Source organism: Rhinatrema bivittatum, chromosome 13 (assembly GCF_901001135.1).
Source record: "Rhinatrema bivittatum chromosome 13, aRhiBiv1.1, whole genome shotgun sequence".
Taxonomy (NCBI): domain Eukaryota; kingdom Metazoa; phylum Chordata; class Amphibia; order Gymnophiona; family Rhinatrematidae; genus Rhinatrema; species Rhinatrema bivittatum.
In genome coordinates, this window is record NC_042627.1 from 23,865,058 (window position 1) to 23,937,146 (window position 72,089).

At 43.2% G+C, this 72,089-nt stretch overlaps 1 long non-coding RNA gene across 1 annotated transcript; it reads right to left on the reverse strand.

The window, feature by feature from the left end:
- Nucleotides 1–36,577: 36,577 nt before the first annotated feature.
- LOC115075180 lies at nucleotides 36,578–57,836 on the reverse strand. Its single transcript, XR_003852458.1, has 3 exons — nucleotides 57,639–57,836; nucleotides 47,661–47,811; nucleotides 36,578–36,684 (listed from the first exon to the last, which is right to left on the reverse strand). It is a non-coding gene; the product is annotated as an uncharacterized LOC115075180 (long non-coding RNA).
- Nucleotides 57,837–72,089: the final 14,253 nt, after the last annotated feature.

Sequence of the window (72,089 nt, forward strand, 5' to 3'; positions counted from 1 at the left end):
TCCCAGTGGCCGGTCCCCTACGGGCTCCTCCCGGGGGGGCTTCGGCTTCCAGGGTGAATCTCTTAAGTCCCAGCGGCCGGACTCCGACGGGCTCCTCCTGGGGGAGTACCGGCTTCCAGGGTGAAGACCCTCCAGCCACCCGGGCCCAACCGTCGTCCGTCTCTTCAGCCACTGCTGAGGGTCCTTGGTCTCATAGGACTCCACCTAGTCTGAGGGGAACCTCTGACTTCCAGCGATGAAGCCTTCCCTGAGTCTCTTCCGAGCTGCCGGGAGGGCTGGGACGCTTGCTGTGGTCATCCATAGCATATCATCCTCTGTCCCAACCGGCCCAAGGGTCCACAACCGTAACAAGCACTTTACCTGAATAAGTAAAAGGGCTCCAGGGGTGATCCGGGAAACTACAGACAGGTTAGCCTGACTTCAGTGCCAGGAAAAATAGTGGAAAGTATTCTAAACATCAAAATCACAGAACATACAGAAAGACATGGTTTAATGGAACAAAGTCAGCATGGCTTTACCCAGGGCAAGTCTTGCCTCACAAATCTGATTCACTTTTTTGAAGGAGTTAACAAACATGTGGGTAAAGGTGAACCGGTAGATGTAGTATACTTGGATTTTCAGAAGGTGTTTGACAAAGTTCCTCATGAGAGGCTTCTAGGAAGAGTAAAAAGTCATGGGATAGGTGGCGATGTCCTTTCGTGGATTACAAACTGGCTAAAAGACAGGAAACAGAGAGTAGGATTAAATGGGCAATTTTCTCAGTGGAAGGGAGTGGGCAGTGGAGTGCCTCAGGGATCTGTATTGGGACCCTTACTTTTCAATATATTTATAAATGATCTGGAAAGAAATACGACGAGTGAGATAATCAAATTTGCAGATGACACAAAATTGTTCAGAGTAGTTAAATCACAAGCAGATTGTGATAAATTGCAGGAAGACCTTGTGAGACTGGAAAATTGGGCATCCAAATGGCAGATGAAATTTAATGTGGATAAGTGCAAGGTGATGCATATAGGGGAAAATAACCCATGCTATAATTACACGATGTTGGGTTCCATATTAGGTGCTACAACCCAAGAAAGAGATCTAGGGGTCATAGTGGATAACACATTGAAATCGTCAGTTCAGTGTGCTGCAGCAGTCAAAAAAGCAAACAGAATGTTGGGAATTATTAGAAAGGGAATGGTGAATAAAACGGAAAATGTCATAATGCCTCTGTATCGCTCCATGGTGAGACCGCACCTTGAATACTGTGTACAATTCTGGTCACCGCATCTCAAAAAAGATATAATTGCGATGGAGAAGGTACAGAGAAGGGCTACCAAAATGATAAGGGGAATGGAACAGCTCCCCTTGAGGAAAGACTAAAGAGGTGAGGACTTTTCAGCTTGGAGAAGAGATGACTGAGGGGGGATATGATAGAGATGTTTAAAATCATGAGAGGTCTGGAACAGGTAGATGTGAATTGGTTATTTACGCTTTCGGATAGTAGAAAGACTAGGGGGCACTCCATGAAGTTAGCATGGGGCACATTTAAAACTAATCGGAGAAAGTTCTTTTTTACTCAGCGCACAATTAAACTCTGGAATTTGTTGCCAGAGGATGTGGTTAGTGCAGTTAGTATAACTGTGTTTAAAAAAGGATTGGATAAGTTCTTGGAGGAGAAGTCCATTACCTGCTATTAAGTTCACTTAGAGAATAGCCACTGCCATTAGCAATGGTAACATGGAATAGACTTAGTTTTTGGGTACTTGCCAGGTTCTTATGGCCTGGATTGGCCACTGTTGGAAACAGGATGCTGGGCTTGATGGACCCTTGGTCTGACCCAGTATGGCATTTTCTTATGTTCTTATGTTCTTAGTACTGATTTATCCAGGTGAGTGACTGCAGCCGCCGCTGCAACTTACCTGGATAAATACTGATTTATTCGTCTATCTGGCAGCGAGAAGCAGCCGCCACATAGCCACATAATTCAGTAGTTATACAGCTATTTGGTGTGGTTCCCTGCTACTTAACCAGAGAAAGTACTTATCCAGATAAGTAGCGGTGACCTGCAGCAGATAGCAGTGCTCTCTTGTGAAGATTTGATGACCTTCAGAGAAACTCACCCAAAGATGAGATTTGTGCAGTGTTCTTTCAACCTAGCTTGATGGACTCTCTACCTGGGTAACATCAAGCTGGGCTGCGAGAACATTGCACAAATCTCATCTTTGGGTGAGTTTCCTCACTCCGATGGTCATCAAATCTTCCCAAGGGTGCACTGTTCTGTTTGTACGTCTCATTTTGAATGTCAAACCACTAATACCTAAACCTCACCTTGAGTTACTAGGTAGGCCTCCTATAGAGATATAGATACCTACCTAGGATGAGAGCATTATGGCTAGTCTCTCTCTCTCCCTCTCTCCCTCTCCCTCTCCCTCTCCAATACAGCTTCATAAAATCACACCCCAAACTCCTCCCTTTTTTCTGATTTGCATCGCACCATGCGTTATGGCATTTTCGCATGCGTTAAAGGGACTTAACGCATGCAAAAACGCCTTATAGCAATTTGATAAATGACCCTGTTAAATAGCTATTTGGCTGGGTAAATAGGCTGCCTGAAAAATGCCTGCATTTATTCTGGTAAAAGTGCTAGTGAAGGTCCTTAAAGGTACTGCCAGCAGTTCTGCCAGATATAGTAAAAGATATAGCAGCTAGCAACCCTAATCTTAAACCCATTTGAAGAGATTACTGGACACCTATGGCAACACCTGACACTCCAGCTCTGAACATAAACTTGATTGAATGTGATTTGTTTTAATCAACGGACTAAATGATTTTATTGCCTTGCCAAGGCCACAAATTGACGCCTGTTGCTGCAAGAGTCAAAGCCTGGATCCATGCCTCACTCGCTAAAGTTTTCACTCCATCACTTGGCCACGAAGTACATATCTGCATTGACCCCCAGATGCCCAGAATATTGAACTGCTCAACTGTTTCTGCAATGATACTACAGTAATGATACAACCCACATCTTTCCATTCAGCTTACAATTACAAAGGCTTGGCCATTGGGTCCATGCCAAAGACATTTGCTCTACTTACAGCAGTTACAGACTAGGCCTGTGAGTGAGCTGTTGACTCTGATTCTTCTTTCTTGCAATCAAACCTGAAATTTTCTTTTGAACCCGCAACAGTGAACACAGATGAGGCATACCTGAACCCCACTGGACCCCTGAAAGACTGATGGTGGATAAATTTTAAAGACCCTCTGCTGAATTCTCTAACAGTTTATTGGAAGAGCTCCATCGGGGCCTCACAACAGACAAGTACTTGCACCCTGATAAAGACCTTTTTTCCTGCACGAGATGTGGCTAAGCACTACCCTTCATCATTCTGACTCATATCATCACAGCAATGCCTGTTCCTGGAAGAAATTTCCATCTGAAAACTACAGTCCAGAAAGGCCTTAATCTTACCTGTTACTAAATATGCATTCATCTCCTGATTGTAATCACTTCATCTTTTACAGCTAATGCCTTTCCCGCTGTTCCAGCACACCTTAACTCCGGAATTGACTCCTACCAGCTACTGAACTATCTCACATCCTGACTCAGCTGAATGATGTTTCCAGTATAATCCAGGTAAAACATCATGACCTCATAAAAATGACTACCTGAAATACCTTCACCCTACTGAAGTTCACCTTAGTGAAAGCTTCATCCATCTCCTTGGCTGAAAAAAACTGTAACCTGTGAATCCAGTAATGAGTGCTTTTCCAGTCTACAGATGGCACTGTGGGCTGCCTGAACTATCTATTCCAGCCTCCCAGCTCGGTGCTCCTTGCTTCCCTTGACAGCCATCTTCTTTCCTACACAAACTTATATTGTTACACAGGCATTCTCAGCAGTCAACTGCCAGAGCCTGGTCAGTCCTCTTACTCAAAATTGTTGTGGTTTAACCAAAATAAACGCTTAAATACCAACAACTTAAAGAAAGATCTTTAATTAGATAAAATATGGAATATTCCAGAAGAATGCGAGATTACCAGCAAGGCAATTCAAAAGCAGTCTCAGAGAGCATTGTTTGCACAATAGATTAAATCCACTTTACACACCAACGAGCTAGTTTGTTTTCATAACCTTTTCCTAATTGTATAACATTTACACAACATCCTCTTAATAGGATAGTATTATAATTTTTTCTCATATATATTAATGAATTGGGATTTTTGTAAGTCATGTGATTTCTTGTTAATTGACCCCATAAAGCAGGAACAAAACTTAAGACTAAACCTGACATTTTTTTACTTACGGACTACAATCTAGCATTTCAGCATATTTTGGCATGTCAGTAACTTTGAATCACTTTTACAAGTCTAATCAGTGTAAAATCACAGTGCAGTAATGAGAGCTTCACAGGAAAACCTTTTGAAAGCATCCTAACACTTCTACACATAGAAAAATGGGTGGAATTGAGGGTAGAGGGATAGAGGAGGGTAAGTCAGAGAAGACAACAATGTGCACTTGCATAGTTTTGCACTTTCTTTTTTTTTTTTAATTTAAACTTTATTGAATTTTCATTAATGATTTACATCATGAATAAAGGAAAATATGTAGTACAGCACAAAACAAAACATTATAATAATCATACATTTCCATTATTATCACTGTTATTACATATACCATAATTGGGGGAGACAAATAACCAAAATATTCAATAATTACATATCCATTAATTCAACAAAAATTATTATTCTCTACTATATTTTGTAAAAGAAAACTTCTATGAAGAGAAAGGAAGGTATTTTTTCCTTATTGGACATTCTCATTTGATACTGCTACCTGACTTTTATCAACCAAGAAAGTTTCTAAATGTGTGGGATCTAAAAATGCAAACCTATTACCTCTATAATTAATACAGCATACACAAGGGTATTTCAGGAAAAAAGTTGCACCAATTGCAAGTACACGTGCTTTCAGTGACAGGAAATATTTTCTTCTAGCTTGTGTGGTTCTAGCCACATCTGGAAACATTTGCATTTTATATCCACAAAATAATAAATCCTTTGATCTAAAAAACTTTTTAAACAAATTCTCCTTATCTTGTTCTGCCATGAATGATATAAAAAGAGTAGCTCTTTTTTCAATAATATCAATTGACTCCTCTAAAAAGGTCGAAATTCCCGGAGAGGGTACAACTTCTCCTTTTACATTTTGAATATCAATACCTCTAGTTAGTTTTTTCTCTATATAGTAAATCTTAGAGATCTTAGGAATTTCTTCATCTTGATATTGTAAAGACTCTTTCAAAAATTTTTTAAACATCTCCCATGGAGAAAGAAGCCGAGTGATAGGAAAATTTATAATTCTCATATTCTTGGACCTCAATAAATTTTCAACATATTCAACTTCCTTATGTATCGTGATACTATCCTTTATAAAAATATTTTCAGAGTCCTGAATCAACTGAGTTTTGTTTGTCAGGGTCACTATATCTTTGTCATGCTTATCTACCTTTTTTACCAACTCATCAATTAAGCCCTTATTAACATTTATAGCTGTTACTAATGATTCGTTCATCTTTATAACATTATTGTCAAGTTTCAGTATCATTCGACCAAGGTCAGCCATAGTAACATTATCCGGGAGAATCACCGGATTAATGTTAGTATCTACATATACTGGAGGAACAATTTGTGTTTCAATTTTAGGAAAAATAAAACTCTCAGTCCGGAGGGGTACAGAATGTATATTAGCATCTGTACCTCCCTGTACTGGTCCTACCAGTTCCGTAGATGTTCCAGGAGATGAATTCACTTTTGGCTGCGATGGTGGTGAGTATCCTTCGCCAGGACTAAGGGAGATTAAAGAAGAACCTCCCGAACTGTCCCCTCGTGGCGTCTCCAACAGTCTCACGACATGTTGGTCCATGGGACCTGTGCGATGTAATTGCACTGGTGAGGAGGTTAAAACGATCCTCGCCTTCCGTTTCTTGCCCATTGAAAGTTGGAATTTAAAGGGAACTGGGCCGGCCTCCGGCCTTCTCCGGTCGAAGCTGGTCGAAGCCGCGCGCCCCTTTCGGCGCGCGCGGCTTAGGCGACGCGCCAGCGGCAGCGGGGCGCCGCCCTTCCGCCGGTCTTATGCACGGAAGGGTCCTCACTTGCGTGACGCAGGAGGTCTTTGGCTTGCCTGCACCGATTCCTGCTCGGGTAAGCTGGGGCAGGGCGAAGCAAAAACGAACACTTCCCCCTGCTTAGTTCTCTCCTCAGCAACCGGATGGTTCAAGGGAGGGCGAGTCCCTCCTTCCTTCTCTTCCGCTCTCTCCCCCTAGTTTTGCACTTTCAATACTATGCATGCTCTTTTTTTTAGGGAAAAAGTATCTATCAAAAAAAACATCCTTCAAAAATTGGAAGAAGGATCCATCTGAAGAAAATAGGATTTATTTATTTATTTGTTGAGTTTTATATACCGTCATTCAGTAGAACCATCATAACGGTTTACAAAAGTATACATTTTTCTTAGCAGTTGTGTAACAGAAAAACAATGTGAACGTTATACATTTTCTTAGTAGTTGTGCAACAGTAAAAACAATTTGAACAATATCAGAAATAAGCATATCAAGTCCAGAGAGAATTATTAGGTTGGATGAGGATGGTATGCAGGTTCAGGGTGAAGAGAATATATTAAGAGGTTTACAGCTGAGAGTTCAGTTGGGAGTTGGGATGATCAGAAGTCTGAGGGTCAGTGTAGAATTTGCAGAACATTAGTGTTTTTAGGTCCTTTTTGAATGTTTTTAGGTCGTGTTGGGTTTTCAGGAATTTAGGTAGGGTGTTCCAAAGTTTAGGTGAGGCAATTGAAAAGACTCTTTCTCTTGTGGTTGCCAGATGCGCATCTTTGATAGGGGGAATGTTTAGGTAACCTGAGTTATTAGAGCGTAGGTTTCTTGGAGGATTTTGAGGGATTATGTTTAGGGTGTTAAGACCTTGAAGATCATTGTTTAGAATTTTGTGGATTATGGTCTTTGATTTGTAAGCAATACGTGCAGTAATAGGGAGCCAGTGAAGTGAGGTCAATATTGGTGTTATGTGTTCACTTCTTTCTGTTCCAGTTAGGACTCTGGCGGCTGAGTTCTGCAGTATTTGGAGTGATTTGAGGGATGAAAAAGGTATTCCAATTAGTAAGGAGTTGCAATAGTCGAAGGTGGAGAAGATAAGAAGTTGTAGTACAGTTCTGAAATTGTAGGGGTTGAGAAATGGTTTCAGGTGTCTTAGGGTTAGGAGTCTGTGGTATCCTTCTTTAGTTTTATTTGCTATGTGGTTCTTGAAAGAAAATTCATTATCAATGATAACTCCGAGGTTCCTGGTGTGGGTGGTAGGGAGTATAGTTATCATTTGTTTGTCAAGTATTGTCAGGGGTGGCGGAGTTGGATTGGGTTTTTTATCCATGAGTATTATTTCAGTTTAGTCAAAGCTGATTATGAGTTTCAGGGAATTTAGGAGATGTTTGATTGAGATAAGTAGTTCTGAGGTTTTCTTGTAGTTGTCTTCAATCAAATTTTGTATGGGAATGAGGAGCTGAATGTCATCAGCGTAGAGGAAGTGTGTGATTTCATATTGTTTTAGTAGTTGGCAGATGGGGAGAAGGTATATGTTGAAAAGGGTGGCTGATAAAGCTGATTCTTGAGGGACTCCGGTGTTGAGGTTGATTATGTTTGATAGGTTGTTGTTGATTAATACTTGGTATGTTCAATCAGATAAATAGGAAGAAAACCAAAGTAAGGTATTGCCAGTTAAACCAATTTGGGATAGTCGCTCCAATAGTATATTGTGGTTCACTGTGTCAAAGGCGGCTGAAAGGTCAAGAAGAATGAGCAAGTATTTTTCACCTTTGTCAAAGCCTCTTATAATAATGTCATTTAGGGAGATGAGGAGAGAATCTGTGTTTAGGTTTTTTTCTAAAACCATATTGGGATGGAGGTAGGATGCTGTTTGTCTCCAGATAGTCATCTAGTTGAGTGTGTATGACTTTTTCAATGATTTTGGCTATGAACGAAAGGTTTGATATGGGAAGGTAGTACCATTGTACCTGAAGACTGGAGGGTGGCCAATGTAACCCCAATATTTAAAAAAGGCTCCAGGGGCGATCCGGGTAACTATAGACTAGTGAGCCTGACTTCAGTGCCGGGAAAAATAGTGGAAACTATTCTCAAGATCAAAATTGTAGAGCATATAGAAAGACATGGTTTAATGGAACTCAGTCAACATGGATTTACCCAAGGGAAGTCTTGCCAAACAAATCTGCTTCATTTTTTTGAAGGGGTTAATAAACATGTGGATAAAGGTGAACTGGTAGATGTAGTGTATTTGGATTTTCAGAAAACGTTTGACGAAGTCCCTAATGAGAGGCTTCTAAGAAAACTAAAAAGTCATGGGATAGGAGGTGATGTCCTTTCATGGATTACAAACTGGTTAAAAGACAGGAAACAGAGAGTAGGATTAAATGGTCAATTTTTTCAGTGGAAAAGGGTAAACAGTGGAGTGCCTCAGGAACTGTACTTGGACCAGTGCTTTTCAATATATATATAAATGATCTGGAAAGGAATACGACGAGTGAGGTTATCAAATTTGCAGACAATACAAAATTATTCAGAGTAGTTAAGTCACAAGCGGATTGTGATACATTGCAGGAGGACCTTGTGAGACTGGAAGATTGGTCATCCAAATGGCAGATGAAATTTAATGTGGAGAAGTGCAAGGTGTTGCATATAGGGAAAAATAACCCTTCCTGTAGTTACACGATGTTAGGTTCCATATTAGAAACTACCACCCAGGAAAAAGATCTAGGCATTATAGTGGATAATACTTTAAAATCGTCGGCTCAGTGTGCTGCAGCGTCAAAAAAGCAAACAGAATGTTAGAAATTATTAGGAAGGGAATGGTTAATAAAACGGAAAATGTCATAATGCCTCTATATCGCTCCATGGTGAGACCGCACCTTGAATACTGTGTACAATTCTGGTCGCCGCATCTCTAAAAAGATATAGTTGCGTTGAAGAAGGTACAGAGAAGGGCAACCAAAATGATAAAGGGGATGGAACAGCTCCCCTATGAGGATGAGGAAAGGCTGAAGAGGTTAGGGCTGTTCAGCTTGGAGAAGAGACGGCTGAGGAGGGATATGATAGAGGTCTTTAAGATCATGAGAGGTCTTGAACGAGTAGATGTGAATCGGTTATTTACACTTTCGAATAATAAAAGGACTAGGGGGCATTCCATGAAGTTAGCAAGTAGCACGTTTAAGACTAATCGGAGGAAATTCTTTTTTACTCAATGCACAATAAAGTTCTGGAATTTGTTGCCAGAGGATGTGGTTAGTGCAGTTAGTGTAGCTGGGTTCAAAAAGGTTTGGATAAGTTCTTGGAGGAGAAGTCCATTAATGGCTATTAATCAAGTTTACTTAGGGAATAGCCACTGCTATTTATTGCATCAGTAGCATGGGTTCTTCTTAGTGTTTGGGTAATTGCCAGGTTCTTGTGGCCTGGTTTTGGCCACTGTTGGAAACAAGATGCTGGGCTTGATGGACCCTTGGTCTGACTCAGCATGGCAACTTCTTATGTTCTTATTCTTTGATTGGTTAAGGCTAAAGGTTTCTGGGAGCAGAACACAGTGCTAATAGGGGGGGGGGGGGCGGCACAAGACAGAAGTCGCCTAGAGCACCCACTACCCTTGCACCGGCCCTGCTCCTCAGTGAATACCGAAGCAAAGAATTAATTTAGTCTCTCTGCTATGGCTTGGTCATCCCTAAGTGCCCCTTTTACCCCTTGATGATGTAATGGTCCAACTAACTCCCTTGCAGGCTTTTTACCTCAAATGTACCTGAAAAAGTTTTTATTCCATAACAAGCTTCTTTTCAAAATTCTCTCTTTGCCTTCCTTATCGGTGCTTTGCATCTGACTTGCCACTGCTTATGCTGTTTCCTGTTTTCTTCCTTTGGATCCCTTTTCCATTTCTTGAAAGATGTTCTTTTAGCTATTAAAGCTTCTCTTACCTCACCTTCTAACCATGCCGGTAATCATTTAGCCTTCCTTCCACCTTTTCTAACGTGTGGAATTCATCTGGTCTGGGCTTCCAAGATGGTATTTTTAAACAGCATCCATGCCTGAGCTAAACTCTTAACCTTTGCAGTTGCTCCTTTCAGTTTTTTCCTAACCATTTTCCTCATTTTAGCATAGTCACCTTTTCTGAAAGTAAAATGCTGTTGTAGTAGATTTCTTTTTTGCACTCCATCCATTTATTAAGTCAAATTTAATAACTTTGTGATCACTATTGCCAAGTGGCTCCAACACTGTGATGGGCACAGAGCTGTAAATTCAACTTATGCTTGGTAGTAGGTTGGGTTTTTTTAAATAAATATATTGAGATTTTCAAATGCTTATGTTAGAAAAGAAAAACTGTAGTTTACAATTCTAATAGAATAAAAGTAACATACAGTTACTTATATGCTGCAGGACTAACCAAGGTACATAAGGCCTTCAAGACCTAATGATAAAGAAGACCAGCAAACTAAGAGGACAATATTCAAGAGGATTTGTCTGGCTAAGGGGCGGAGTTTCAAAGGGTACGTGTGTAACCCCGAAAACCTGCTCCTGCACATGCCGAGCCTATTTTGCATAGGCTTGGCAACGTGCGCAAGCCCTGAGACACGCGTATGTCCTGGCACTTTGAAAAAGGGCGGGAAGGGGTGGGGCAGTCCGGGGGCGGGGTCGGAGTCTCTAGGCACAGCAGCCATTTTCTGCTGTGCCCAGGATCGCGGGCCGGCTGTTGGCCGGCGCACACAATCTACGCCTGCCCGGAGGCAGGCACAACTTATAGGACAAAGGTAAGGGGGGGGGGGTTTAGGTAGGGCTGGGGGGGGCGGGTAAGGGAGGGGAAGGTGGGTGAGGGCGGAAGGAAATTTCCCTACGAGGCCGCTCCGATTTTGGAGCGGCCTCGGAGGGAACAGAGGAAGGCTGCACGGCTCGGCACGTGCAAGTTGCACAATTGTGAACCCCCTTGCGCGCGCCAACCCTGGATTTTATAACATACACGCGGCTGCGCGCGCATGTTATAAAATCGGGCGTAGGTTTGTGCGCGCCAGGTTACGCGCTCAAATCTATGCCCGCACGTAGTTTTTAAAATCTGGCCCTAAGTCTCAGTTAGCCAGACAAACCTAGGATTTAAATATAACCGCCTCCTCCCCCAATCAAGATTTAGCCGGATAAGTCATTATCCAGATAAATAAGAAAGGTGGGTTGGGAGTGTTCTGGCATGGAGCAAAGTTATTTGACTAATTTACAGGCAATACACTACAGTGCGCAGCAACGGAGTGCACTGTTAACCTGCCCTTGGACGCGCGTTTTCCCTTACCCCTTATTCAGTAAGGGGAGGAAAACGCGCGTCCAACCCGCGGCACCTAATAGCGCCCTCAACATGGAAATGCATGTTGATGGCCCTATTAGGTATGCCCGCGCGATACAGTAAGTAAAATGTGCAGCCAAACCGCACATTTTACTTCAAGAAATTAGCACCTACCCAAAGGTAGGCGCTAGTTTCTGCCGGCACCGGGAAAGTGCACAGAAAAGCAATAAAAACTGCTTTTCTGAGCACCCTCCGACTTAATATCATGGCGATATTAAGTCGGAGGTCCCGAAGAGTAAAAAAAGTTAAAAAAAAAGAAAAAAATTTTTTTAAATGGGCCAGTGGCTGTCGGGCCGAAAACCGGACCCTCAATTTTGCCGGCGTCTGGTTTCCGAGCCCGTGGTTGTCTGCGGGCTCAAGAACCAACGCCGGCAAAATTGAGCGTCAGCTGTCAAACCCGCTGACAGCCGCCGCTCCGGGCTAAAAGGAGGCGCTAGGGACGCGCTAGTGTCCCTAGCGCCTCCTTTTACCTGTTTCTACCGCACCACTTAATTTAAATACTGAATTGCGCGCACCGTCGAGTGGCCGGTGCATGCGACGGGAGAGCGGGCGTTCGTCCGCTCTCCCGCGGACTTTACTGAAATTGACCTGTATGTCACTATTCAGCGGTACCAGCTAAGTTAGCAGGATAACTCTTGAAAATGCCCCCTCCTGTTCTCCCCTGACTGTAAAACCCCAGCTCAGAGCATGGCCCCTGCTGCTTATTAAAGATTTAGTGGGGGAAGTGGGCGCTCTGCCTGCAGTTATTTTACAGTGTTTTCTGGAATGGGAGAGGGCTGGGCGATCAGGACTGAAGGTCCCAAAGTTAGTTTGTTTTTTTTAGGTTTAATTTTGCAGCCACTTAACCGCCTATATTTTGAATCTAGCTAGTGAAAGAGCAAGTTATCCGTCTATACCCTGCTAGAAAACTTTCAAAAACTAACCAATTATATTCAGACATAACTGTTTAGATTTGAATGTTACCCGGCTAAAGGTAGGCAGATTACTTTACGAGAGCATATTCTGATAATCAGTGAGACATTTATTCCACTCGCTGGCTTTCTGAATGTGCCTCTCAGTCTACAATCTCTTATAGTAGTGCTATCCTGAGGTCAGCTTGGACACATGACCCTGCCATGAATCTTCAGTGTAGCTGTGGCTGTTCCTTTTGTGGCTGACCATAGAGTCTCCTGAACAGTCCATAGATAAAATCTCAGAAACAGAACTTTTTGCAGATATTGGAACAATGAATAAACATGTTGTGCATTTCTTCCACAGTCCTTAATTCAGCAATGCTTTCTGAGATCATATCTTCAGACTTAAGAAAGCCACTTTTGGATGCAGACTGAGTTTGAGTTGGTGATGTTGATTTGCTGTTGCCAAGTGCATGTAACAATTGGATTTGATCTGGTACATAGATTTCAGTTACGTTCCCTAAGTGCACTGTGCTTTGAATTCCTCCATCATTTTCCATGGTTCTCTCCTGATCCAATTAGTTTTGCTTCTCTTTTCTCTCTGTGCTCATAAAGTGTGCTGAAAGGCAAGACGTTGTGCAGGAGATGAGAATTATGCTGCAGCTATTAAAGTGACTTTTCTTGCCTGCTTTCAAATTATGGAATCTGAGCTTTACCCTGGTACCAAACAGCCACCTTTTGGAATTGTCCAGCCATACTTCCTGCCTCACGTGATGCTCATCAATTCTGACCATCTAGATCAGGGATGAGCAAACTTTTTGAGTCGAATTCCCCTTACATTTATGCAATTTGCATCTCCCCAAGATGGGTTATTTGAGATATATATATATATATATATATATATATATGTGGTATTCACCAGGCAGCCACACTGCAGGCCAGTGGCTCAAAGCTCCCCTTTTATTTCTCTTCCAGATGCTGAAAGGAGCAAGCATGCACACACATGCACACACATACACACACACACACACACATGCACGCAGACACCCCGCACCCAAACAGATACAAAGAGAAACCAATACCTCATATCCAGACACTCCACACATATTCAGACACAGACTGACACAGAGATACGACACCCCACACCCAGTTACAGGCACCCACAGAAAGACAGAAACCCCAATACCTAGACAGAAAAACACAGACAGACACATCACATTTGGACACAGAGAGAGGCATAGATACAGCACATCCAGACACAGAGATGTGAAGGTCCATATTCAGAAGCAATTAGCCGGCTAACTCAGAATACCTGTACCGGTGTTCCCCATGCTCTCAATCTAACACCTTTTGCAAGCACTACATTAACTATTTTTAAGAAAATGAAAATGGTGGGATACAATGTTTTGAGATCTCCAAGTGACTAGAGTTGTAGCAGGATGCTGATATGTAAAGGGAATTAACCTCATTCAGAGAGTATTGCACATGCCTGGAATTGGGTCCTGATTGTTAGTGATGTCATTGGGATCTCATGAAATCACATTAGCTAGGCCTTCACAATAATGTTTTATTTGAGGGAGAACACCTCCAACGAGGCTCCCACAAACTAGCAATGTGGTAACGAATCCCCAAACTGCAACCGCTTTCCATATGTGCCAAATACCAAGATACTGTAGATCCACTTGTCTAACCTTTTACAAAGCTGCTACTCCTGAAAAGGAGACAGTGCCCTTTAAAAGCCTACTTTAAAACTAAGTGCTGCTGTAGGCGTGAGTGCAGGGGCTCACACTGTGTGCAGCAAGAATACCAAGCCTACCTCAGGCTTAATTCCAGTAAACCAACCCCCTCCTCTCACCTCGGCTGTTTTCTTCCTCTTTCCACATCATCCTCATCCCAAAGGCCACATCAGAGTGCAGTCTTCTGCTTGTACGCTTGGCTGCAGCCATCACATCCCATTAAGTGTTGTGAGGCAGCAAAGCACTTAAGCCCCTCTTCTCACTTGCATCGTGAAAGCGCCATTTTCAGCTTTTCTGAAACTTCAGCCCCCTGATATTAAAGGGACATGGCTTACTTTTTAACAGGGTGTTTCTTAGAGCCAGGAGACCCTGCAGATACTTTTTACCTGCAGACCTTCACACATATTTTTACAGCGAAAGTCTGCACATTTCGGGAATTCTCGGAACGCAGCCGCACAGACTCCCCCACACAAGTTACTTCTGCTCCTGGCAGGACATAACTTAGAAGCATAGAAACATGACGGCAGGAAAATACGGCCATCCAGTCTGCCCATCTGCCCAATTAATTTAGCATTATAGTTCCCATCACTTCTTTAGAGATCTCCTGTATTTACCCCAAGCTTTCCTGAATTCAGATACCATTTTTGCCTCTACCTACACTGGGAGGCCATTCCATGCATCCATCACCCTCTCTGTAAAGAAATATTTCCTGTCATTATTCCTGAGTCTATCATCTTTCACCCTCATCCCATGACCCCTTGTTCTAGAGCCTCCTTTTTGTTGAAGGAGCTCACTGAGATATTTAAATGTCTCTATCATACCTCCCCTATCTCGCCTTTCCTCTAGGATGTACATGTGCATGTGCATTTACATGAATACTTTTAAAAAATCTAAAGCATGTATGTAAATCCAAGCTCCACCCCAACTCCATTGCCCGGGACACCTCATTTTTTTGCATGCACAAAAGTATGCGTGAACTCAAGCTATGGGCATACTTTCAGCAAGTAAAGAGCAGCAGATTTTCTAATGTGCCAGTGTTATAATAAACACTGACAAATTTCTGGGACACCTAAAATTACAAACCTATATATACCGCCTTCCTCAAATGAAAGTTCAATCCAAAGCAGTTTACAAAAAAACAAAATACAGTTGTTGAAAACATAATAACAATACTTCAAAAATCTGGGATAGACCCCAAAATATAAATACATCAATAAATACAACAGTACATTAACAATCTGGAACTGTAACTCTAAGCAACACATTCTCATGACAAATAAACGACTTGAAAGAAGAATGTGAGCTGCTCAGATGAGGACCTGTTATATGGCACTCACAGCTCAAGAATTTTGGTTTCAGGAAGAACTAAAGTTGCATATAGGAGGGTAATTTTTAACATTTGCAGGCAAAACAGGGAATATAAGATTTTGTTTTAAATACTTCATATCCTACTTTTCTTATTCTGGTGATTCCTGTGAATTTTTTCCATGAGCAGAGTCAGACATGGACTGGTAGATAGTTCTGCATAAAAGCTTTGCTTTTATTGAGCTTTTGTGCATTGCTCCTGTGATTAATACAACGTGTCACGTTGTGTAAGTGTTGCATAAGTCTTCTTTGCGACACAGCTTGCTGCCATCTGCTGAGTAGGTCATATGTTGTCATGCTGTTGTTGTATAGCTCTGCAAACAGTACATGTGCTTTTGGACTGTACATGAGATTTTACTACTGTATGCTTTTGTCAATCAGATGAACGAGAAGAAGAGGAGAGGATGTGGGAACTCAGATTAGTTCATCTTGAGAGAGGGAGAAATTGAGTTTATATGCTCATCTACCTGAAAAGGAAAAATCTCACCTGTGAAGTTTGGTGTTTTCCTGCTGTCATTCCTATGTTAACATGACAGAGTGATGGATCCAGGAATACGTGAGATTCTGAGAAAGAAGTAAAGAGATTGAGATAAGGCTGGAAAAATGCAAAAGAGGGGGGAGTGAGGATTAAACAGGAAGGAGATACTGAACCTAAGAGCAGAAGAATGAGAAAAAGACGGCAGGTGCTGCTTTACACCTTGAATGCAATGGTCCTTACACTGTGGTTCAGAACTCCAGTGCTCCGTGAAGAGGGGAACGTCCTAAGAGTGGCACTAAATGGCCATAGGGCATTTTTAAGCTATGAACAAAATATAATGTTTTCCCCTAGTTGTTAGATAGTAAATTATTAAAAATGTATGTGGTATAAATAGATATTTCTAACCTCCAAGCAAACCACTAGTTTGAATGGGCCTTTGAATTGCAAGATACACCATATTCTTTTCTTCCTACACATTATGGATTGAGTGGAGGGCTAACGGAAGACAATTTTTATATCTGTGCTTACACCTAATGCAGTTTCCTTTTGTATATAGTGGGATATTTTGTTTAAAGTGATATTTTGTTCAAGGGCTGTTTATAATTAACAATGAAAAAATGAAAGAAGGAAAAACGTCCAGGTGAGGTTTGTTTTTTGGGTTTTTTTTAGCTGATTAAAGCACTACCAGAATTTGTATTACTGTAGAGAATGAGTCTGGTGACACTGGTGGCCCTATGCTAAAACATCATTGTCTGCTGCCATAGTAACTTGAGAAGCTCCATTAGTGGGTCAACAGTCTTTCAATTTTACTAATAATTAACCTAGTGGATAAGCCTCCCCCACTCCCTGTATAGCGGAGCTTATATGGCTAATCCAGGTTATGTTTTAATAAGTAATAGAGTCAAAATAACGTTATCTTAGCTCCGTTAATTAAAGAGTCTTATCGTTGTCTAGCTGAATGGAGATTCTCTGTAGTGTAAGCACATTATAGAAACTAGACTGCCTAATTTCAGAGTGTGGTCAGCTTTGTTGCCTAAAGATGAGCCCCTGAACACAGAGATCCCTAAAAACCTAAACCGAAAAAAACCTCATGAAACAAAAGTCTTGCTTATGCCTGAAAACACTGGAAAGAAAACACTAGTTTGTCACACCACTACCCATAATGATGGGTAAACAACCGAACATGCGCTTGCAGGGATGAGATTCACATTAATATTTCCAGTCCAGTCAAGTGTAAAATCTGCCTTACTACACTTTCCTTCAGACCCCTAAAGTCCTGAGTGCAGGAAGAAGAGTCGCTCAAAATCAAGGCACATGTTTCCTCTTGAGTGGTGCTGCCATTTTGGCAGTGATACACATCAACGTTTTATGAGACGCATGGTAAACTATCGTTACGAATTCATGAGAGCCTGCACCGACAATTTCTTTCGTTTGCCCTTCTTGGATTTGTTCATTTCCCTATGCGATTTGAATTAAGTAGTGTGGCTGCAGTGTTACTCTACTTCGGTATACAGAAATAAAGTTTAAAAATAAAACAAGTTGTAGGTGATGTTTTTTTTTTTCAATTGTTTCTTTATTAAGTTTAAATCATATTTACAGAGAAACATAATATAAAACAGGAAGCAGAAAACATACCAGGACACAAATTTGTACCAGCAAATCAAGGAAAAAGAAAAAGAACCACATTTGTCTAAAAACAGGCCACATTATATTAGAGCCACTACTAGAAAAAGAAAAATATCGAACAGCACTAATCTCTTCCCCTGTATCCAGCATTTAAATTTATCAAGAAGATTTATCTAACGAAAAAGTCCACAAAAACAAACATTTTTCTGATGGGCGACTGTGCACTTACATTGGAAATTTTAAGGACGACAAAGCACCTAAAGACAAAACACGAGGTTCTCACTGGAGAAATTGCTTCCTCCTAATCGGTGTCCCCCGTGATACAACTGGAAAAATGGGAACTTTTTGACCACAAAATAAAGAATTCCTTATATTTAAAGTATTCTTTAAAAAAACATTTCTTTATCAGTGGTCAATGCAAAGGAGACAACAAAAGAAGAGCTAAGTAAGGATATTATCATCAGAGGTCTGCAAAAATAGAGATCTGGACTTAGAGCAGGGGCCGGAACATCTGCAACCCCTTCCTCACTGCCAGATATTCTCTTCTTATCGGGTATGTAATAACAATTAGCAGGAATTTCTTAACTGGAAAAATTGCAAAGTTTCAACCACCTATTTCTTAAAGTATTATTCTCCTGAAATAAGGCGAGAATAAGGAAAATTCAACAAACGAAAGTTATTAGACCTAAGTTTGCTTTCAATTGACTCACATAATCTTTCATTCCTGCTCTAGACACTGACTCTAAGTTAATAGTAAGAGTAGGTAGATTGGGCAGACACCTTAGATTCTGATGGGTGAATTTTAAAAGCCCTACGCATGCCAAAGCCGGGAGATACGCACACATATTGGCCCAGCCCGTGCCGCGCGAATTTTAAGAGGTGCCCGGGTACGCGTGTATCTCCCAGTACACGAGTAAAATGTTTTTCATAAAGGGGGGTGAGGCATGGGCATAGTCTGGGTGGGGCATAGGTGGGGCGTGGGCGTTCCAGGAAATATGAATAAAACCAGCGGGTAAGTATTTACGCACACCAGCGTGCGTCAGGGCCCCTATCCGTAACTTCTGCTATGGACAGCGTGTAAGTCATGAAACAAAAAAAACGAGGTTAGTCAGTGGAGTTTTAAGGCTCAGGGCTAATAGGGTAAAAGGGAGGCAAGGTAGCCAGAGAGTTTAGGAAGTCCTCTCCTTTACTGGTATGAACTGGGAACAAACTGAGGAAACAGGTAATTGCGTTGGCGTGCAAATCTACTAATATTGCCCCCCACGTATGCGACTGAGGCGGCATTTGCACACAGCTGCACGCGTCAATATAAAATTTTGCGCAGATATATGGGCGTATAGCCGATTTTATACCAGGCATGCATATACGTGCATATGTTATACAACCGCCGTGTCCATGTGCGTGAGCCGGAAAACAAGTGTACATATGCTCCTGTGCACAGGTTTTAAAAATCACCTTTTAAGGAAAGAAACCTAGCAGCCACTTCATGCAGCTTATCAGTGGTATCCCTAGAAAACTGGCACAACTGAGTGACAGTATTGGATAACTTAGAGTCTATACCCACAACAGTTTTCCAGGTGTCTCTAAACGATATCTCGCCAGATACAGGCACAAAATTGGACTCCTCCATTACACCTCCAGCCATAACTTGCACTGGGGTTAGAAATGGAATCGCCATCTTCGCGTCATTTATCTGTTCCATGTTGAATTCCGCTGAATAGTCGGTGCCTTCCAGCTGGGATGAGGTAATCCCGCATGACTGATCAGAAATAACCTCTTGCTGCGTAGTTAGACTTAACCGGAATCAGGACTCAAAGAGATATCCTCCAGTTCTGGACTCACATTCTCGTGCAGTGATGAGCTGGAGTGAATAACTCGGTGATCCATTGGCCCACAAATGTGAATTCAGCTCGAGACTTGAGGTAGAAAGGAAATCTTCCCCTTCCTCTTCCTCCCCCTTCTTAGCCGTTAAAGGAAGAAAACCGGCGTAAGGGGCGCCTCCTTCAGTAGGACCCCTGATGTGATGATGACGTCAGCATCGGGCGCTCTCAATGTTCCCCGGTGATCTTCTCTCCAGGGGCTCCAGTAAGGGGGTAGGACAGGCGGCTCCAGGTGATGCTTTTTCATTAGATTAACGTAAAGCACTTGTGACATGATTTCAAGAGCCACACTCCTTTTATCGGGTCAAAACAAAATGAGTTACAGATGCAAGATGGCATTCTGGTAGGAAAACATTTTTCTAGGGCCAGTCCACTGCATCATCGACCTTATCGGGATACTAAACGGGAACTTCAAAGCTACACAACAATGTAAAACATTCACAATTAAAATAATCAGAAACAAACACAATAAGGTAAATACTCAAAAACCCTCTGAACAAACAAGATAGGCTAATTTTAGCTGGTTATCTTCAGGAAAATATTCAGCTCAACCTTGCCAGCTGAAAATATGACCAGCTAGATTTAGTGCAGCTGGGTTCCCCGGCTAAACTTAGCTGGTTAGCACTGAAAATCAGTACTAATAGGTTAAGCTAAAAAATAATCATTGCCTGAGAGCCAATCTACCCACTCAATATAAAAAAAAATGTGGGGCATCTGATCCCTTCTTTCCCAATCCCCATCTCACCTCCCTGTTGTTTATACATTTATTTCTTAATCACATTTATAAAACTGTCCTTCCAGCAAGGGTTCTGGGACCGTCTGCGACGGCTTCACCCCGCCTACCTCACTCTTCTTGCGGCTCCTCCCACTCACCTCAGACCACTGGCTGCCGTGGCATCTGTCTGCCGTCCACTCCATCGTCCCCGGACCGGCTTTGGTGTTGCTTCCCGCCATGCTCTTCCAAGGTACCATAGAGCGCACGCCGCACTCATCTTTATTTCCTCGTTGGCGTGAACCCCAGGGGCATGCCCCTGAGATGACGTCACGCTGCCCGAATATTTAAGCCTACCTCTTTTGCTAGCTAATCGAGTTATCAACTGGAACCTTACGGATGGGATTCGCTCTCCATACCGAAGCTACTCTGCTATTCCAGCGTTATCTGGAACTCTTATTGCTAATGGGGTACCCGCTCCTCGGAGGCCTCTTCTGCTTCTTTCAGGTGCTATCAGGAAACCGGTACTCGCTCGAGGGCCCATGTTCCCTGAGTTGCTGCCTGCACCTTCAAACCCTTCTACTTGGAAGACTTCACTAATAGTTTCCATCTGTGAGTACAACTACCATCTATTCCACAGTACTACTTCCCTGGAACCAGGTACTCGCTCCTTGAGGGCCTGCCCTCTGCTCCAGTGCCAGACCTCTCGTCTAGTGGAATTGCTGTGTGAGTACAATACCACTGAGTGTCTCTACTCTAAGGGATCAGGTACTCGCTCCTTGAGGGCCTGCTCTCCCTGTCTTGGAGCTTCTCCTATTCTACCTGGGACTCTGTATGTTTCTCACTGTGTACTCATAACTCTCAGTCTCTTTCCACTACAGCACAGCCAAGCAGAGGATTCGCTGTTCCAGCGTCCTGTGGGATACTCACCCAGCCAGTCTCAACATCTACTACTCACTACTGCCACCGCTGGTGGTTTCCAAAACTGTTTAAATAAAGATTCAATCTGTGTTTGTGTATCCAGAGTCTAGCCTGACACCTTGGTCCCTCCCGGGACTGCCCCCCATGGGCGTGGTCAGCTACCACAGTGCCCAAGGATCCACCCAAACATCAATAACCATAACAGATCCCTGCACAGCAGAATGCCCATTTCATGAGCAAAAAGGACTCTACCTCCATAACTGTGTTGGCCAGTAGTGGCCAGTGCCCCAGATCTCAAGCAGCAGAGAACCACCCTCTACTTCCTGCTCCGTCACCTCCCCGCCCAGGCAGAATGCAAGGAACAGGAGGAAAGGAGATGAGCCTGGAGTAGATAGAGCACAAAACGTAGCAAAGAAGAACCACTGTGCTCCCTAATCCAGCCAGTCCCTGTCATTCAGGGACAGTAGAGAAAGGAGTAAGCCTGGAGGAGGCGCTGCAGAGCAAAGCATAGTCAGTCTGGTCCCTAATCCAGTTAATTTTAATTTTAACTTAATTTAATTTAATCAATTGCATTTTCTAATTGTTTTAATTGCTTTATTTGCATTGCATTTGTTTTTTCTCATGTTGCCTTATGTGCCCGTTTTTTGCTCCTTCCATACTTTCTATTGGTTCTATGTACCCCCTTCCCCCCTTCCCTGTTCAATGTATTTTCCATTCTTTTGTTCCACTGTAAACCGATATGATGTTTCAACTAATATCGGTATAAAAACATTTCTTAAATAAATAAATAATCCAGCCCCTCCTCTCCTCTTGTTCCCTCCTCCCCTCCTGTCTTCAGGGAATAAGAAGGGAGAGATAAAGTTGGAGTGGACAGCAGTGCTCCCTTATGCTTTATTTGTGGAGGGTCTGTGTTCTATATGTGTGGCTAAAACGAGGGATTTTGCTAACGTAGCAGGCCAGCTTGTTCTCGTTTCCCAATGGGAAGTAAGAGCAGAAAAACAGAAGAAATGCCATACTGGGTCAGACCAAAGGTCTATCAAGCCCAGCATCCTGACTCCAACAGTGGCCAATCTAAGTAGGATCCCAAAAAATAGGTAGTTCCCTCACTACATGAAACCAAGCTGAGTTTGTTCATTCCACAAATAACTCAGTTTATACTCTTCTAGACTTTACCTTATAGTCATCTCTGGGGTTCTTTTCTCCCTAGTCTCAGTCTCTGGGGAGAACGGGGGTCATCCTTTCTCCCCAGCCACATTCCCTAGGGAACCTCCATCCTGTCTACTTGGTCCTTGAGGAGAATGACTCCGCAAATTCTTGGAGTTGGGAGTGAGTCCTGGGAGCTTTCCAGATTTCATCCAGAGACTCAGGGAATTGGCATCAATTGACAGGTCATAAGAACATAAAAATTGCCATACTCGGTCAGACCAAGGTCCATCAAGCCCACCATCCTGTTTCCAACAGTGGCTAATCCAGGTCACAACTACCTAGCAAGTACCCAAACATTATTTTATTTTTATTTATTTATTTATTTAAAAGTGTTTATATACCGCCTTTACAATTACTTGGTCAAAATGGTTTACAAGTGTAAAACATAAATATGAAATCAATAAAAATAAATAAAGAATAAAAGAATAAAAAATTGCAAAAATTTCATTACTATAAATAAAAAAAAATAAAAATAAAATATTACATCTTACATAACAAGAAAAGGAGAGCGTGTGTCTTATAGTGCTACAAATGACCTCCTGAAAACCTACTGAGATTGATGCAATGTTTGTCAAGTTTCTGAAATATTATAGGCTAGCTGAAAAAGATATGTTTTAAGTTCTTTTTTTAATTGCTTTCTATTGGATATTTGGCAAAGTGTGTCGGTTATAGAGTTCCAGAGGAGTGGGCCTGCTATTGAAAAAACGCGCTTTCTTGTATAATGTAGTCTAACTGATTTTGTTGAGGGGATTTCCAGTAGATTTCTTGATAGTGACCTTAGATGCCTAGCAGGTTGATAGATGTGAAGGGTAGAACATAGCCAAGTAATGGAAGGATTATGTATTAACGCATGAATCATACTTAGAATTTTATAGTGTATTCTTGATCTGATAGGCAGCCAGTATAGAGATTGAAGTTCCGGTGATATATGGTTTCGAATGGATGTTCCTGTCAATATACATGCAGCTGAGTTCTGAATTAATTGAAGTGAATGCAAATTAGAATATGATAAACCTAGAAAGAGAGCGATACAGTAATCCAATCCTGAGAAGATTAAGGCTTGAAGAGGAAAGAGGAAAGAGCAACGGACAAAGTCTTTTTAGTACATGAATTTTAAAGAATGACCTTTTTGTAATGGATGATATATGTTGTGTCATGGATAAATCTGAATTGATAATAACGCCTAAATTTGTGGCATGGTTAGTTATAGGCACTGAAACTCCATTAAGGAGCAGATGAGATGGGGGGCCAGTAGTAGAGTCAGAAATAGAGGTGAGATGAATCAATTCCATTTTCGAAGTATTCAATTTTAGACGATTGTGCATTAGCCATGTATTGATAGTATTGAAATATAGAGTAACTATTGCTAGTGTATCGAACCAATAATTGTTAAATGGTACATTTAGTGGCGATAAGATGTTACATAAGGGAAGTAAGTAAATATTAAACAGTAGTGGGGACAAAGAAGAGCCTTGGGGGATACCCAATGAAATGATGTAATGTTCGGACGAATTGTTCCCTACATTGATCTGTTGTTTACGGTTTGATAGGAAAGAAGAAAACCAGTTGAGTACCTTGTCAGTTATATCTATTGCTTGTAATCCAGATAGAATGATTTTGTGATCTAAAGTGTCGAATGCCGCTGAAATATCGAAGAAGACAATAATATAATCGGTGTAATTATCAAATCCTCGAATTAAGGAATCAAATGAGGCAAGTAACAGGGTCTCTGTAGAGTAACCCTTGCGGAAGCCATGTTGGTTAGGGTGTAATATATCGTAATCTGTTAAAAAAATCTGTTAATTGATAGAGTACTATTGACTCAATGAGTTTAGCTAACGAGGTTATTGAAGCTACTGGCCTTAAGTTACTTACGTCATTATGATCTTTGGTTTTATTCTTTATTATAGGATGGATGGAGGTATATTTTAAACTATCTGGGAAGATCCCAGAGTCTAGGGACTGAATGACTAAAGCACTGAAATAAGAGCCAGCATGGGGTCCTAGTACTTTGAAGAATGAGCCTGAGCAAGGGTTTTGTGATGAATTAGAAATGTTTTGTTTTTGTATTACTGAAAGTACGGTACTTTCTGTAATTTGACTGAATTCCGACCAACTGGCCGTGGTTTTATTAATGAATATGGGGTAGGGCAAATGATGAAATTCATTTGAAATATTATCAACTTTCTCTTTAAAATATGATGCTATTTTGTTACACATGGGGGTGTCATAACTGGTTGCTTGAGTATTATCAGTGGAAATTAGGGAACAAACAATATTAAAAAGGGTATTTGGATTGCCATAGGCTTTTGCAGTTTTATTGGCATAGTAGGGTTTTGTTTTTTTTTGCTAAATTCAATTCTTTATTATACATTTTCAAAGAGAAATTAAATGTATTTTTAGTTTCTTGGGTTTTATGCTTTCGCCAGGAACGTTCTTTCCGTCTTAGTTGAGTCTTTAGACTTTGTAATGTTTTGGTATACCAAGGGGCTTTAGGTTTACCTTTATTGTACGAGAAGGTGGTTAATGGGGCTATCTTGTCTAGTGTTTTTATAATTGTGGTGTTCCAAGTGTTAACTGTATCATTTATGTTGGTAAATTAGGTACCATTGATTCTATGAACCTATCTGTTTTAATAAACGTACGTCTATAGCAAGGTAGTATATCATTTCCTTTTACCTAGAATATGTTTATCAGATTAAATTTAAGAGATTATTGGTCTGACCATGGTACAGGATTAATAGAAAATTTCCCTGTAGTTAGAGACCCTAATGATAGATTACAGAACACTAAATCTAAGATGTGGCCACGATTGTGCATGGATTCCGAGACTAGTTGTTCCCACCCCAAGCCTGTCATGGCGTCAAGAAATGGAGTTTCTACCTGCGAACGTGGTTTGATATAAATATGTAAACATTAAATAGATCCCATGCTACTAATGCCAGTTATAGCAGTGGCTATTCCCTAAGTCAACTTTATTAATAGCAGTTTATGGACTTCTCCTCCATAAACTTATCCAAACCTTTTTTAAACCCAGCTACACTAACTTCCCTAACCACATCCTCTGCAAACAAATTTCAGAGCTTAATTGTGAGTTGAGTGAAAAAGAATTTTCTCCGATTAGTCTTAAATGTGCTACTTGCTAACTTCATGGAGTGCCCCCTAAGTCCTTCTATTATCTGAAAGTATAAATAAATGATTGACATTTACCTGTTCTAGTCCTCTCATGATTTTATAAACATTTATTATATCCCCCCTCAGCCATCTCTTCTCCAAGTTGCTCTAACCTCTTTACCCTTTCCTCACAGGGGAGCTGTCTATCCCCTTTATCACTTTGGTCGCCCTTGTCTGTGTCCAGGTAGATACTTAAAAGCCTGAGACCTCTCTGTTTATACTTCCAGCCATTCCCCCTCCAGGAAGGCTGCAGGGAACAGGAGAAGACAGGATCAGCCTGGAGCACATACACTGAAGGCAGCATGTGAGGAGAAACAATTTAGCCTGGTTGTTGGTTTGTTTTGTTTGCTGTGTTTGCTTTTGGAGTTAGGTGTTACTGTTCTGTGGCTGTCCAATGGTTTATTTTAGTCTTAGCACGATACCTGAATTTAATGACTTGTTCATTTCTGACTGTGGTGAAATGTCTGCAAATTATAACTATTTCCACCTGAAGTTCAGTGCGGTGAACAATAGATTTTCTGTAGCCTGTCATTCCTACATATAATCACAAATATAATATAAAAATGGAAAAGAGTGGAAAAAGATGCCTGTGTGTCCTATTTAGTGGGTGTGCTGGTTCATTTAACCACACACTTACAATCCAGCAGTTCTAAGGTCACCCATCCATGGGTGGAAGGGGGGAGAGATGAGGCTTTTCTAAATAAAAACACATGGCTAATGTAGTGGATGACTCGACCCCAGGCCCCATATCAGCAGCACTCGAAAGGTTAAAAGGCACCACAGAGAGCCCGAAGCAAAATATAGCCAGAGGGGGAAACTGTGAGGGAGGGAGATAAAGCTGACTGGAATGTGTCACCCGGGCCTTCATTGCATCAGGGCAGCTTGATAGCTTGCAATGCTGAAAGAAAGATTAGGTTACCAAATGTTATAAACAGTTTGGTTTTTTTTGACAGCAGAAATACTTCAGAAGCTCGGTCCCCTCCTCCATTTTTTCATCGGCTCATTGTCCGTCTTTACCAGTTTACAAATTGAAAGGTGCTGCCAGTGATATTTCACCTTGGGCAGCCGGACTACAAAGTGAAACTGAGCCTTTCTTATATGCACAAAAGCTTGGGCGATGCTCTCTCTTCACTATAACAGGTAGCAACTGAAGTGCCGATTCATCTATTCCAAAGCACCTATACATCTGTATGGGTTTTTTGTTTTTTCACTAAAACAGACATTAAAATAAATACCAGTGCCTTCCTCCTGGTCTAGTACAGGGGAACACTCCACAGCACATTGTGCGAGGGATAAGAGGGTATGCAATGTTCTGCCAGGCTAGCAATGTATTGACAATCTGATTTCTACTGTGTGTTTGCTGTGCTGAGTGATTTTATTATTTTATTATTCAACATTATGTTGAATGTTTTAATTGTTTATGAATGCTAGCCATGTTCACCGCACTCAACAATGTAATGGAAGTAGCAGAATGAAAGAATGTCTAAATAAATAAATAAATAGGTAGATGTGACTGGCTAAACATCCTCAGCTGTTGTTAAATGAATGTGCAGGATCCTCCATCAATTTATCCTCGCTTGGAGGGTCCCAAGCACCATCTCTGTTATCCATTATCTAGGAAGCTAACTATAGTTATAGACTGGTATAAGAAAGATGAACTTCATTTTCCGAGAGATAGCTAACCTCAAGTTAAATGATTTTAATTTTCAACCCCCCTCCCCCACACACACACACAATGAATTAACTTGCACCAACCCAAATGTCTACAAATGACTCAAAAGCAGTGAAAAATGACTGTATATTATTCTTTCTATGCCACATCTCTGGCCTTTTTTCTCCTGAACACCACCTTAGAAAAGACAGTGCTCCACGACAATCAAAGGGCTGGAGGCAACCATTAGCCCCACTCATTGGTTAGTAGGAGATTCCACTTAAATGGCCCCACCACCCCTGTCTTCCCCAGGCTTGAGCACACTATTTTCACAGTGGCCATAGGAGCCGGCTCTGTGGGTGCAGTGAGTGTTCCAGCATCTCCAATAAAGAGCAAACTCCTTCACTGCGTCCAGGGAGGAATAATTTGTGCTAGGCTTAGCACCCCCAGTCGTTATCCCTATGCAGGCCTGGCGCAACTGGGTGTGCAAACTGTGCAGTTGCAGAGAGCCACACCCCTTGTGGGGCGGCAGCATGAATGTGAGGAAGGGGCCCACTAAAATGAGCGGAGAGTGGCCCTTGTGGCCACCGCAGGAACCCATCCCATGGGTGGCAGAGGAAAGGAGAGGCCTGTGAGGCTACTGGTGGATCCCATCCCAACAGTGGCAAAGGAAAGGATCAGCCCACACACCATGACCTGACCTGGGAGAAGAAGAAGAGGGAGACTGTTCTGAAGTTCCACCGTGTGAGCCGGCCCTGTGATATCCAAAACTTGCAGGGCTAGCACTTCCTCTGTACTCATTTTGTGCATCATGAGGCGAGCATAAAGGAAGTGCGGCCAGACACGAGGAGGAGCTGCAGAATGGGCTCCTACAGCTGTGGAATGACTTCTGCTCTCCTCCCCTCCCCCAGTGAATGAGGCACGGGGCAGTAGCAGCAATACAGGAGCAAGAGAGGCCCTGGGGATCCTACCTGCATAAGAAAGAGAGGGAAGCCTGTCAGGGGTGTGTGTGTGTGTGTGTGTGTGTGTGTGTGTGTGAATGGCAGCCTACCTGGATTTTGTGTGTGTGTGTGTGTGTGTGTGTATGTATGTGTGTGTGTGAGGACTGACTGGCTGGGTCTGAGGATTCCCTCCACAGGAGCAATACAGGGCTTTATGGCAGAGCAGGGCAAGGTCTTCCACCTGGCCAGCCACTTCCCCCTTGGGTTGAGCCCGCAGGTGCTGGTGGCTGGCAGGACTTCCTTAACATGGTACATGGTAGGCTGGTATCAGGGCTGACAGCAGTTAGGCAAGGTCAGAGTCCAAGCACAGATCAGGGCAGATGGAGATCAGCAAAGGCAAGGCAGGAGTCAATCCAGGTCAGCAGCAGGAGATTCATCCGAAAAAAGCAGACTTGGAGGTAAGGCAATGCATGGCAAGGCAAGATCAGGGTAGCACACCTAGGCAGGAACAGGGTAAAACCACACAAGCAAGTCCTGGGTAAATCAGGGATGCAGAGCAGGATTCAGACAGGCTAGGTAGGCCATTGGGAGGCCTAGACAAGACAAGGACCAGAGGAGGGGACCAAGTAGACATAAGACAGAGCAGAACCAGACCAGAGTGCAGGGCAAGGAACATACAAGAGAGCTAGTCCACTGGGAGACCTAGTGGAAGCAGGAGGGCCACAGCAGATCCCAGGGAATAGGTGGGCTGCTGAGAGGCCCAGACAGGACAGGATAAGGACGGCACAGGCAAGGCACATATAAGACAGGCAACAGACAAGGGGGAACCTAATCAGGCCAGAAGGCAAGGCAAGGCAAGACTAGAAGACCCAAAAGGCCATGAAGCAAGGTAAAAAGGCTAAAGAGGCCACAGAACAAGACAAGAAGGCCAAGGAGGCCACAAAGCAAGTCAAGATGGGCCAAAGCAAGGAGCCAAAGTGACACTTAGTTGTGGTAAAAGCAAGGAGTCATCCAGGAGGAGGCTAGAGCGGGAGACAGCGTGGCTCAGTGAGGATCTCTGCTGTAGAGGGGGAAGGAGGGTGCTGCCTAGCAGCCAGTATCATTACAGGGTGTTTGTATATGTTGTATATGTGAAAAAAGTTTGTGCCTCCCCCACTAATCCATTATAAGCTCAAGGTGACTGGAAATCCAAAGCTTTCAAGTATGGAGAGCAGGGAGGGTTTCCATCCTTATTAGTTTTAATTAATGGGTGCTTGATGTGTCTACTATTTTGAAATATTTTATTGCTGTTTGGAAAAATTTTAAAACTTTTTATGAGTTTTTATTATTGGATATTATTCTATTCATTAGTCCTTTGGCAATATTCTTTTATTAGTTTGGTTTATTATGATTGATTTGTATTTCTTGATTTTATTGTTTAATGGTTTATGAGGACTGGAGATATTTCTGTTTTTCCATTGATGCAGAGCATAAAGAATCTGGCTTGTTACAGTTTACAGTTTGGTTTCTTTCTGCACATTTCTGTTTACACTTTATGGACTCTTTATTCTGTATTCGATGATGGTCTGTGTTTGTTCTGCATGTGTGGCTGAGATGGGGTATTCTGTGAACATGAAGTTTCTATGTACAGATTTATAGCAGCATGGCTTGTTCTGTTTTCCCAATGGGAGGTGTTTTAGGGTGTAGTGTAATATCTACAGTGTTGCCTTTTCATAGATAGGGTTGTTCCTGTTTGATTTCTGGCAGCTGGTGCTGTTTTGGTATTGGAAGTTTTCTGTATCATTATTGTCATTCAGTTTATTCAAGGCTGTCCGAGAGCCAAGCTCATGCTCAACACGCGTTACAATAGGCCTAATACCATATGGGTTCCAAGTGTCTTTTTTTTTTTTTGCAGGTTCTCTGGGCGGTACCACAGTAGCGCATGTCTTTCTGTACAACAAAATGCTGCCATCTACAGGGCCCAGCCGCTGCCATTTGTTTTACATACCAGTAGGTGGAGCAGCAGCAGCAGCACCTGGGGATCATCCCTGCACAATTTAGGGGATGTTAGGCCTGCGTATGGCATAAGACAGGTTCAGGGAATGTGTCAAATTTGAAAGTTCGGATTGTGGGAGGGAAAGGGGACCTGGGCCAGAGCGTGAGACTGACAGTTTCCATTGTGTGCTGGGTATTGTGAAAACAACAAAAATTCTGTTAAAAAAAAAAAACCCCACAGATCCGGGGGGAAGGTGGGGGGGGGGGGGGGGGGGTCAGCACAGTGATTGTTCACACAGGGCAGCAAAAGTGCTGGGGCCGGCCCCTGCGCCTGTTCTGCCAGTGAGATCCCTTTGAACTTTGAACCCTACTCCACGGTGCATGGCATTGCAGCCCAGCTCACAGAGCCAGCCCCATCAGCTTTGTTTTAACTTGAGTTTTCTCTTCACTTCTTTAAAAATTCTTTCCTTGCAGATAAAAATAGCACAGGCGTGTGGAGCTGTAATTCTCCAGAACAGTTTTGGTAGCTGGGACCCTCCCATTTCATAGATTTAAATAACTTAAAACCTGATCCTCCAGATAACAAGAGGGCACTGAAGGCCCTTCAGACTTGGGGGTGATCCGAGGGCAGGGTCCACCGTTGGTAATTAACCGGGCAGCGGCATTATGCAAAAGTTGTAATACCAGTGGTAAAGAATTAGGAAGAGCTAAATAAAAAAACAAAAACAAAAACCATGCAAGCCTTTTGTACGCTGCTTTCAGTGGCCTGGATGGGCCAGGGAAGCAGTGAATTAGAAATGTGAAATAAACAAATAAATAAATAGTGTGGGTGGACAGTAAGTCAAGAATATCGAGGACTAGGGAAAGCCGAAGACTGTTCCGCCCTTCTGAATGTTTAGCGTAATCTCTCCATAGGAAAATATGATTTCAGTTCATGGGCTCGGTTCAGGCTAATAGTAAGGTTTAAAGGTCATCAGAGCTGCTGGACCAGAAACAGAGAAACATTCCAGAGGAAGGAGGTGGGGGAGAGGCAAGGGGTTCGCTCGTTGGCTGGAGGGGCGTTTGACAAAGCTGCTCTCGCATCTGTGTGAGCTGAGGCCAACGGGGGCCTTTGTTGCAACATTTTTAATTCAAATAAACTGTGACCTGTTTTGCTGGGGTTTTTTTTTTTTGTTTTGTTTTTTTCGTTCTGTGTCTTTGGGGAAAAAGCTTAGTAAATCAAGCTATGGCTTTGTAGATATGTTTGAAAATCAGTTTTGGGGAAATAGAATCTGGCATGCCGCGGGAACGTGTAGTAGGTGCAGAGTATGATCGCATATAATTTATATAGGGACCTTCTATCCCTTCCATAAGGGTCCTGTCATTTCATGGCAGATCCATTAAGGAAACATGCGACACAGTTCCTTGGAGCTCTTTTCTATCCTCATACTATTAGCTGAATATGCAGCACTGCAAGAGGAAAACAGAGAGAAGTCAGATACAAAACCAGAGGCAAACAGAGAGAGTCTGGAAGTGGTGCTAAGAGCTGGTTCATCAACAATACATATTAAGGTTCATGTTGGAAGATTAGTTTCACAGAAGAACCAAGAATAGCAGCACTCACGGTCTGGCCCGTCCATGTGTGCCAGGAAACGATCTTCACATGCCCCATGAATGGACATCCAGGCCATGAGTGCTGCTAATTTTGTTTCTTCACAGATAAGTCAATAAAGGCTAAAACGACTGGTTTAAGTTATGCAGGTATGACAGGAAAGCGAGGTTCCTGCACGTGACACCTATTTTATGTCTCATGGGGTAACTAAGGATTCCCTTCTAAGAAAGGTGACACCAAAGGAGCTCTCAGCACTAAAAGCACCAGATCACAAATAGCAGAACACTTAGGTATACATTTTAAATTGCTCCTACTTCATAGACATTAGCGAAGAGAGTTATAATTCTACCATATTGCATCCATTGCTCCAAGCGCTTTCAATAAACTGTGCCTGTGCCGAGACCTGTGGAGAATGCTGAGTTATTGCCAAGAGAGGAAGACATGAATGGCTAAGTTGCACGATATAACGTTCTTCCCAAAAATACCAGGAAGAATATGGAACAAAGGAAAAATGACTTTTACTACTGCAGAATGAGCCGTTATTATTATTTCAGTTTTCATCTAGCGCTCTGGCTAGGCTGCTTCACAGTACGGAGTTTTGGCAGATGGATTACCAACAAAATCAGAATTTTACCCGTAAGGATAGGCCCAGGTAAAATAAAGACAAAAGAAAGGCGGCATCCTAGACATCTGACAGGATCGTATTCCAGAGGGTGGGAACTACCCCAAGTGAGAGAGCGCAGAAATTAGACGTGACTTGCATAGTACTGGGAACGGAGAGGAGAATTCATGATCGGGGTTAGAGAAGAAGAGAAATGTACAGACAACAGGGGAGGCCCCAAGAAGACAGCCAACAACTCAGAGAGGTTTGAGGAACGTTGTTATTGACAAGCACAGTAAGAAGTCAATTTTCAGGTGACTTAAGGAGCCGCCTGGCCAGATCCCTTCCAGTTGAAAATTGTCCCACTTAGAACAGCTAAATCTAGCTGCTTGATGTCATTAGAAGGCTAGATACACGCATGGGGAAAAAGAGCTTTCTGGGAAGTTGGGGGAAGACTACGGAAAGGGATTTTCAGAAGTAATGAAAATCCTGGACGTACAAAAATAGAAAATGCAAGATTTGTGCTTAATATTATACTTGCACACTTTGTAGTTAATTTTCAAAGAGAAACTCCTCACAGACCTTGCACCTAGGCAGGCTACTGAATTTTATAAAGTAAACCAGGTATGGAGAGTGCCAGAGATGCCAGGAGAAGTGAGAGTGCATGAAAAAATAGCATGACCAACTATGTTGAAGGCAGCCGATAGGCCAAGAAGGACCAAGAATAGTGGACAGGGGCGGTTCTATAATGAGGCAGGGTGAGGCGGCCGCTTCGGGCGGCAGAATTTTGAGGCAGCAAAAAGTGCCCCTCTCAGAACGCCTCTGTGGCGTCCGCCTCACCCGGCCTGCCCCCAGCCATGGCTGCCGACCCAGGCCGGCGGCAGCAGAAAATAGGAGGTCGCTGCTGTGGGCCACTGCCACTGAAGGACAGGCTGGCAGTGTGGAGGAGGGAGGAGGGTTGCTGCCACTGGAGGCCAGGCCAGCAGCATGGAGAAAGGCTTGGGAGTGAGAGAGAATAAGCTGGGGGATGCAGTTTCTCCACGTGGGTTTGTTTTGTGAACACCTTGACAGGAATGAACCTTATTTATAAGCCATGGCATGTTGGGGATGTTCTCAGTCTCTCAAATTTACTGCTAGTGCCCTTCTTAGGACTTGCATTGCACCAAAGAGAGCCTCCTTCAGGAGTTCACAGGGGGCCTTTGAAGGGGCCAGAGGTGCTGAGAGAGAGAGGAGGGGGATGTGGGCTGGGGAGGTGAGAGGAGTGCTGAGAGGAGGGGTCCGCTGGAGGGGAGGAACTGAGAGAGGAGACCAGTTGGACCACAGGGAGGATGAGAGAATGATTGTTGGGGGAGGAAGGGGGGGGGGGGAAACTGCAGCCCTGCTCATTTTTTTTGGTCATTCTCTGTGCTCATGTGAATTTTCAAGTGCAAAATGGGGTCGCATTGGCTAATAGTCTGGGAAGCCATGAAGTAGGTTATCCAAGGTTACGGTGTCCGCAGAACACCACTAGGGAGAAGGATAAGACAGTGGGCATCCAAAAAAGATTGGATGGCAGAGTTGAAGGAGAGACTGAGCAGCTGTGAAACCATGGACAGACTGGAGAGTGGGAAGGGGGGCAGACAAGAGAGGAAAGGAGAGACAGATCCAAGACAGAGGACCATCAAAGAAAGTTTGAGAAGGACTAGATGGCAACGGGTAATGATTACTAAGATCTGGGTGGGAAGTGTGAAAAGGAAGTAGTGGAATTCAAAGTCTGACATTTACATTTATGACCTCCAATTTCCAAGTAAAAAAGGACATTATGACTTAATTGAATCCTGCTTTAATTATATATATTGTAAACAGAGGCAGCTCAAAGAAATGTGTGTAGCTGAGGAGACTCTGTCCAAACGCCATAGTGACTGTTGAGCCTGGTGTGCCGACTCTGAAGAGGAGAAGGTCGCCAGACTTGAAGACATACATCCAGATGCAGCCACACTGTAGACTAGCCTTCAGGACTGAGATGCAGAAACATCTTTAGAAGTCCCCAGTAATAGCAACAGACTGCTAAGGGAGCCTGGGCTTTCCTGACACGAGGAGCGGTAGATGGGGATTGAGAAGGTGTGAAGGACCACATATCCCCAAAGGAAAAGCCTATGCAGCCAGGCTTAGGCCACTTAATCATGGACCTGTCTGCCCTAGGAGGTGATTGAGAGGCAGCTGGCTCACAGGGTGTGCCCATTTTGTCCCCTTGAGATAGGGCCTAGCGGCTGTAGTAGGAACTGTACGGTGAGAGCCAAGTTTCTGTGTTTTATTTTAAATCTGTGCAGCTTATTATCCCCTATGCTCAGACTGGAGTCAGGAGGCCTTGTGCCTAAATAAAAAGATTTCTACAAAAAATACATTGCGATCTGTGGTTCCTCAGATAAGGGAACGAAGCCATGCTGCACTACAGAGGGGTATGACAGGGGCAAAATGACCCATGTGCTTCTAGTCGTTGTCAGTAGTATAAACCAAAATGGCAAAAGAAAGAAGAAACGGTTACTGCTAATCATGACATGCAACACACTCTATGGTCATGTGGTTCGTGGGGTTTCAGGATGATGCCAGACCCATAGCAGCCTTTACCTCAAGTTCAATGCAGCATTTGTACCTGCTTTTTCTCTTTGAAAACTTCTCCCTGCTGCAGTGTAGAGGAAAGGAACGCTAGAGGCTTACCTCGCAAAGCCCTCACTCTCCCTTCAGGGTTCAATAAGACCATTTGTTCAGTGTTCAGGAAATGCCATGTTTCCAGGGACCCTCAAGGGCCAGGAGATGAGAGAAGTGCTGAGCTTCTTGGCGTGCCAGCTGTGCTGCAGAATGCTGAAAGGACACGTTTGGAGGCCCACGCCCCTGTGAGCAGCTAACAGAACAGACAGACCTGGCTTGGAACCCCGTAAACATGTGGACTGATGTTGGAGCTGCTCATTCTGCAGTGAGTTCAATCCCTATAGCTGGGGTTCCAACCGCCCTCTCTGCTCTAACCAGCCCTCACGTTAGAAGCCATATGGAATGCCACAACTGCGTTGGAGAAGTTGATTATTACTTCCATTAAAGTTCTGGCAAACTTTTTAATGTCACTACAGCATAAGATCCAAAACTAGGAGTTAGCCCTAGAGGACCATGCAGGGAAAAATTGTCATTCTAGTTTGAAAGGCTGATGTTATGCAAGCCACCAGGATAGCAATAAAAATAAGCTGGAGGCATTTGAGAACCAGGCAAGGCATTTCAAACTTAGGCTTTTAAATTTCCCTAAATCCTCCACCTCCTCAGCTGCCAAGATGCCTCTGAGGCAACCACTAGGGATGTGCATTCGTTTAATTCGTGTCATACTTTTCCCATTACATGTCAATTAGATGTGCATTCGTTTCATATGTTTCATATGAAATATGAAACGGATGAAACGAATGCACATCCCTAGCAACCACCATTCCCTCTCCTCCCCCCATCACTACTGCTACCATCACCACCTGAATATATTGTCTAGCAAGTCAAAACAAACTGGTAGTGCAAGGACCACTTTGGGGTTACATCTGTCCAACTGATGTTTAACCTACCTCTTAACTAAATATTTGCACTCTGCACCCAATTCATGTACTTCTATAGCCCTATCTAATATACTGTATATCTTCATATTTACATGCAATCTACTTCATATCTGTATGTACCCATTACTAATGCACTCAATGCATTATGTAATCCACCTTAAGTCTACCTTTAGGAAAAAGTGGAATATCAAATGTTTAAAAAGAAATAAATCTTGCCAGAGAGATCTATCATAGACAGCCTGAACCTCACACAGATCTTAGAAAGAACAACAGGGAACAGTTCCACAAGGACTACACTCCTGGTGCCCTTCGTCCTTGAACAGGATCGGGAAGGGGTCCTGTGGCTTTTCTTTCACTATAGGAATGAGCTACACTGGGGCAGAAAATGTGGATCTATCTGGATCACTGCAAAGTTATGCGGAGTCAATGGAGGCATTTTTTTCAGATGCACCAGAAGTCGCTTTCTAGTGGCGCTGATTTTTTTTTTTTGCTGTTGCAGTACCTGTGCAAATATTTCTTGCAATAGGTTTAGTTTTTATGAGTCTAAAGCAGCTTAGAGGGGTGGTGTCCTTCAGCCCTGGACAAGCAGTACTGTAGTAATCGTGAGACATCTTATATGCACTCAAAGTATCATCTGCCTCAAGACTTTAAAAAAGTATTATTATTATATTTACCAGTGTAGAGACATCTGTCTGCTTGCAGGCTTTGTTCTATGTAAAGGAAAAGATTCGGACAAATACAAATGGAGAAAACTTTTAACAATTATAGTGGAGAATTAAAAAAAATGCATAAATAGAACAAGTTTGTTTATTATTTATTGTTAGACCAGATAGAATGTTCAGGTTGGTTCCGAGCAATCTGATGGTTGGAATCCAAGGCATTATTCTCCCAGACACACTGTTTCACAAACATAGCTGGTATGCTCAGATTCTGCTCCTGTTGTTAAAAATATCATGGAAAAAAAACTAAGACAAACAATCTTATAATAGCCATAATTTTATCTACAGGGGGAATTTGTCACTTGGTGATGGAGTCCTTTCCATTGGGAATTGTTGTTTAAATAAATTTGTTATTCTTTCCCTAATAAAACATGAGTGTTTCAGCATTATCATACAAATAAAGACAGAAACAAGCTAGTAAATTTTACACTGAAATATATCTAAGGTCTTAACAGCAATAACATAAAACAAATACATGTTTAGCTTCTTGTGAGATGGAAAATAACACTAACTTATTTAGAGAGAAGAAAAGGACACTAACTTATTTAGAGAGAAGAAAAGGAAAATTAAAGTATATAAAATGAATACTTGTCCCAGTAGATGTGTGATTTACACAAGGACAAATTACAAGAGTGGGATTAAAAATTTGGAAGCCAGAAGCATTTTGGGTATCATCTTTCTGCCACTGTTAAGTTTTCAGCAATCATCCTAAACTGTTTAGTTCACTACACATAATACATACAGTAGTTTACAAGTTAGTCACCTTAAACTAACAGTGAGCAAACTTTATATATATGTGTGTGTGTATGTGTATATGTATATGTATGTATGTATGTATGTATGTATACATTAGCTTGCATGATTGAGAAATGACTGAATATAATACCAAACTAGTGCCGAAAGCAATCAGTATGAATGAGACCTGCATGCTAATGTAGCAGTGCAGTCAGTATGCATAATGTCTTTTAATATTTCTACACTTCCTTGTCCTTCTGCCCACCAGTCAAGAACATGTGGGTATATTCCTCTCATCCAGCATTTGAAGGCAGAGTTGCTCTTTTTTTTTTTTTTACATCACCTCCACATATGACCTCATTAGAATCCTACATGCCAGTGTTCTCTGCCTCCAGCTACCAAGAGGACGGTTGGTCAGCACACACTTAAAGACTTTTACTATTTCCGTCTAATTTTATAGCTACTTGTTTCCTTTTTTGAGCTAAAACAGCCTGTGTGCTGCTGCAGAGTTACTAACGTAATTTCTGGCCATGCATCTGCGGGTCAGATCTCCTGCAGAGTAGAGAGCCACTCTCTACTTGTCTTTCTTCTGACCGTTTGAGCTCACACATTTCTGTCAGCGCAGCAGCTTTTGGGCATAACTTTAAACAGCTTCACTTCATAAACAACTCAACCTCGATCTGCCTGTCTTTTTCTTCATCGGAGGCAAACTTCCTGTAGCAATTCATTCTATTCCTGAGTCCTCTAAGCTGATTTGAATAAGGATCAGTCAGGTAATGAGTTCTGTGTCAGTAGATGAGAGATACATATGGATGTAAAAGGAATATATATGTAGAAAGTGGGTGTAGTGCAAGTGTGAGTGTTTCAGATGTACGGTAACTGTATAAGCATTTGTGAGAGAGAAGGAATACAGCTGTGAATACAAATGAAACTAAGCTCAAACTAGAGCAAAAAGTGATATCAGATCATAAAAGCTAATGTAGATAGGATAAGCCAAAGCAATTTTTAAAAATGAGTGCTATGATCCCCAGTGGGAAAAGCAGTAATGGCCCTTTAAAAGCAGCTTTTGCATGGGAAACTTTAGCCAGTGTTTAAAGCAGGTGACAGTTGTTACATTTGATATGTAATAAAGTGCAACAATAAGCTTTATTCAATCTAATTTTTCTATTTTGCCATCACTCAAAAGTTTTTAATAGTCAGAATTGCTCCCATAGAAAGTACTGAGAGCGAGGTGGTTCTGGCAAATTGTGGCAGCATCAGGAAGAAAATAGAAAGCATGAATGAATTTGAAGGAAGAGGAGTCTGTGTGCATGGTCTGTGGGCAGAGTGCATCTGTGCTGGTTCCTCCTTTTGTGTGCTCTGAATATAATTGTTCAAAGACTTCTTTTATGCCAACTACCTTATGAATATCTTATTTTACAAGGGTTGCTATTCAGCGAAACCCAAATATTTTTCCCTTTTGCCTTCCAAAGGCCACTTGTTTTAGACAAGCGCACATCACTAACAAGGCTACCCCTGTGCTTTCTTTTAAGGGTAGGAAATGACGCTCCTTGCAGGTGTCACCACGCAGAAATTTTACACCATCCCCTTTTCTTCATTTTCAACCTCAAGCCTTGAGGGGTCCTCTGTGTTTGTCCCCTGCCCGTTTGAATTCATTTACTGGTCTTGCCTTCACCACCTCTTCTAGGAGGACATTCCAAGTATCCACCATTCATCTGACAGTGGCCAATCCAGGTCACTTGAGAGCACCCGGAAGATCACCTCCATGTTTAGTCCTGCTATCCCAGTTTTGCTTCCTGTCATGCCTGAGATTTAGTTAGACCTTTTGTTTAATTCACCCACTTAACTTTCTTTGCGTTGAGCTTACGTTTTCAAGAGACCTTACCAGTGTGTGCCACAGTACGGTGGCTGCCCCATCAGCATGACAGCCCAAAGGGAACCAGCTCAGCAGTCTGGCCCAATCCTGGCACTTCGGGTTTTGCAGCAGCACCAGAGTTCTGCCCTTTGGTGGGACTGCCATCAAATGCTACTTAGCTGGATAAGTAGCCAAATAAATCCAACTTATCCAGCTAAGTAGCATTTGAATATCTACTCCTCTATATTTAAAGTTTTTTCATAGCTCCTTCTATTTGATTATCCTTACTATTGTCTAACTACATTAGGGTTCAGCCGTACTGATCCTTAGCGGCATCACACACTGGTACAGGTAAGGATATTACCAAATGTAAAGTCCCGAGTGCAATAAGAAGAACTCGCTATGTAAAACTACAAACCAAAGAAACCATTCCACAACCTCCAGATTCAATGTATATATAATGCCCTCTGTTTGTAAATCAAAAAACACAAAACAAAAGCAAAAGGATGCTGCAAGTAAATTATAGTAGAAAAAGGATTGCCATCATAACAGGAGACAGAGGTAGGATAGTCAGTAGATGTTACTATTTATCCATAGTCCTCATATGTATTATAATTATAGGTGAAATGGCTAAAATAGTCTAACATTTTAATAAAGATGGTTGGAGGCAGAATATATTGTGGTTCAGTGCCACCATTAAAATTGACTAAATGTGCCCAAATCTTAATAAATGTTCAAACGAGCCGGGCCGTGTGCAGTATCTGAATCCGACATGACAAAATCCCAAAGTCCGACATGAACCATGTTTCGCACATAGCTCTGCTTCAAGGTATCATCTCAGACTTGCAGAAATCCAATTCTCAGGCAAAAGTAGGCGCATCCATATGTTGACACCACTGCAAAGAAACCCAAACCCAATGGCGGCGTTATATACCAGAAGTCACAAGGCAACTGGAAATGATCTAAAATCAAACTAATTTCCAAAGCAATAATTCAGCATAATGAATACCATTTGACAGCAGTATTCATATCCCCTGGGTGAACAGCATTTAAACGAAAAATCCTACACTGTTCATGCCAGGTAAGCGTCTTCTGCTGGGCAGGCACATGGCAAGGTATCTGTTCTAAGAGAGATCAAGGCAAGAAATCAAAAGAATGATTATGGCTTAAGCAATGTTGGACCATAGGAGCAAATTCTTTTGTGGTCCATATACAGCTTCGAAGTTCAATTAGCCTGGTCTGTATAGGGCATGTAGTTTGGCCCACATAGATAAGATCACAGGAGCACTGTAGGATGTAAACAACAAAAGTAGAAATGCAATCAGTGTTTGATTTCAACTTATACTTAATCCCACATAAAATCTGCAAAAATCATTTATGAAAAAATCTTACCAAAAATCTTGCAAAAGACTTTTTCAAAAAGAACCTTTTTACAAAAATGCACCCAACAGAACTGATTAAAGGCCCTTCATTTTTAAGACAATAACATTGCAAAGCTTCACACGGCAAAAAAAAAAAAAAAAAATCATTGCATAGTCCTTTTTGATTTCAACATAACATTGCTTAGTGCAAGGATGACTCTATCGGGCAGCACATATTGTTGTAGCCCAGAAATCGCATGCTCCACAAGAACGCTATCCTAACAATATGGTCACGGAAGACTAAGATGGTAAGTCCGCCCTAAAGTATGTTCCCTCCTTCTCTCCACCAATGCCTCATGGAAAGATAAAATATGCCAATGTTTTCACATGATGGCAGCAATAGATGCTGACCTATGCAAGTATCACAAAACACCAAGTCATTTTTCAAGAGCACTCAGGTTGTTGGTACTGCAGACGTAAATCCCGATTGGAGTAATGAGCATGCCGGTAAGGTTTTTTCAAAACTGACAATGGGTTACCATGGTGGATTAGCGTAGCAAACTTCTTTTTAAAATCTTCCACTGAGGGACAAAGTCTGCAAATGCGCAAAAATTGGCCAATAGGGTGTCCTTGACAGAGCCGCCTGGGATGAAAGTTGTCATACCAGAGTAAATTGTTATACATTATCTGTATATTGAATTTGGAAGATGTGGAATGGCTTCTTTGTTTTGTAGTACATAAGAACGTAAGAAATTGCCATGCTGGGTCAGACCAAGGGTCCATCAAGCCCAGCATCCTGTTCCCAACAGAGGCCAAACCAGGTCACAAGAACCTAGCAAGTACCCAAACACTAAGAAGATCCCATGCTACTGATGCAATTAATAGCTGTGGCTATTAGCTAAGTAAACTTGATTAATAGCAGTTAATGGACTTCTCCTGCAAGAACTTATCCAAACTTTTTTTGAACCCAGCTATACTAACTGCACTAACCACATCCTCTGGCAACAAATTCCAGAACTTAATTGTGTGTTGAGTGAAAAAGAATTTTCTCCAATTAGTCTTAAATGTGCTACTACTTATTTCATGGAATGCCCCCTGGTCCTTCTAGTATCTGAAAGTGTAAATAACCAATTCACATCTACTCGTTCAAGACCTCTCATGATCTTAAAGACCTCTATCATATCCCCCCTCAGCCGTCTCTTCTCCAAGCTGAACAGCCCTAACCTCTTTAGTCTTTCCTCATAGGGGAGCTGTTCCATCCCCTTTATCATTTTGGTTGCCCTTCTCTGTACTTTCTCCATTGCAACTATATCTTTTTTGAGATGCGATGACCAGAATTGTACGCAGTATTCAAGGTGTGGTCTCACCATGGAGCGATACAGAGGCATTATGACATTTTCCATTCTATTAACCATTCCCTTCCTAATAATTCCTAACATTCTGTTTGCTTTTTTGACTGCTGCAGCACACTGAGCCAACGATTTCAAAGTATTATCCACTATGATGCCTAGATCTTTTTCCTGGGTGGTAGCTCCTAATATGGAACCTAACATCGTGTAACTACAGCATGGGTTATTTTTCTCTACATGCAACACCTTGCACTTGTCCACATTAAATTTCATCTGCCATTTGGATGCCCAATCTTCAAGTCTTGCAAGGTCCTCCTGTAATGTATCACAGTCTGCTTGTGATTTAACTACTCTGAATAATTTTGTATCATCCGCAAATTTGATTATCTCACTCGTCGTATTCCTTTCCAGATCATTTATAAATATATTGAAAAGCACCGGTCCAAATACAGATCCCTGAGGCACTCCACTGTTTACCCTTTTCCACTGTACAAGGAAGGATTTAGCATGAACTGCTGACCACAAGGAAGATTTTTTTTTTTTTAAAAACAGGGGTTGTGGCCATAATAAAAGATATGCTTCTTTTTTTTTTTTATTATTGAACAAGTGTGAAACTAACAACTGCAATACCTTGAGATAAAAAAGAAAGGAAATCTGGGCATAAGAAAAAGTAACAGAGCCGTGAAACAGTCAAGTTGATATTCTGAGGAATTCAGTTTTAATATGTGGACTCCAGGGTTCATAGGTAAAACCAGCAAAGTAGGGAGCAGGCAGCACGTGGAAGAGAATTATTTCCGTGGGTAACTCAGCAAACGTCAGCCAATGAGACAGTAGGGGTGTGAAGGATGTGAGCCTATAACGCCTCTGGATCGGAAATGGATGCCTAGAGGCAAGAAAGGGATAAACAGATGGGCATCTAGATTTAATGTCGGCAGAACATTAAATAATAGGGACTAGTGTGAAAGAGAAAGCAGGTAAAGATGGAAGGGAGGACAAGAAAAGGCGACAATGACCGAACGCTGGCGCAGTCCCGTGCCTTCTCCTGCGCTCTGAGCCTCTCACAAGAGAAGCATTTGTTTCTCTCGCGACGCCAGGCAATTGGAAACAGGCCGCTTTTAAAAATAGTCCCCCAAGTGCCAACTCAGATAAACACGGGAAGGGAGAAGAGATGACGAGGAGGCGTGCACCCCAGTCTTAACACACTATGTGCGCGGCCTCAGCTCTGCACTGTCATGCAGGAGGGTCGGAGGGCGCTTCAACATTTATATATCTTATATACTGGGCTTAATTAGTGAAGGTTCGGAGTTCTGCCACTTCTGTTCAGAGCATTAAGAGGCAGAGCAGCGGAGGCCGTTCTGTCCCTGCCCCTCCCCTCCAGGAGGGGAAGGGGTGAACCTGGACGGAGAAGAGAACCAGCCACTCCGCTCCCTTCCCTCCTGTTCCACTTTTGCCTTCTTGTTCTTCAGGGAACGAGAGGGGGAAGGGTGTGATCCTGAAGCAGATACTGCAGTGCAAGCAACAGACACACACACACACACACAAAAAAAGGGTGGAATTAGCATAAATCTGACTACTTATGAGCAGTAGCACAAGGTTTCAGCCCTGGCTACTATGCTGCTGCTCACAAGTGTCAAACTTGGGCTAATTCAAACCCTCTTTGGGTCTGTCACCCAGGGCTGAATAAGCCAGAAAGGTGTCCTGCCACTGGTTTTCTGGGACAAACAGAGCTGATGGTATAAATCAGTTCTGGTGGATGAAGGATGACTGGGGTTTGAGAAGTGGTGTGAGCTGGAGATGGAGGATCACTGGGGAAATGGGGAGGGAGAGACTTCGCACCCAGTCCTGGCCCCACCCCCTTGCACAGGTTACACCTGGCCCTGCCCCCACTCCCTGCCCTGCCTCCCTCTCTTCCTCCATCACCTGCTCCACAGTTCCACTTCCTTTCTGTCTACAAATTAACCCCTGCATTTACCGGTATATAATAATATGTCTGTGTGTGTGCGAGCGAGAGAGAGAGCATTTTAAAACAGGATACTAATGATAAGGTTTAAAGCTCTTGATTTCTAGTAAATGCTTGATCAAGTATTGTTCTTTTGGTCCTGTTTATTTTCTCTTCATGGCTTCTATGCTGGCCTTAGCTTGTGTGAGGCACTGGGACCTGGGACAGATAGAAATAAAGAGCCTGCAGTGCCTCACGGATCTGGGAAGCCCATCAGAGACCCAGGGTCCAGGGGTCCATCGATGTCCTGCGAATGCAGGGCCCGGAAACCCAGCAGTGTCCTGCAGATCCAGGGACCAGGGAGCCCAGTACTATCCCTGCACGGACCTCCTCGAGTTCTGGCCTAAGGCTGCTTTAGTGGGCTCCCTTTAAGGTCAATTTACAGTTAAAAGTACTGTAGAGTTTGTCTCACACTTTGTGCATTCCTTGGCTCCTCTGTACGATACGTACGTATATTGCAGCTTCTCTTTCCCTGAGAAAACCCAAGCAGCCATTCTCATCTGTACACCTAGTGTTAAAAGTTTAAGTTATATCCCATTTTTTTTGTTCTGAAGTAAGAAAGGCTGTAAATGCGTGATAAAACTTAAAGCAGCACCCTGCATCTACAATGGACTGTTTTTTTAAAAAGTACCTTCTTTCACCCCATCTGTATCTCCCTTGCTTTTGTTTTCATAGCTGCTGTGTAACCGCTCTCTGGTGGAGCCTGTCGTGCCTCTTAGTAGTCCTTAAATTCAGACACTCGTGCTGTCGAATGAGGGAGTTCCTTTTGATTCCCATCACTTTTAGGAAGTACAATTCCCTGTCTCCCTGCCTCTCCCCCACTCCCATTCCTCTAGCTATGGGACAGGAAATTCCCTAAAACCGGTTTGTAATTTGCCTCGAGTTGGCCAAGGGAAGGGAAAAAAAAAAAAGTTTCCCTGTGCAGCTTCAAACAAATATGAAAGGTTGGCCCGGGTGACACTGCTGAGCAGAGGATCTGTGCTCTTCTGTTCTGCGGGAGTCAGCCAGGGACTGGGGATGCTGCAGGAGTAGCGCTCGCGGCACCTGGGAGGAAGAAGCCCCGGTCATTGCTCAAAGGCGACACCTAGTGGCTGGAGGTAGGGCCCATGATTACAGTGATGGGAGGAGCCCTGCTGCATGGCCTCTGGCTGAGGTCTATCCTGCAATGACTGGGCTGAGTTGGGGGAGGGGGGGTGTGGGGGGGAGGGAAGGGGACATAACGTAGGCAGAATAACCCTAAGTAGTTGCAAATGGTCTCGTGGTGCAGTAGCCCAAAAGAGACCTGGTTCTGATTAAGTTGGAAGCCCATAGTTGCAGATGGGAACTTCTGGGCAAAAGGGAAAAAAAAAAAGATATGAGAAGGAGGATTAAAAAAAAAAAAAAAAACATACCAAAAGCTTAATTTCCTGCTAATGCTCTAGTTTCCACTTACTTTCTGAGAATTAGACCCTCCTCCCCTCCGCTCCCCTGCACACCTTTACCCCTGAACTCACTTTAATTAGGATAAAATATGCCAACTGGCTATTTTCTCTAGTTTCCCTTTTCAGGGAACAAGCTGCGTAGGAGGTCTAAGTATACAAAACATTACTGATAGGAAAGTTGAGTCACCATAAATATCTGCAGCTTCATAATTTAACTCTGTCTCCCTCCCCCCCCCCCCCCCCCCCTCTCTCTCTCTTTCCCTTGCCTCTTCATCCCCCTCTGCTGCTCTGTTGCTAAACACAGACTCTCTTTCCTGTGCATGGAAAGTTATATATTTACCCAGTAAGTTTAAAGGCATCTCCAGGGCCATCCTTGGGGTGGGGGGGGGATGAACAAATAGGGGCGAGCGCCCCGGGCCCCCCACTTTCAGGGTGGTCCCGAACTGCCACGGGTAGGTCCAAACCCAAGCTCGGAGGTGGACGCCGGCATTCCAGGCCCCTGCTGGGGGTCAGTTCACCCAGGGCCCCGCACCCTTCTAAAGTCAGCCCTGGGCAGCTCCAACAGATAAACGAAGCTCTCCCGGTATACAAAACGCCCAACGGTTAGTCTTGTAATATGTGTGCAATGCGGGTGGATTTGATTCAAATAAATCAGTCTGAAAACCTACAAGCACTGAGAGTAGACCTGCGGTGAGGCGCGTACACCTCCAAGGCACGGACATGCTTGAAAGCCCTCACAGAGCAAGGCGAATTCCAAACGCGAGGCACCCACGTACGCTGAGCTGGAAAGGCGGGGTTGGGGGTCTGGCTCTTGCTAGGAGAGCCTTTTAATGGAAAGAGGTCCTCCCTCCACCAGGAGAACTTAGCTTGCGAGAAGCTGTGTGCAAAGGTTCATAAAAGTACGGATTTCTTGGCTGAAATACTTTAAGCTTGACACGTATGCCATGTCAGTAAGTCAAAATGCCAAAACTGCAATGATGCTGAGTTTGTGTATTGGGAATAGTTCTCTGTTTTGTTTATCTTCTGTTTATTCCGGTTGTAATTTGAAAACTTCAGCAAAGACATTTTCTTTTTTTTAAATGTACGCACATATATATTTAGCCAAAGTAAAACGGGGGCGTGAGCTTAAGTGCATTAGCAGCAAGCCATCTAGGTGTGTAAGGTATGTGTGCACATGTAATGCACGCCTCCCCCGAATGCTTCCTGTGCATGTGGCTGCATGAAGATTTGCCACAAATGAACTCTATTTTTAGCAACGTAGCAGGTTTTGGATTTGGACTTGAGATTTAATTGCTTACCGTTCCAAACCTGAGTTCAAGGTGACAGAGGACGGGGTTCAGTACGATTTTTTCACGCCTTAGAAACGGGGGAGGGGGGGATCATTGGATCACTGCCCGCATTAATGCAAAACTCGCAATTACTTTCTATCTGTGGACTCCGCCCCGGTTTTCGGAATGAAAGGCCGCTGGCACCTTCATTTTCAAAAATTATCCCAGGAAAACTACCCGCACGCGTTTGCACCTGCAATTTTTGGGGGGTTGGGCTTAGTTTTCCCTTGAAAAAGTACACGCATACTTAGAGGTAATTTCAACCGTATGCATGTAAGTGGAGACCCCCTCCTGTCCCCTGAGATACGCATACGTTTAACACACACAGGGAGGGCAATGTTTAAAATTCTTTTTCCATAGGTAAAGCATTGCTCTACCCATGGAACTGAGCTTGAAAGTCACCCTCAGAGTGGGAGAAGAGCCTTAGGAATCAGGCCTAAGTCTCTGAAAATTTACTCTGATTGTGTCATTATTACAAATAGACTAGAATTAAGCGATAATGCTCCAGGATTGTGCTCTCCTAGGGGGCAGTCTTCAATTTGAAAATGTGTTTTTGCCTCCTATCCTCTTACAGGGTCCCTAAATCCAGCACACCCAGCTGCCCTCTTTGGGGCTGGTGCAATACAGTGCGCTCAGCTGAGCGCACTGTAGAACCCGCAGTTGGACGCGGGTTGTAGAGGCTCTAACTAATCCCCTTATGCAATAACGGGATTGGCGCCTCTGCAACCCGCGTCCAACACGGAGTGAAACTAATAGCGCTCATCGCATGCAAATGCACGTGAATGAGCCTATTCGCTATTCACTCCTGAGGCAAGAAAAAAATGTGCGTCCAGGACGCATATTTTTGCGGTCAGAAAGTAACGCGACCCCTAATTTAAATATTGCATGGCGCCCCCAGGAGGGCATCGGCCCTTTTGTGGTACAAATCTCACAGGTTAGGACTTGCTGGGGGGAACTCCAGTCATGTTAAATTGCTAAGCTGTCTTTGCAGGAAGCCCCATCAGCTTCTTTACCCTCAAATCATTCTCCACCCCCATAAAACAACCGAGCAATGGGGCAACCTTCAGTATTTGATTTATACTCTGCCTTTCGGACACTTCAGAGCGGATTATATTCAGATGCAGGAGGTATTTTCCTGTTTGTACCTGAGGCAATGGAGGGTAAAGTGACTTGCACAGTCACTACGCACCTTCTCAAAAATTCATTTCAGCACCATCCTTTTGTTTATCCAGTTCAGTCATTCCTCCATGACCCAGTGGTGCTCCTGGCTTCAGTTCATCCATGGGACAAAAAAGCCTGAAATGGGAAGGTGGGGATAAAGATAATCATTTTATGAAAGAAGGAAGATTATTTACTACAGCTGGTTATCTAAGAAAAATACTCCCAGTTCAACTGCAAACTGCTACTTGTAGGTGAGAGACCAACTTAACTTTCCACAAATCTGCCAGAGAAACTAGAAGGGCTGAAACAGAACAGATAGTAAAAGTAAACCCCCGCAGATGAAATGATTGGCAGGAGGAATGGAATTAGGTTCAGGCAACTAAATATAGGAGACCTCCACTCCTCCTTTTTTTTTTTTCCCAGGGAACATGAAGCAAGAAGGTATAAAAATCCATATTGCCTCCTTTCCCACGATTCATTCCCCCCCCCCCCCCCCCCGGCCTGTTTCCTCCATGAGGCCACATCTGGAAGCTGCACATCGTAACGCACGAGTGTCACGGGCAAATGCATACAATGTGCTGCCTCCTCGCTAGGAGCGCAGCGCCTGTGGGAGCCGTGCAGCCCGAGCGTTCGTAGCTCTGCCCCCCACCCCTCCAGAGATGGGCTGCTTCGTGCATGCCCACGTCCGTCAGCTGTTCTGCCCCTCCTGAGCCCTGTAAAGATCGGAATAGCCGGAGAGATCCGACCCACGGAGCACGGTGCAGGGAAGATTTGCTCTTGTGGAGATTTAGTCCCGGGCGTGATGTTCTACGCCCAGCCACGTTCCTCATTAGAGAGGCCATCATTGATTTGCTTTTCTCCTTTGCCTTGCCGGTTGAGCCCTGAACTTTTTTTTTTTTAAGGCAGCAGTTTCCTCCTCCTGCTTTGGACTTGTGGCTCAGTCGGAAGCATAAACCAGGATCTGGTGCAAGAAGCCTTCGTTGGCGACCACCCAGGGATTGCGTTGCCCTCTTTTCATGTTCCCTCCCAACGTGGCTCTAGTCCGTTCTGTGTAAAACAGCCCTTTGGCTAGGCGCCATGTACCGGGGCTCCCTCTAGAAACCTGCAATTCCTGGCCCTAAATCCAGCCACCAGGTGGGGCCATTGCTCAATGATAAAGACGTCCTCCCCCAGCCTCCAACAGCCTCCTCAGCCCCAGCCGGTCCAGGCAAACCCCCATCCCTCCACGTGGCTACAGTCTACAGCACTGACGCTGAGACTCCCCAGCACTGAACACCTTACACATACTGCAAGTCAATCACATAATGGTAAAAAAAAAATGAGTAACACAAGCATAAGGAATTAGAAGACTAATATTTTCCGTCTAAGGGGGGGCCAGTTTAACATTTCAAAACGTATTGCTTGTGCTGCAATATTGACCTCATACAGTGCCATACTATCATCAATCTTGCCAAGAAAGTACCAGTGGAGAGGGGCCTGTGAGATCTAGAGCCCCGTTCGGTAAAGATTTTTTTTCCATAGCCACAAAATGGGGGAAAGTTCATTATGAATAGGGCCTGCAACATGGTACATCTCCTGATGGCTCACAGGGGGAGGGACCCAGCCAGCTCCTCAGAGTGCGTCCTGGGCATGAATGGCTTTAGAGGATGGTAAAATCACAGGGGGGGGGGGGTGAGAGTGAGGCGCAGATGAAAGCTCTGCTGGCTTATCTCCTCTCTGTTTTGCTTTTTGTGTTTTTCGGTTCAATCGTAAGATGACCTGGAAAGGCTACACTTGCTTGTTATATTCAGAAAAGAGGAGTGGTCAGCCCTGTGGCTCTGGCTTTAGTGCTAATGTTTGGGTCACTCCTCCAGTAGAGTTGGCAAGGCCGTGGAGGTCATGCACTTGAGCCATGATTAAGAGTGGAAGGTGGCGGCTGCTGCTATCATGATGAACCTTTGCCAGAATAAGAGCGACACTGAGGGGACAGTCTCAGAGGAGATCTCCCCTCCGGGCCGCAGTCAGCAAGGGAAGCTGAAATCACCTGATTGAAAATAAAAGCTTTGAGGCAATAGTTAGAAAGGATTAGACAATTCTGTTAGTGGTGACCTCATGTTATAAGGCTATTCAAAGGTACTGTAGGTGAAGTTTATTTTAGATTTTTGCCATACTAGGCCTTCACCATAGAAGATAATATGGACACTCCTCAGCAGTGGGTGTGTTTGTTAATGGTCCATCCCACACTGGGTGAGTCCCTTGTCCAAAATGTATAAGTGTTCAGTGAATATCAGGGGGAAGTAGGAATCAAGAGATAGACGTAAGCTGAACTACACTGGTTACCCATTGAGCAAAGAATACAGTACAAAACACTATGCACCATACATAAATTAATACATAACGAAAAAAGCAGAATGGCTGAACACTGCCCTTCGTGTACACGTACCTCCCAGAAACCTGAGATCAGCCAACAAAGCACTCCTAACTATTCCTTCAGTCAAAACAGCAAGACTAACCCAAGTGAGGGAAAGAGCGCTATCCTTAGCAGGTCCTATACTATGGAACACCATGCCTTTAGAGATCAGATTGCAGAGACATCAAAACCTTTAGAAAAAGTTTAAAAACATGGCTCTTTAAACAAGCTTATCACAAAGAGAATGGAGAATAGAATCCAGGGAAGTGTAAGGTGCGGACAGCAGAACATCGACACACATCACCTTAAATCAATAGGTGTGCTGTTATTTTTATTTATTTATTTGCTCACCTCTAAAAGAGAAGACACAATTACAATTATAACTCGAATCCTGTATTCAAAATTGATACAGATAGAAATGGACATATTTCATCACAGTTACCAAATAATAATATATTATAAAACTATGTTACCGAACTTTGATGGCACCTGTTTAATTGATATAAGTTGATACATCTACCTACATTCATTTATGTGCCTTACTGTAAACCGTTGTGACGGTATCCTTCTTAACGACGGTATAGAAAAGATGTTAAATAAATAAATAGAAGGGAGCAAGGTGTTAGTTGTTCTTCTAGTTCCAGGACAGGAGAGGGCAGACTGCATTCTCTCTCCACTGGGAATATAAAGATGAGAGTGGCTTCCAGGGGGCATCCTGCTGAACCCACTGCTCAGGAGGGTGACTGCTCCCAGGCCTCATAGACAGAGATGCTTGACCAGGTAGTGTGACAAATGCCAAGTGGGAGAAGAGGATTTTATATAATCTGACAAGGTTTCTAAGAGATTACCTGAATGTAATCTGCTCTGAAGTGTCTGAAAGGCAGAATATAAATAAATGTAATAAAAATAGGAGCAAGTGGATGTCCCAGTTGCCTACCTACATCTGTGCTTATGTACTACAAAGAACTATATTTTTGTTTTATATTACATCTATACTGTTGTTTTCCAAGTATTTTTTTTTTTTATTCAATACAATTTATTCTTGGTTTGCAACATTTTCTTTGTGAGATTTCGGTTGAGAGAGTGTCTGCTGATCCCCTTGTTCCTAGGAGCAAGTGCTGGTCCCTCCCTCCCCACTGGAGAACCTTTTCCCAGGACTATAGTGAGTTTCCTAGGTCTCTGCAGCATCTGAAGGTAGCCCCTTGCTTCTACAGAGAGTGCCCTGAGAAAAGAAGTTACACAGACCAAATGGAAGCCAGCCCTTCTTAAATCTATTGCATGTTGTTGAACAGCTGAGGTACTATAATTATGATTAGGAGAAATAGAAGAGGAAGACATTCAAATACCTGAACGATCAATGCAATATACTGTAAATATATGCAATTTATACTCAATGCACATATGTCCCTATTCCTACCTAATGTGCTCTACGTCTTATCTATTTACTTGTAATCTTCCTCATATCTGCTTATATTCTCATGGCTTTATAGAATCCGCCTTGTCCCTACCTTTAACTAAAGGCAAAATATCAAATGCTAATAAATAAATAATATATAAATAAATGTATAAATAATGCACAAGAAGCAAATCTTTTTCAGAGGAAAGGATGTGCTAGAACAAGAAGTCACACTATGAGACTCCAGGAGGTAATAGTTGTGGGTAGCCAGAAAATTATTGTGGGAGTTTTTTTGTTTGTTTTTCAGTTTTTTTTATTCATTATGGGGTTTTATTTGTGTTTTTGTTTTATTTTCTTTTTTATTTACAGCACACTAAATCCATTTGGTGCACACTATTTCGATTTAGTGAGCACTAATCAGAGTAAATTTTCAGAGACTTAGGCCTGATTCCTAAGGCTCTTCTCCCACTCTGAGGGTGACTTTCAAGCTCAGTTCCATGGGTAGAGCAATGCTTTACCTATGGAAAAAGAATTTTAAACATTGCCCTCCCTGTGTGTGTTAAACGTATGCGTATCTCAGGGGTCAGGAGGGGGGTCTCCACTTACATGCATACGGTTGAAATTACCTCTAAGTATGCATGTACTTTTTCATTGGGAAAACTAAGCCCAACCCCCCAAAAATTGCAGGTGCAAACGCGTGCGGGTAGTTTTCCTGGGATAATTTTTGAAAATGAAGGTGCCAGCGGCCTTTCATTCCGAAAACCGGGGCGGAGTCCACAGATAGAAAGTAATTGCGAGTTTTGCATTAATGCGGGCAGTGATCCAATGATCCCCCCCTCCCCCGTTTCTAAGGCGTGAAAAAATCGTACTGAACCCCGTCCTCTGTCACCTTGAACTCAGGTTTGGAACGGTAAGCAATTAAATCTAAAGTCCAAATCCAAAACCTGCTACGTGGCAGCAGGAGAGGCAGCTGATCTTCCTGCTCTGGGGGAGAAAGCGGAAGCTGTGCACGTGCTTGAATGTGTATGTGTGGATGAGAATGGGAGTGTGTGTGGGTGAAAACTGGAGCCTGGGTGTGTATGTGGGTGAGAATGGAAGCTTGAATATGTGGGTGAATGGGAGCTCGAATGTGTGTATGTGTGGTTGAGAATGGGAGCCTGGGTTTGTGGGTGGGTGAGAATGGGAGCTTGAATGTGTGTATATATGGGTGAGAATGAGAGCCTGGGTTTGTGTGGGTGGGTGAGAATGGAAGCTTGAATATGTGGATAAGAATGGGTGCTTGAATGTGTGTATGTGTGGGTGAGAATAGTACCTTAAATGTGTATATGTATGGATGAGAATGGGAGCTTGAATATGTGTGGGTGAGATTGGGAGCATGGGTTTGTGGGTGAGAATGGGAGTCTGGGTTTATGTGTGTGGGTGAGAATGGGTGCCTGGATGTGCGTCTGTGTGTGCATAAGAATATAAGCCTGGGGAGGGGTGAGAAAGTGAGAACTTGAATGTGAGCTTGGGGGGGGGGGGGAGCATATGAGAGTGACAGCTTGAGTGTGTGAGAGGGAGTCTGTGAGAGAAAGCGTGTATGTGTGTGTGTGGAAGGGAAGAAGACAGTAATAGAAGAAAGACACTGAAAAGGAATTAGGAAATGAGCTATAAGGGAAAAAATGGGAAAAAGAGACCAGGACCAACTGATTATGATGGCCTCTCTAATGAGGAACGTGGCTGGGCGTAGAACATCACGCCCGGGACTAAATCTCCACAAGAGCAAATCTTCCCTGCACCGTGCTCCGTGGGTCGGATCTCTCCGGCTATTCCGATCTTTACAGGGCTCAGGAGGGGCAGAACAGCTGACGGACGTGGGCATGCACGAAGCAGCCCATCTCTGGAGGGGTGGGGGGCAGAGCTACGAACGCTCGGGCTGCACGGCTCCCACAGGCGCTGCGCTCCTAGCGAGGAGGCAGCACATTGTATGCGTTTGCCCGTGACACTCGTGCGTTACGATGTGCAGCTCCCAGATGTGGCCTCATGGAGGAAACAGGCCGGGGGTGGGGGGGGATGAATCGTGGGAAAGGAGGCAATATGGATTTTATACCTTCCTGCTTCATTTTCCCTGGGAAAAAAAAAAAAAGGAGGAGTGGAGGTCTCCTATATTTAGTTGCCTGAACCTAATTCCATTCCTCCTGCCAATCATTTCATCTGCGGGGGTTTACTTTTACTATCTGTTCTGTTTCAGCCCTTCTAGTTTCTCTGGCAGATTTGTGGAAAGTTAAGTTGGTCTCTCACCTACAAGTAGCAGTTTGCAGTTGAACTGGGAGTATTTTTCTTAGATAACCAGCTGTAGTAAATAATCTTCCTTCTTTCATAAAATGATTATCTTTATCCCCACCTTCCCATTTCAGGCTTTTTTGTCCCATGGATGAGCTGAAGCCAGGAGCACCACTGGGTCATGGAGGAATGACTGAACTGGATAAACAACAGGATGGTGCTGAAATGAATTTTTGAGAAGGTGCGTAGTGACTGTGCAAGTCACTTTACCCTCCAATGTTGCCTCAGGTACAAACAGGAAAATACCTCCTGCATCTGAATATAATCCGCTCTGAAGTGTCCGAAAGACAGAGTATAAATCAAATACTGAAGGTTGCCCCATTGCTCGGTTGTTTTATGGGGGTGGAGAATGATTTGAGGGTAAAGAAGCTGATGGGGCTTCCTGCAAAGACAGCTTAGCTATTTACCATGACTGGAGTTCCCCCCAGCAAGTCCTAACCTGTGAGATTTGTACCACAAAAGGGCCGATGCCCTCCTGGGGGCGCCATGCAATATTTAAATTAGGGGTCGCGTTACTTTCTGATCGCAAAAATATGCGTCCTGGACGCACATTTTTTTTCTTGCCTCAGGAGTGAATAGCTAATAGGCTCATTCACGTGCATTTGCATGCGATGAGCGCTATTAGTTTCACTCCGTGTTGGACGCGGGTTGTAGAGGCGCCAATCCCGTTATTGCATAAGGGGATTAGTTAGAGCCTCTGCAACCCGTCCAACTGCGGGTTCTACAGTGCGCTCAGCTGAGCGCACTGTATTGCACCAGCCCCAAAGAGGGCAGCTGGGTGTGCTGGATTTAGGGACCCTGTAAGAGGATAGGAGGCAAAAACACATTTTCAAATTGAAGACTGCCCCCTAGGAGAGCACAATCCTGGAGCATTATCACTTAATTCTAGTCTATTTGTAACGACAACAAATCAGATGCATACACATCCTTAGGAGGTAGATGCAAGCGTAACATCAGAAAATACTTCTTTACAGAAAAGGTGCGGGATGCACAGAACCACTTACTAGTGGAGGTGATGGAGACAAACACAGTAACAGGATTTAGGCACAGAGGAACCTTGGTCCTGAAGAAGTGGGGGAAAACCAGAGCTCAGCTGAGATCTACGCATTGCAGCAGGAATTAAATTGGGCAGAGTAGATAGGCTTAATGGTCCTTATCTACCATCATATTTTAGGTTTCTTGGAATAGCAAACAAATGAGCCTAACATCAAAGAAAACTTTAATTTATAACACAGGACCTCATAAAGGCAGCATGAGCAGGTTGACTATACTAACAGCCCGATACTGTAAAACCGGACGAACGCCCGCTCTCCCGGCGCACGCACCGGCCCTTCGCCGGTGCGAGCTATCCAGTATGCTCCAGCATGCAAATTAGGCGACGCGGTGCAAATGAGGGAAAGGAGGCGCTAGGGACACTAGCGCGTCCCTAGCGCCTCCTTTTGGCCTGGAGCGGCGGCTGTCAGCGGGTTTGACAGCCGACGCTCAATTTTGCCGGCGTCGGTTCTCGAGCCCGCTGACAGCCACGGGCTTCTCTTTTAGAGGTGAGCAAATAAATAAATAAAAATAACAGCACACCTATTGATTTAAGGTGATGTGTGTCGATGTTCTGCTGTCCGCACCTTACACTTCCCTGGATTCTATTCTCCATTCTCTTTGTGATAAGCTTGTTTAAAGAGCCATGTTTTTAAACTTTTTCTAAAGGTTTTGATGTCTCTGCAATCTGATCTCTAAAGGCATGTTCCATAGTATAGGACCTGCTAAGGATAGCGCTCTTTCCCTCACTTGGGTTAGTCTTGCTGTTTTGACTGAAGGAATAGTTAGGAGTGCTTTGTTGGCTGATCTCAGGTTTCTGGGAGGTACGTGTACACGAAGGGCAGTGTTCAGCCATTCTGCTTTTTTCGTTATGTATTAATTTATGTATGGTGCATAGTGTTTTGTACTGTATTCTTTGCTCAATGGGTAACCAGTGTAGTTCAGCTTACGTCTATCTCTTGATTCCTACTTCCCCCTGATATTCACTGAACACTTATACATTTTGGACAAGGGACTCACCCAGTGTGGGATGGACCATTAACAAACACACCCACTGCTGAGGAGTGTACATATTATCTCCTATGGTGAAGGCCTAGATGGCAAAAATCTATAATAAACTTCACCTACAGTACCTTTGAATAGCCTTATAACATGAGGTCACCACTAACAGAATTGTCTAATCCTTTCTAACTATTGCCTCAAAGCTTTTATTTTCAATCAGGTGATTTCAGCTTCCCTTGCTGACTGCGGCCCGGAGGGGAGATCTCCTCTGAGACTGTCCCCTCAGTGTCGCTCTTATTCTGCCAAAGGTTCATCATGATAGCAGCAGCCGCCACCTTCCACTCTTAATCATGGCTCAAGTGCATGACCTCCACGGCCTTGCCAACTCTACTGGAGGAGTGACCCAAACATTAGCACTAAAGCCAGAGCCACAGGGCTGACCACTCCTCTTTTCTGAATATAACAAGCAAGTGTAGTCTTTCCAGGTCATATTTCGATTGAACTGAAAAACACAAAAAGCAAAACAGAGAGGAGATAAGCCAGCAGAGCTTTCATCTGCGCCTCACTCTCATCCCCCCCCCCCTGTGATTTTACCATCCTCTAAAGCCATTCATGCCCAGGACGCACTCTGAGGAGCTGGCTGGGTCCCTCCCCCTGTGAGCCATCAGGAGATGTACCATGTTGCAGGCCCTATTCATAATGAACTTTCCCCCATTTTGTGGCTATGGAAAAAAAATCTTTACCGAACGGGGCTCTAGATCTCACAGCCCCTCTCCACTGGTACTTTCTTGGCAAGATTGATGATAGTATGGCACTGCATGAGGTCAATATTGCAGCACAAGCAATACGTTTTGAAATGTTAAACTGGCCCCCCCTTAGACGGAAAATATTAGTCTTCTAATTCCTTATGCTTGTGTTACTCATTTTTTTTTTTACCATTATGTGATTGACTTGCAGTATGTGTAAGGTGTTCCGTGCTGGGGAGTCTCAGCGTCAGTGCTGTAGACTGTAGCCACGTGGAGGGATGGGGGTTTGCCTGGACCAGCTGGGGCTGAGGAGGCTGTTGGAGGCTGGGGGAGGACGTCTTTATCATTGAGCAATGGCCCCACCTGGTGGCTGGATTTAGGGCCAGGAATTGCAGGTTTCTAGAGGGAGCCCCGGTACATGGCGCCTAGCCAAAGGGCTGTTTTACACAGAACGGACTAGAGCCAAGTTGCGAGGGAACATGAAAAGAGGGCAACGCAATCCCTGGGTGGTCGCCAACGAAGGCTTCTTGCACCAGATCCTGGTTTATGCTTCCGACTGAGCCACAAGTCCAAAGCAGGAGGAGGAAACTGCTGCCTTAAAAAAAAAAAGTTCAGGGCTCAACCGGCAAGGCAAAGATCAGACAACAAAGGTAAAAATATATATCTATATTTTGAGATGTTAGCAATTTAAATATAAGCAACACAACCGCTCTCTCAAAATTTATGGACAGGTAGGAGCCGTGTATAAAATCGTAATAATAAGAAGGCTAAAGTACCACAAATCACCGTGAATGATGTTTGTATCATTAAGTAAACCTCATACTTAGGCGTAGATGTGAATGCTGTGCTGCATAATTTGGCATTATTTATCAGTAAAAAAACAACTAGTAGACCTGCATGCCTACAGCCCACCCATGTTAACCTTGTGCCCACCCAAAAAATCAATTCTGGCTACGCCACTGACCTGTAGTAAAAAAGAAAATAAATGAAAGGAGCAGATTAACTTTCCCCAGCTTACAAAGCTTGCCCCACCAGGGTCCCTCACTGGCCAAGGACCGGAGGGAGATTCTCCTACCCAAAACCAGTCCTCAGTACTCCTCGCACCCTCCGGGCAGTAGGGGACTTGCTACGATAGCGACAGTCGCATTCCCTTCCTTCCTAGAGCTCAAGCGGGTCACCTCCACGGTGTTGAACCAGAGAAGCTGACCTGAACCGCAGGCTGTCTCCCGGGGACGGGCCCCGGGACCAGACTCGTTTTTTTTTTAAGCTGCTCTCAGTCAGATGGGAATCTGGGAACAAAGTGATCTTATCAGGGAAATTTCTGAACGAGACTCTTCCAAAGCAGCCAAGGCATCTTTCCCAGGCTATATAAGGCACAGACAACAGCCTGCTGTTTCCGTGGAAACCAAATTCCCCAAGGGGCCTTGACTTGCTCCTTATTTAAACAGCTAAGATGTTATATTGCAACTTTTTTTTTTTTTTTTTGCATGCTATTGTAAAAAAAAAAAAAAAAATTTAAAAGCTAGAGAGAAGTAAACTTGGAATCAAAAAATGGAGGGGGCGGAAGAAATATTATCTAGAAGGATATTGACACTAAGGGCAGGTTCGCAGTGATTTGTGCGTGTGCTTGTGGGAGTTACACCCTGAAAGGCCTGCTGCTGGAAATGTGGCTTTAAGGACAGAATTTAAGGGCGATATTTCCCAGAGAGGGCTGGCAGCCTCCCCCTTCAGGAGGGATGCTATAGCATGAATTTGCAGGGTCTGAACCATCAGCGTTGTTCAGACCCTAAATTCTTTCCCATGGATTGGCAGGGAGGAGGTTTTTTGCATGGGGGAGAGCCAAAGGACGAGAAGGATAGATTCTATTTCCTGGTATTTGCCATTTTATATTAAAGAAACACGTTAACTGCGCAAAGAAAGAAGGACTGTGGAGAGCAAGGAAAGGAACAGCCATTGTGAAAAAAAAAAAGGAAAATGGGAAAGCAAGAAAGAATATGTTGCTTTATTTATTGGAAGAGAGGGCTCTGTCTGCTGTTTGGGATCCCGCCAGGTACTTGTGACCTGGTTTGGCCTCTGTTGGAGACAGGATGCTGGGCTTGATGGACCCTTGGTCTGACCCAGATTGGCAACTTCTTATGTTCTTATATTCTTTTAGTGTTAATTACAAAAAGGAAAGAAAAACAGAATTATAAAGAAAGAAAGCCAGACAGAAAAAGAATGGGAAGAAAACAGAGAACAGCTTATTGGCTGCTGCTCCGAAGGCGGCCTGCAGAAGGAAATCTAAGTAATATCAAAGCACAAAGGAGCAAACCCATCACGTGTATCAAAATACTAAACAGCAATATAAACGTGAGTGCTGATTACACAAAACTTATAAAATCATTAAAACTTATTGTTTCTTATAATGAGGCATCAAACTTGGAGGTTCATCAGTGCATTCTTCTGGTGAAATACTCTGCCAAATTTATTTATTTAAATTTTTTTATAGACCGACATTCGTTAGGAACATCACATCAGTTTACACAGAACATGAAAGCAGCGTAAAAGGCTTTTCAGGGAACTGAATTCAAACCATATAATATCTAAATTGGAACAGCAACTTTAACAAACAGTGCCTAAACATTTCAGAAACAAAACGTATTGCCATGCAAAGGTAATTGCATTTCTAAGAGAGAATTGGGGTTTAGAAGTATGATATGCCATAGAGTACAAACTTTCTAGGGGGAGGAGAGGTAACAAGGGGAATGTTAAGGTATTTAGATAAGGAGAATAAGTTAGGGAGGCACAGGAAGAAGAGGGGGTGAGAATGGGTAAAGAGAAGGTGGTTGGGGAGGAAGATGTCGGGATGGAGGTGGGTCAGTGGGGGATTTCAAGTATACGCCTGCAAATGTCATCACATGCCAGTCTTTTATGAATTTGTAATTAAGTGATAATCCATATTATGTTAAAAACGTGATTCGAATCTCAGACTCAAAAGTGGTTTAAAACAATGCCTCCAACGTCAGTCAAAGCGGGATACTTAACTTATACAAAGCAGTGTTCAGGTGGCAGTATTCTCCTTGCCAAATAGAGGTCAACATATAAATCTTCAGTTTACGCTTCACAACACAGCTTTCACACAGTTTGTTTAGTCCAATACAAGTCCCGACATCAATGTTTCAAATATGTTCTTCTTCAGGAGACCTGCACCAGAGTCTGACAAAAGCAAAATGAGTTCTCAAACATTTTAAAGCAGTCCTTCAAAAAAGGAGACAAAACATGTGACAAAAAGAACCAACCAAAATGAGTGATTATTAAAGTATGGAATACGTCCGTTCAAAAAGGAGTTTTGTCAAAAGAACATCACAATATATTAAATGAATACCAACCAATCAATGTTTTGGTTGATCCCATGTGGAGCCCAAGTCTTAAGACAGTGGATCCATTTTTGCTCAAGACGCATAAGAAAGAACATAAGAACATAAGAAAATGCCATACTGGGTCAGACCAAGGGTCCATCAAGCCCAGCATCCTGTTTCCAACAGTGGCCAATCCAGGCCATAAGAACCTGGCAAGTACCCAAAAACTAAGTCTATTCCATGTAACCATTGCTAATGGCAGTGGCTATTCTCTAAGTGAACTTAATAGCAGGTAATGGACTTCTCCTCCAAGAACTTATCCAATCCTTTTTTAAACACAGCTATGCTAACTGCACTAACCACATTCTCTGGCAACAAATTCCAGAGTTTAATTGTGCGTTGAGTAAAAAAGAACTTTCTCCGATTAGTTTTAAATGTGCCCCATGCTAACTTCATGGAGTGCCCCCTAGTCTTTCTACTATCCGAAAGAGTAAATAACCGATTCACATCTACCCGTTCTAGACCTCTCATGATTTTAAACACCTCTATCATATCCCCCCTCAGTCGTCTCTTCTCCAAGCTGAAAAGTCCTAACCTCTTTAGTCTTTCCTCATAGGGGAAACTGTAAATCCAAGTTTCCTCTATGAACTGACGATGTGATAATGTCCAATATATCCCATTCTAATACCTTACAAGAATGCTGTTGATCCATACAGTGTTGGACAATAGGCGCTGGCAACGATTATTTTTCACACAGCTTCGATTTCAATAATTCTTGTCCAGAGTGCCCAAAGTGTTTTGCCAATGTATAAAAGTGCACAGGGACACAAAACAAAATAGATCACTCCCTGAGATGTACCATTAAAATTATAAATAAAAATGATGTAGCGTAACAGGAGTTCTGTTGGAAAACTTTGAAGTAGTTCCTCTGCCTACTTGGCGACAGGTAACACAATCACGGGTACATTTCACAAATTGTCCTATTTTATATCGAATGGGTTGCTTCATCTGTGACATAAGAATGCACCAATAATTCTCTTAGACTTCGTACTCGCTTAAAAGCTAACAAGGGGGGATTGGTGAATGCTGGATGCACCGTGAGGACCGGCCAACATTTTGAAATCATCCGACATATAGCATTAGCTTATACAGAAAAAGGAATTACACAGAAGGAAACCAAAAGCCAGGAAACAAGAAGAGGGAGAAGATGGAGGTGAATGAGCAAATCTGGAGACCGTCATCTTCCACAGGGCACCAGAAAGAGAAAAGAAACAAGAATACAACACAGTACTCGCTGTATGTATGTACGTCTGGGAAAAACATGGAGATGGAATATTCTGGGACACTGGAATTACATCACCTCTGTGACATGTCTAGAAACAGGCGGTGTCCACAGGGATGGGTGGGGGATTGTGGCGACAGCATTTAGGTGATGTGAAAAGTTAAACTGGACAGATTTTTAGAGGAAGAGTTTGGTGGGCAGCTGTATGCGTGGGGAAAAATGCTAAGCCAGGGATTCTGAACCAGTTGTCAAGTCTAGGTTCAGGAAGGAACTTTATTCATTGCAGCAGGACTGGCTTACAGACAGGGCCGGTGCTTCCATGAGGGAAACTAGACAGTCGTCTAGAGTGCCCATATTTTGGGGATGGAAAAATCCAGCCAGCGTGAGGCCCAGAGGGCTGCTGTGCCAGAGTCAATACCGCCAAAGAAGGGAGTGCTGGTGCACCCACTGTGCAAGGTACATAAAAATATCCATAATTTAAGAAAACAACTAAAAAATGAATACGATCAATCCTGCGTCATTCCAGTTAAGAAGGGTGTTCCATTTAAAACATTGCAAGTGTCCAACCTTACAGTCTGAATACCTGCTTTGAGACACTTGGTAAATAACTTGTGACATGCAGCAAAGAAGCAATTTTTTCTATATTTCGCCTCTTCTGTCCAAAATTTTCTTTATTACGTTCTATGGCAGAAAATACTACTCAGTATATTCTTTTTTACTGCACACCTGTTTGCAGATCTCCAGATACAAATACACTGAACAGGTCAAGGAAATGTGGTGCAAAGCTACTTTGGTCTGCCATGAAAGTAGTAGACTAAGATGATTAAGGTACTGAATGCCTGAAAAGATATAAGATAAAGAAAAAATAGAATTTAAAATAAAGCATTGCCTTTAACATGTATATTCCACTTGAGCACTTAACTTTAAACAAAGAATAAATATAGACAGGTCAAAATTCTGCTGTTCTTTGAGATTTGCATTAAATTAGTAGTTCCTTGGGCTGAAAAAAGGATTAGGAATTAAAGGGAATCCAGGGATTAGACTGTATATAATTAATAAAATAGCTATAATAGCATTTGTCACTAAGTAAAAGTCCTTTTTTCATCTGTATGTGCAATATTTTTATTATTTAAATTATAACACATGACTACATTTTATACTGCACATATTTCACAGAATTTTAATATTTTACTGCAGAACTATCTGTACTTTGCTGCAGAATCTAACATTAGTTTGCTGCAGAAAAACAGGGGACCTTGACTATCTCAATGTCTTCTAAGGCAATTTAAATGACAGTGTTTACCAGCTCTCAGGAATCCTATCATTCTCAGTAAAACAACAATAACAAATCAAATATAAAATTCTGATTTACTAGGTTAAAGTGAAAGGTCAACACAGAACAACGTCAACTTCAATTTTAACTTGCTGGAATTTCTAATAGTTCAGAGCTGTTCCAATGTTTCATTGTCTAATAGGAAAACAATATAGATGCCTGGGCCTCAGACTACTGAGAACAACAAATTATTCAAGATTGGAAACTGTTGGCATAGAGCAGAGGAAGGCACATATTAAAGAGTCTTAAGGTCTTAAGGTCAAGAATATAGGATGGCGCCAGGCATCCTTACACACTTAAACCTAAACTAGTTTAGTAAAGTAGCATGCAGCCACTGTAAAGACCTGTGTTTAATGTGCTAACTTAAAACAGAGTATTATCATGAAAAGAAATCCAATGCATCTACAGTCCTTGTGAATCCAACAATACTCAGTAACTGTGGGTCAAGTCAAAAACTCTTTCATAAGGCTGTTTATAACCACCTATTTCAGGGAATACTCTTAGGCATCTAGGACACTCATATTGGCAACATTGTGGTATATTCAAGGCCCTTTGAGTCTACCTATAGTAATTGTTTTTGCTATGCATTTAAAATTGAAATCCTATTCTGTTATAAAATATGTATTTTTTGGACATTAAAAGGATGGGACCATACTAATCTCATGGAGGAGTTTACTATGGTCGCATTGACATTAGGGTAACTACTAGGATATGATGTTTTCAAAGGCACATTTTCCGTTTGATTTTGAGAGGAGCAGGAGAAGGAAAAGCTTTTAATACTATAGAACCGGGAGAATCTTGCCTTAAATGCACGTATACATTCCACCAGATGAGCTCCAGAAGGAAGCTCTCTTTGGCACAATGCGAGTATAAAGAAGAGCATTTACAGTACATTTTGAGAGATTCAGATTGGACCCAACCAAAGGGTGGAAAAATATTTTGAAAACAGGGATGATAACTTTTAAACGGGCGCATGGGCACACATGTGTGTACGTTCATTGGCCTACGCCCAGGGACGTAGCCATTTTATAATATACCTGCGTATATGCATGCATGTTATAAAATAACCTGAACGCGTGCACTTGTGCGTGCAATCTTAAGTGGCCATGCACTTGTGCATGCAAATCCTGCTTCTACTGCGTAAGTGGGGGAATTTTAAAAGACACATGCGCCGACGTCATTGCCCATTTTCCTAGTTAAGGACAGGACTTCCAAACCCCACTGATCTGTTAGGTTTTTTTGTTTTACGACTTGTGCACCATCCATAGCAGAAGTAAAGTTATGCGGCAAGGGGACCCCGGCACGTGCCTAGGCGCTTAAGTATTTACAGGCAAATTTCAAGATGAAATCCAGAAATGCTCAGGCTCCGCCCCTCTTTCAGAACTTTACATTTGTGCGCATAGCGGTTAAGTACGGGTGTACAAGGGGTGGCTTTTAAAATCCGTTTGGTGCACGCAGGCCCAACTTGTGTGCATATCTCCCAGTTTTGGTACACGCTGGGCTTTTAAAATTTACCTTTTAGGTGGTAGGCTGGTAGCCAAGACGTTTTAAAAGCCAGGGACATCTATTTTTAACTTTTTCAGCTTTTTTGTTCTTTTTGTCTATTTTTTTGCACTTATTGTACTTTTTTTAATGTTTATTTTGCATTTTTCCTACTCTTTGTTCTCCCTTTTCTCCATCTTATTTTCTATTCTTTTTCATTCCTCCAGGTTTCTGTCTCCCTCCAGTTGTTCTCCCTTTCACTTCCCCCAACTTCTTCCCTCTATCTCACAGCTGGCCAACTCTGGTTCTCAAGAGCCACGCAGGCCAGGTTTTCAGGGTATCCACAATGAATATGCATGAGCTATATTTACATGCAATGGAGTCAGTGTATGCAAATCTCTCTCATGCATATATAAAGCAGGCTGTTAATGTCTTTTGAGGATTGGACTTGTCCACCACTGCTCCATCTGGCTGCTCTCTCCTCTTTCTCCCTTCCAGCTGCACCGTGCTGAACCCATGTCCACTGCCTTTCCTCCAGTCTCTCTCTAGTCTTTCCTGGGCCCAGTTCAGCTGCAAGGAGTGGTGATGGTAGTTTTCCTTGGTCCAGGCATAGCCCAGCTGCAGTACTATTTATCTTCCTCTCAAGCTGGCTGCATGGTTCTTCTGCCCAGGTCAGCAGCAGGCACCAGGAAGTGAGTTTTAGGTACCAGGGCGGCCTGGCATCTGGGGGTATTCTAGCTCTGGGCCCACTATACACCTAGCTTACATTGCTGTCATGGTATGTGCAAACCAAAACCCATTTGGAGACACTAACCCTAGAAAGAAGTAAAAGTGAACCTCAGATCTTGCTTACATGAAAATGCACTGCAGTTGTGCATTAACACTTCGGACCATTCAAGTTTCAGATAGTTAGGGAATCAATGCAGCCCACTGAAGGAATAGTTAGCTTACCAAAAATATTCTAAAGGATTCTTTTAATTATTGACCTGGGGAAGGAGCAAAGTGCACTTTCTGAACAAAGCTTAGGGAATGTAATTTGATGACAGCCCGCTTCAGAATAAAGTCTCTGGGTTGAAAGTACACCCAGACTGTATCTCAAATTTTCAAAGCAGACTTATGTGCACACGTGCACTTTCACAATTAGTGGGTGCACATGGAAGCCTGCATGGCATGCATGCACGCACACATTTATACCTACCTGAGCAGAGGTGCATGTCTGTGAGTAGATTTACCTGCATATGTTTGAAAATCAAAAGCATGCGTGTAAATGGTTTCTCTGCCCCCAACTCTGTACCCCCTCTCCCCAAATGCCTTTTTCTAGTGCACATAAAAATATTAGGTGTGTATTATTATGAGCCATCTAGATAGAGCTTTTGCACTGGTGGCATACAAATGTAACTAAATAAACGGGTGAAGTCGCTTTTGCATGCACAAAGTCCAGGCAACGTTCAAAAGCTCGCCTGTGTACATAGAACCGGGTTTTATGCACATAAATCCTTTTGAAAATTTGGCCCTTACGAACCATGCGGAGACTTTCAGTATGAAAATAGTTTCAGCAGTGAACTAGCTTTTTCCCACATTTCCAGAGAAATAGTACTAAACCAGGTATCAGTCACTGGAGAATGTTGCCTGTCACTGTCACCAGACGATAAAGATGGATGGACTGAGCTATCTTCTCTGGCTGGAAATTTCCTCGCTGGAGACCAAGACTTGGGAGCCAGCTGAGTGTGGGGAAGGCGATGGATCTTGCCCTCTTGTCTGCCATACTGCGATGGGAAACAATGAGGAATGGTTTAAGCCTCTCATTTAGATTCTGCACTTTGTCTTCTACTGGGGGTTAAGCACATATAGCATGTTTTTTGTACAATAACATACTCCTCGCCTTGAGCATTCAATTACATGCCCCCCGATACAAGCACTTGTTCTCAAGTTTAAGCTTCTCAATCATAGCTGTTAATTAATTACACCATCTTTTACCATCCACTATATTATGAGGTCAGACAAGGGCAATAGCTATTAGGCCCCCCCTCAAGCTTTGAAAAACAGAGAGATCCATCCACTGCTGTTTAGACATCTGGAGACTATCAATAAAAGAACAACAGAGGTATGATTTAGATGCTGAGCTCTGTCCCCTAATGGTCTCTATTGTACTCAACCATGGAAATGTCTGATTTAATTTTCCAGCTTCTAATGAAATGGAGGACTAGATGGACAAGAAGAATATTTCAGGGGAAAGAGAGGCTAGCTATGTTCCTCAAATGAATGCAAGCTCTTACAATTGATGCACATATACAGTGGAAGAGATGTGTTTGTGATATCTGCCACACCCATTAACTTGATGATTTGTATAGTCTACTTGCAGGTCTCCCTACATTTCTTAAAGGTAAAATACATTTAATGTTTATTTATTTATTTATTTTTATGTATTTGTCGGTTTGTATATCCCGTTGTTTGGAGCAGGCCTTCACAACAGTTTACAGAAATAACAACTGATTACATAAAACAGAGCAATACGGATTACATTATAACAAAAAACTTGGGAGGGATATAGAATGGGGAGGAAGCCTTCCCAGAGGTGTGTATAAATAACAGTTATTTTCCCCATCATGTCCTCATCAATATGCATGCCGGCCTGTGTCTATAGCTATTTCTTTTTTGGTAATAAAAAATGTTATATTAAAAGCAACAGTAAATGTCATTTACATAATAGGGATGTTCAGATCATCAGAGGGGTAGCCATGTTAATCTGGTATAGTCTGGTTTGGCAAAAATGATAAGAGGTGGGTGGCACCTTTAAGGACTAAACAATACTGGGGAAATTTTCAAAAGGATTTACAAGGGTAAAGTGCACTTACACAGGCAAATCCTATGGACAATTCAATGGCATATATTGTAGAAATTTTCAAAAACTCACGAATATGCATTTACATTACATGTGTAAAACCCGTTTTTAAGCATGTAAATGCTTTTGAAAATCAAGCCCGAATTGAGGCATGAGGACACTGTCCTTGAAAGCTCATGCCTCAGTAAATTGGTTAAGTCTATAAAGCGCCACCCACCTCTTGTCATTTTTTCTTTACCATAGTAGGGAGGTTCACACTACTTTCATCTTTGTTTTTCATTTTGGGGGATTTATTGTTTTGTTTTTGGGACATAGTGCATACTATTAGCAAATAATGAAATGACATTTCAGATCTAATAGTTAAAATGTGTTACCTATCATTAAAATCATCCATTGCACCTGAAGACTGGAGGATGGCCAATGTAACCCCAATATTTAAAAGGGCTCCAGGGGTGATCCGGGAAACTACAGACCAGTTAGCCTGACTTCAGTGCCAGGAAAAATAATGGAAAGTGTTCTAAACATCAAAATCATAGAACATACAGAAAGATATGGTTTAATCAATGGAACAAAGTCAGCATGGCTTTACCCAGGGCAAGTCTTGCCTCACAAATCTGCTTCAAATTTTTGAAGGGGTTAATAAACATGTAGATAAAGGTGAACAGGCAGATGTAGTGTATTTGGATTTTCAGAAAGCGTTTGACAAAGTTCCTCATGAGAGGCTTCTAAGAAGAAGGTGGCGATGTCCTTTCCTGGATTACAAACTGGCTAAAAGACAGGAAACAGAGAATAGGATTAAATGGACAATATTTTCAGTGAAGGGGGGAGTGGGCAGTGGAGTACCTCAGGGATCTGTATTGGGACCCGTGCTTTTCAATATATTTATAAATGATCTGGAAAGAAATACAACGAGTGAGGTAATCAGATTTGCAGATGATACAAAATTATTCAGAGTAGTTAAATCACAAGCAGATTGTGATAAATTGCAGGAGGACCTTGTGAGACTGGAAAATTGGGCATCCAAATGGCAGATGAAATTTAATGTGGATAAGTGCAAGGTGTTGCATATAGGGAAAAATAACCCATGCTGTAGTTACACAATGTTAGGTTCCATATTAGGAGCTACCACCCAAGAAAGATCTAGGCATCATAGTGGATAATACATTGAAATCATCAGTTCAGTGTGCTGCGGCAGTCAAAAAAGCAAACAGAATGTTAGGAATTATTAGGAAGGGAATGGTTAATAAAACAGAAAATGTAAATAATGCCTCTATCACTCCATGGTGAGACCGCACCTTGAATACTGTGTACAATTCTGGTTGCCGCATCTCAAAAAAGATATAGTTGCGATGGAGAAGGTTGTTATAAATCTGCTTGGGAGTTAGCAATCTGTTATTGATCTGTTGCCTGATGGGAGGAGCAATCAGATAGTTGAGGGTGGATCCTTGGACCAGTGGCAGATGACCACGCCCCCGGGGAATGATCCCGAGAGGGACCACCGGTCAGGCTCAGAGTTAGAAGAGAAACACACACTAGTTCTTTATTAGACAGTATATTGAACCACCAGAGATGGCAGTATTGAGCTGGCAAGCCTGGCTGGGCTGTAGTCCCTCAGATACTGGAACAGCGATCCCTGGAGGCTGAGCGGAAGAGAGACTGAGATATAGTGAGTAGGCAGGTTATGCAGATGTAACACTCACACAATGTCCCAATGAAGCCAGGAGCTGGAAAGTATAGGGCCTCGAGGAGCGAGTACTTGGTTCCAGGGAAAGCTCAGAGAGAATGATGGTAACTCACTGATGTAGCTGAGATAGTTGGTAGTGAAGACTTCCAGGCAGAAGAGTATACGAAGTAAGTCTGGGATGAGGGCCCTCTAGGAGCGAGTACCGGTTCCAGACTGTCACCTGAAAAAAACAAGGAGAGAGCGAGGCCCCCGAGGAGCGGGTACCTCTGGTTATTCCGAGGAGGCAGAGTAGCTTAGACAGACAAAGCGAAACCGATGTCAATCCGTGTCCTTATCCTTGCTAATTCAATGTGTTAGCAAATTCCAAGACCTTAAATATCCGTCGCGGGTGACGTCATCTTCGGGGGACACCCCCGAGCTTTGCGCCAATGCCGGTACTTCAATTGGGGCCGCGCCGCACACGCACCCCTAGGCCTCCAGGCAACATGGCGGTTGCAGCATTGAGCCAGTCCGGGGACACCCGAGGACAAGTGGCAGGAGAACGCCGCGGTAGCCAGTCTTCCCGCAGATGGAGAGGGAGGCGCCAGAGAGGTAAGGAGGGCGGAGAGAGGGCGTCGGGCACCGACGGACACAACAAAGGTACAGAGAAGGGTGACCAAAATGCTAAAGGGAATAGAACAGCTCCCCTATGAGGAAAGACTAAAGAAGTTAGGACTTTTCAGCTTGGAGAAGAAACAGCTGAGGGGGGATATGATAGAGGTGTTTAAAATCATGAGAGGTTTAGAACGGGTTAATGTGAATCAGTTATTTACTCTTTCGGATAATAGAAAGACTAGGGAGCACTCCATGAAGTTAGCATGTGGCACATTTAAAACTAATCGGAGAAAATTCTTTTTCACTCAACGCACAATTAAACTCTGGAATTTGTTGCCAGAGGATGTGGTTAGGCAGTTAGTGTAGCTGTGTTTAAAAAAGGATTGGATAAGTTCTTGGAGAAGAAGTCCATTACTTGCTATTAATTAAGTTGACTTAGAAAATAGCCACTGCTATTATTATCAACAGTAGCATGGAATAGACTTAGTTTTTGGGTACTTGCCAGGTGTCAGAAAGCTCTGTTGTTAAAGCTGTTGTTCTGAAGTGTCGTGGGTGAATCCTTGCACCAGTGGCAGGTGACCATGCCCTCAGGGGAAATCCCGAGAGGGACCACTGGTCAGGCTTAGTGTAGAGACAGACACACACTAGTTCTTTTAGTAGACAATATAGTAAACCACCAGAGGTGGCAGTAGTGAGCTGGAAGCACCCGGCTGGGCTGTAGTCCCTCAGGTATTGGAACAGCGATCCCAGTGTGGCTGAGCTATAGAGAAAGTAAGAGAGTGAGTAGGCAAAGCATGCAGCATTCAGGAACAAGTCCTTGACCGTAACACTCCCACAATAGTCTCTTAAGGCAGCCAGGAGTTAATATGCATTAGGCCCTCGAGGAGCGAGTACCTGGTCCCAGGGAAAGCTCTGAGAGATAGATGGAAAACTCACTGATGTTGTAAGCAGCAATGACTTCTTAGCAGAAGTAGTATCCAGGGGCAGATCCGGGACGTGGGCCCTCGAGGAGCGAGTACCGGTTCCGGACTGCGACCTGAAAAGACAAAGAGAGAGCGAGGCCCCCGAGGAGCGGGTACCTCTAGTGAAGTTCGAGGAGGCAGAGTAGCTAGGGTTGCGGAGAGCGAATCCCATCCGCATCGACCAGGAGGAAGCTAGGTAACGAATCCCCTTGCTAACTCGTCTTGTTAGCGAAAACTGAGACCTTAAATATCTGGAGCTGGTGATGTCATCTCAGGGGGACGCCCCTGAGGTTCGCGCCAACGCTGGTACATCAGTCGGGCTGCGCGCGCGCGCCCTTAGGCATCTAGTCAACATGGCGGCTTGCAGCGTCGAGCCGGTCCAGGGACGCCGGAGAAGGACGGCATGGAGACGCCGCAGCAGCCAGCCTTCCATCAACCCTGAGGAGAGTCGCCAACGAAGTAAGGTGGGCGGAGCGGAGACGTCGGGCAACACCAGTTCTTATGGCCTGGATTGGCCACTGTTGGAAACAGGATGCTGGGCTTGATAGACCCTTGGTCTGACCCAGTATGGCAATTCCTTATGTTCTTATGTTCTTAAACTGAGGACAGCAAAGGAAATGTTGCCCTGAAGAGGGTCAATCAAGGAATCCACTAACAGATTCAACTAAGAAATCCAACTAAGAATCCACACCTTAAGATGGTGGCAGGGGTTTATAAACTGTTAGAGCAAACCATCTGAATCTTCCACATGGGAGAGCCAAACCTATACTACTATCGCTAAATACTCACTCTGCTCCCCTCTCCAGGAATTAGATCAGTCCTTCTGGTAAACAATCCTTTACGCGCTCTACAATTACAAAATAGAATTGTTGCTAGCCTGTCCCAGACATGTAAATTAAAAAACTTTTAATTGTACAGGTTTTATTTCTTGGGCTTGATTATTCTGATTCATTTTTAGGGTTTTAATATAATAGTTCTAATTGATGCTGTCTTTTTGGGTATATGTAATGTCTTGTCGATTGTTTGCTTTACAGTGTTTGATGTTTAATTTGTGAGCTGCAGTTTGTGGAATATCAATGTTTTAATAAATAAATAATAACGAGAGTAGATGCCACGGGCTGCAGCCACTCAGGAAAGTGCCGCCAGGACAGAGAAGTTCTCTGTTTCACCGTAGCGCATCTTCAGAATGGGCGCAATTCTTCTCTTCCCCCTCCTCAGCCCAGCTCCTGCGTGCTCAGAAGGGAAATCATCACGCACACACTCCCGCACCAAGGCGTGCCTACTAGTAAAACCAGCCCTGAATTAAATAGGTGGTAAAAAATATATCATTCAAATCAGAGATTTCCAAATTCCCATGATAGCGGTCCTTCGAGTGTCCTTTTAAAGAAAATATCTGTTCTGTGTTTTATGGAGTTCTGTCTGCTGTCTGAACCTCGCAGCAACATGTGAAGCCTAAAGTCTCAGATAGGACCCACCGAGGATCAGAGAGCGTGATGAACTGGATTCTGATACGGTGGAGCAAAACCAATAATAACTTTTTTGCTTTTGTTTTCTGCTATGGGCTGCACAGTAATATCGCATCTCACGCTCTTATACTTATTATATACCAGCCCAGCCGAGGAATTACTTTTTTATTTTATGTGGAAATGCTGCCTTAATACAATCTGAAATATCTGGTTGATTGTAGTAGCACTCCTGCTGCTTTAAATGGCTGCAGACCGCAGGGGCAGAGAAACACCAACAGCAAACGGAGGCAGACAAGGGGAGTAAGGAGGAGAATGGTCAATGAAATATTAACCAGGCTGCAAGGGCCTCACGCCGAGCGGAGCTGATCGGATGTGACTGGTGGTGCTGTAATGCAGGGTCCCAGGAAGCCCTGAGGGAGAGGCGGGATGGAGAGGGCCCGTTCGCTTCATTTAACTCTGCCACGTGTTCTTAAAGCAGCAGCAGCAGCAGCTTGACCCTTCTGCACTACAATCAACAAAGGAAGGAGATGAAGAGAAGAAATT